This window comes from Microtus oregoni, unplaced genomic scaffold, assembly GCF_018167655.1.
Source record: "Microtus oregoni isolate MIOR12 unplaced genomic scaffold, Mior012 000098F_ref0000018, whole genome shotgun sequence".
Classification (NCBI taxonomy): domain Eukaryota; kingdom Metazoa; phylum Chordata; class Mammalia; order Rodentia; family Cricetidae; genus Microtus; species Microtus oregoni.
In genome coordinates, this window is record NW_024544711.1 from 3,530,638 (window position 1) to 3,589,758 (window position 59,121).

Below are 59,121 nucleotides of genomic sequence, written 5' to 3' on the forward strand. Positions count from 1 at the left end.
TAAGAATTGTTTTTGAGGAAATAGTGGAAACAGATGTCAGTACTAGGGAATTTAAAAGAAGGTCTTTGGTGAAAAAGTCTAGGCTCCCAGACACACAGACACTACCTGCACCAATTGGAGAAAGAGAACAGAGACTGGTCTCCCAGATGGACAGCTGAATCTTTAGGCTCTAGCCCCCAGGGCACATCCCATGCCTCTCCCTGACCCACTGCAGTCCCAGTAGCCAGTCAACAGGTAAGACTCTGTGGGCAGGGCTATCTACAGCCAGTGCCTCCCATAGGACCCTGCAATCCACAAGCCTCAGTCTGACGCCCAAGCCCACACAACTCCCATGACATCACCAGCTCCGGGAGACACAGATACCACCTGCAATGATTGGAGGAAGAGGTGAGCGATGGGTCTCCTGGTTGAACAGTCCCTTCTCTAGGCCCTAGGCCCAGGGAAAATCCTGTGTCCCTCCCCCACTCATCACAGCCCCACTAGCCAGTCAGCAGGTAACACTCCCATGGGTAGGCCAATTCACCACCCATGTCTCCCATTAGACCCTGTAATCTACAACTCCCACTTTGCCCCACAAACCCAACCATCCCCTAACACATCATAGACACTGCCTGTATCAGTTGGAGAACGAATGGCCCCCGAGGCACAGGTACTAGCTCCACCGGTTGGCAGAAAAGATGATGGCAGTAGAAGGATACATTCAACAACATAAAGAGCAATATGGCATCACCAGAACCTAAAGGTTCTACAACAGCAAGACCTGAGCATCCCAAAGCAGATGAAGAAGAGAAAACGACCTCAAAAATAAATTTATGAAGATGATAGTCTTTAAAATAGGAAATGAAAATTTCCTGAAAGAAATTGAGGAAAAGACAAACAAAAATTGGAAGCAATCAATATATCCCTTAAAGAAAGGCAAGGAAAAAAACAGGTGAAGAAAAAAATTCAAGGCTTGAAAATTGAAATAGAGGCAACAAAGAAAACACAAACCAAGGGAATTCTGGAAATGGAAAATCTGGGCAAATGAATAGGAACTACAGATGCAAGCATAACCATCAGAATGCAAGAGATGGAAGAGAGAATCTCAAGCACTGAACATACAATAGAGGAAATAGATTCATCACTCAAATAAAACATCAAAGTCAATAAAGTCATAACACAAAATGTCTAGGAAATTTGGGACACCATAAAAAGACCAAACCTAGGAATAATAGGGTTAAAAGAAGGAGAAGTCCAGCTCAAAGGCACAGAATATATATATATATATATATATATATATATATATATATATATTTAAAAAATCATAGAACAAAACTTTCCCAATCTAAATAAGAATATGCCTATAAAGATACACAAAGCTTACAGAAAACCAAATAGATTGGACCAAAAAAAAAGTCACCTCGTCACATAATAACCAAAACGCTAAGCATACAGAATAAAGGAAGATTATTAAGAGAAGCAAAGGAAAAAGACCAAGAAACATAAAAATGCAGACTCATCAGAATAACACCCAACTTCTCAATGTAGACTCTGAAAGCCAGAAAATCCTATACAGACATTTTTCAGACACTAAGAGACCATGCATGTCAGCCCAGACTACTATAACCAGGAAAACTTTAATCACCTTAGATGGAGAAAACAAGATAGTCCAGATTTAAATAATACCTATTCACAAATTCAGCCCTACAAAAGGTACTAGAAGGAAAATTCCAACCTTTGAAAGTTAGCTGCACCCACAAAAACACAGGCAATAGATAATTCCACACCAGAAAATCCCAAGAAAGGGAAACACACACACACACACACACACACACACACACACACACACACTACCAGAATAACAACAACAAAACCAAATAATAACAAGAACTAACAATCACTGGACATTAATATCCCTTAATATCAGTGGACTCAATTCACCAATAAAAAGACACAGGCTAACAGAATGGATATGAAAACAGGAGCCATCCTTCTGAATCCAAGAAATACACCTCAACCTCAAAGACAGATATTACCTCAGAGTAAAGGGTTGGGAAAAGACTTTCTAATCAAATGAACATATGAAACAAGCTGGAGTAACTACCCTAATATGTAACAAAATAGGCTTCAAACTAAAATCAATCAAAAAAGATGGAGAAGGGCATTTCAGGAAAAATCCATCCAGATGAAGTCTCAATTCTGAATATTTATGCCCCCAATACAAGGGCACCGTCATATGTAAAAGAAACACTACCAAACCTTAAACCACACATCAAACCCCACACACTAATAGTGGGTGACTTCAACACCCCACTCTCACCAATGGACACATCTGCCACATGGAAAATTAGCAGAGAAGGAAATTAACAGATGTCACTACTCAAATGGGCTTAGCATACATTTATAGAACATTCAACCAAAACACAAAAGATTATAAATTCTTCTCAGAACCTCACGGAACTTTCTCTAAAATTGGCACATACTTGGTCACAAAGCAAATCTCAACAGATACACAAAAATTGGAATAAACACCTGTATCTTACCAGACCATCATGGCTTAAAGTTAGAATACAACACCACCACAAATTACAGAGAGCAAACAAACTAAGCGAAATGGAATAATGCTCAAATCAGTCACCACTGGGTCAAGGAAGAAATAAAGACAGAATAAAAGAGTTCCCAGAATTAAATGAAAATGAATACACAACATACCCAAACTTACGGGACACTATGAAAGCAGCGCTAAGAGGAAAGTTCATTGCACTAAGTGCCTACATAAAGCATTTGGAGAAATCTCACACTAGTGACTTAACAGTATACATGAAAGCTCTAGAAAAAAAAGAGGCAAACTCACCCAGGAGGAGTGCCAGGAAATAATCAAACAACGGGCTGAAATCAATAAAATAGGAACAAAAACAACAATAGAAAGAATCAGTGAAACAGAGAGTTGGTTCTACAAGATAACAAGAAAGACAAACTTTTATCCAAACTAAACAAAAGGCAGAGTAAGAATATCCAAATTAACAAAACCAGAAATGAAAAGGGGAAATAACAATAGACACTGGATATCCAGAGAATCACGAGGTCATACTTCAAAAGCCTGTACTATACACAATTACAAAATCTAAAAGAATTGGACAATTTTCTAGAAAGGTACCACAAATCAAAATTAAATCAAGACCAGATAAATAATTTAAATAGACCTATAACCCCTACAGAAATAGAAGCAGACATTAAAAGCCTCCCAACCAAAAAAAAAAAAAAAGCCCAAGGTCAGATTCAGCACAGAATTCTGCCAGAAATTCAAAGAGAAGAAGAGCTAATATTAACACTCCTGAAATTGTTCCATACAGTAGAAATAGAAGAAATATTGTCAACTCCTTTTATGAGACTATACTTATCCTGATACCTAAACCACACAAAGAAGCAGCAAGGAAAGAGAATTACAGACCAATCTTCTTTATAAATATTGATGCAAAAATACTCAATAAAATACTGGTAAACAAAATAAGAACACATCAAAAAATAATAATACATGATCAAGTAGGCTTCGTCCCAGAGATGCAGGGATGGTTCGACATATGAAAATCTGTTAATGTAATCCACCATATAAACAAATTAAAAGAAAAACCCACATGATCATCTCATTAGATGCTGAAAAAAAAACCTTCAACAAACCCAACACCCCTTCGTGACAAAGGTCTTGGATAGAACAAGGAATATTCCTAAACATAATAAAGGCAATATACAGGAAGCTGACATCCAACATCAAATTAACAGGAGAGAAAGTCAAAACAATTCCACTAAAATCAGGAACAAGACAATGTTGCCTTATCTATTCAATATAGTATTTGAAGGTCTAGCTAAAACAATAAGACAACAAAAGGAGATTAAAGTGATCCAAATTAGAAAGAAGTCAAACTTTCACTATTTGCAGATGAAATAATAGTATAATAAGTGACCCCAAAAATTCTACCAAGGAACTACTTCAGCTGATAAACACTTTTTTTAAAATTTATTTATTTATTAAAGATTTCTGTCTCTTCCCCGCCACCGCCTCCCATTTCCCTCCCCCTCCCCCAATCAAGTCCCCCCTCCCTCGTCAGCCCAAAGAGCAATCAGGGTTCCCTGCCCTGTGGGAAGTCCAAGGACCACCCACCTCCATCCAGGTCTAGTAAGGTGAGCATCCAAACTGCCTAGGCTCCCACAAAGCCAGTATGTGCAGTAGGATCAAAAACCCATCGCCATTGTTCTTGAGTTCTCAGTAGTCCTCATTGTCTGCTATGTTCAGCGAGTCCAGTTTTATCCTAGGCCTTTTCAGACCCAGGCCAGCAGGCCTTGCTGAATTCCCGATAGAACATCCCCATTGTCTCAGTGTGTGGGTGCACCCCTCGCGGTCCTGAGTTCCTTGCTTGTGCTCTCTCTCCTTCTGCTCCTGACTGAACCTTGAGATTTCTGTCCGGTGCTCCAATGTGGGTCTCTGTCTCTGTCTCCTTTCATTGCCTGATGAAGGTTAATATTCAGGAGGATGCCTACATGTTTTTCTTTGGGTTCTCCTTCTTATTTAGCTTCTCTAGGATCACTAATTATAGGCTCAATGTCCTTTATTTATGGCTAGAAACCAAATATGAGTGAGTACATCACATGTTCTTCTTTTTGGGTCTGGCTTACCTCACTCAGGATAATGTCTTCTGTTTCCATCCATTTGTATGCAAAATTCAAGAAGTCCTTGTTTTTTTACTGCTGAGTAGTACTCTAATATGTATATATTCCATACTTTCTTCATCCATTCTTCCATTGAAGGGCATCTAGGTTGTTTCCAGGTTATAAAAACAGAGAAGTCAACCAATGGAATCGAATAGAAGACCCTGACTTTAGCCCACAAACCTATGAACACCTGATTTTCGATAAAGGAGCTAAAAGTATACAATGGAAAAAAGAGAGCATCTTCAACAAATTGTGCTGGCAAAACTGGATGTCAATCTGTAGAAGAATGAAAATAGATCCATATCTATCACCATGCACAAAACTCAAGTCCAAATGGATTAAAGACCTCAATATCAGTCCGAACACACTGAACCTGATAGAAGAGAAAGTGGGAAGTACTCTACAACACATGGGCACAGGAGACCCCTTCCTACGTATAACCCCAGCAGCACAAACATTAAGGGCCTCATTGAATAAATGGGACCTCCTGAGACTGAGAAGCTTCTGTAAAGCAAAAGACACTGTCACTAAGACAAAAAGGCAACCTACTGACTGGGAGAAGATCTTCACCAACCCTGCAACTGACAAAGGTCTGATCTCCAAAATATATAAAGAACTCAAGAAACTAGACCGCAAGAGGCTAATCAACCCAACTATAAAATGGGGCACTGAGCTGAACAGAGAATTCTTAACAGATGAAGTTCAAATGGCCAAAAGACACTTAAGGTCATGCTCAACTTCCTTAGTGATCAGGGAAATGCAAATAAAGACAACTTTAAGATACCATCTTACACCTGTCAGAATGGCTAAAATAAAAAACACCAATGATAGCCTTTGCTGGAGAGGTTGTGGAGAAAGGGGGTACACTCATCCATTGCTGGTGGGAATGCAAACTTGTGCAACCACTTTGGAAAGCAGTGTGGCTGTTTCTCAGGAAATTCGGGATCAACCTACCCCTGGACCCATCAATACCACTCTTGGGACTATACCCAAAAGATGCCCTATCATACAACAAAAGTATATGCTCAACTATGTTCATAGCAGCATTGTTTGTAATAGTCTGATAAACACTTTTAATAATGTGACAGGATACAAGATTAACCAAAAATATTTAGTAGCCCTCCTATATACAAAAGATAAATGGGCTGGGCGGTGGTGGCACACGCCTTTAATCCCAGCACTCGGGAGGCAGAGGCAGGCGGATCTCTGTGAGTTTGAGGCCAGCCTGGTCTACAGGAGCTAGTTCCAGGACAGGAACCAAAAGCTACGGAGAAACCCTGTCTTGAAAAATCAAAAAAAAAAAAAAAAAAAGATAAATGGGCCGAGAAAGAAATCAGAGAAACATCACTCTTTACAACAGCCACAAATAATACAAAATATCTTGGGGGTAACTCTAACCAAACAAGTAAAAGACCTGTATGAGAAGAACTTTAAGTCTTAGAAGAAAGAAATTGAAGAAGATAAAAGCAAATGAAAAGATCTCTCAAGCTCTTGGATAAGTAAGATGAACATAGTAAAAATGGCAATCTTACCAAAAGCAGGTTACAGATTCAAAGCAATCTCCATCAAAATCCCAAGATAATTCTTCACAGACTTTGAAAGAACAATATTCAACTTCAAATGGAAAAAGAAAAAAATCTAGGATAGCTAAAACAATCCTGCACAATAAAGAACTGAAAAAAAATTAAACACCTCAAACTCAAACCATCTAGTTAATATGTAGGCTAATAATAGAAATAAACTGTTCCCATAAGAAATATAAATGGCCAGCAAATACATGAGAAGTATTAAATACCTTTAGCTACAGGAAAATGCAAATTAAAGCTTCCTTAATCAAACAAACCAATCAATAATGACCTAATTAAATGAGTGGATTGTTCTCCAGAATGAAGTACGTTGGGGGCCAGAAAGATGACTTAGTGGGCCAAAGCTTGACATTCAGTTTCATCTCCAGAAAACATGTAAAGGTGGAAGGAGAGAACCAGGTCCACAAGGTTCTCCTCTGACCTTCACAATACACTGTGGAATATGTCACTCCCTACAACAATAATAAATACAAAGATGATGTAAAAATGGTCAATAAACATATGAAAAATGTTCAACATCACTAGATGTCACAGTTAGGGTTACTATTATTGGGATGAAACACCATGACCAAAGCAACATGGGAGGAAAGGATTTGTTCAGCATACACTTCCATAATCACTGTTCATCATCCAAGGAAGTCAGGACAGGAACCTGTTGGCAGAAGTTGATGCAGAGGCCATGGAGGGGTGTTTCTTACTGGCTTGCTTGTCATGACTTGTTCAGTCTGTTTCATTATATTACCCTGGACTACAAGCTCAAGGATGGCCCTACACATTGGGATGGTCCTTCTCTATCAATCATTAATTAAGAAAGTGCCCTACAGCTGGATCTTACAGAAGCATTTTCTCAATTGAGGTTTCCTCCTTTTAGATAACTCTAGTTTATGTCAAGTTGACAAAAAACCAGCTAGTACACTAGATATCAGAGAAATGCAAATAGAAATGACACTGAGATTCTTTCTAACAGCACCCATAAGGCAAAATCATCAAGAAAATGAATGACAACAGATGTTGGCAAGGATATAGACAAAAAGGAATTATGTGCTGCAGGTTGGAATGTAAATAGGACAGTCACTAGGCAAGTCACTATAGAGTATTTTTTAAAAAAAAACAACTAAAAATAGATCTTTCATATGACCCAGGTATATCACTCCTGGATATTTACCCCCAAAGACAATATATCACAGAAATATGTGAACATGAATAAATATGTTTAATGAAGAACTATTCACAATAGTCAAATCACTGGACTAACTCAGGTGTCTACCAATATAGGAATGAATTTACTTTTAAAATAAATGTTAAAGGAGTATTTATTAGACAGTAGTACTTTGTACTTAGTACTTACTAAGTAAGCTGGAATGTTCACTTGTGTTCATTTGTATAGTTCAACTGTAGCTACTGATTGAATATCTTTTATCTAAAAGGCTTGGGACAAGACATATTTCTGATTTAGAATTAGCTAAGCATGGTGCTGTAGGTCTAAGACTCTGTCTCAATAAACAAAAGCAAAAAAGGAGAAGCCTTTAAATAGAGATTTTAAGATTTGGGAGTACCTGCACGAACACCACAAATTGAACACCCCTAATACAAAATTCTGTGGCACTATTTTTTTCAGAGTATTTCAGGCTTCAGAGTTTTAGATGAGGCGTGTATATTTGTGCTATTAATTAAAAGCCACCTGTAGCAGCAAATACACATTTTCCTATATAAAAACTATACTGCTTTCTGAAATATGATAGTGAAATCTCATAGTCTGGGAGTAAACTGTTGTGTTGTTAATTTAATATATTTGTTGATGTGGTTACATTCATGATGAATTGCCAGTCAAGTACCTCTCTGTGCTCAATCACCTGATCCTATTTTATGCTGAAAATAGAAAAAAAAACCTCATATTATTGAGAAAATAATGTAAAAGACAGGATCCTCAATAGAAAGAAAAGATGAGATAAGGGGAAAGAAGTGTAAACTGTGCAAAATACTTTAATGGATGGCTAAATTCAACAAAACCATTTTCTGTCCAGCAAGTATACTTTTTTGAAGGTTTCTCTTAAAAAACCAGAACCAGTCTTTAGTTAAATGCTTCCTTACTGTTTTGCTTGGCCAGCCTGTGCATAGTTGTTCTTGCTTTTTCCTATGAACTTTGTGTGTGCAAAGGTGAAAGCAGTGGTTCCTAACATCTAATGTTTTTACTTTGGGGCTCAGTATTATAGGAAACATATGGTACTTCCACTTCAGGGCTGGGGAATTGTAGTTCAGCAGGAGGCCACTTGTCTAGCATGCTGGAGGCAAGCTCAAAAGCCAGTAAGGCCTGCGAGGTTGGGGGCTCAGTGTTATACTTTTATATACAACCTAGCAAAACCAAACCACGGATATGGTAGCAAGCCTATCTTTGCAAAATGAGGTATAAAAACAGTGACCTGGACTGCTCATCTTCCCAATATTTTATTCTCATTCACAAACTGTTTCAATTTACACTTAATAAGCAGGATGGGATCAATTTTAAAATGCAGTTTTGTAGGGCTGGAGATGTAGGTCAGTAGGTAGCGTTTTCCTGGTACTTGGTATGGATTTAGCCCGGAGTTCATCCAAACGGTAACACAGTGTTATAATGAACGCACTTATAACCCCAACAATTTGGAAGTGGAGGCCGGAGTGTCACAAATTCAGGGTCATCTTGGTCTATAAAACAAATTCAAAGCTGGGAGGTGGTGGCGCACACCTTTAATCCCAGGACTTGGGAGGTAGAGGCAGGCGCACCGCTGTGAGTTTGAGGCCAGCCTGATCTACAAGAACTAGTTCCAGGGCAGACTCCAAAACTACAGAGAAACCCTGTCTTGAAAAATCAAAAACCAACCAACCAACCAACCAAACAAACAAACAAAAAACGAATTCAAAAATAGCCTGAGATCATTGATCAAAACAAAGAACCATTAAAATACAATTTAAAAAATAATTCTAAATTTAAGGTTTTGGGAATTGAATCATAGGCTTTATGCATGCTAGTCTGCTACCCAACTGTCTTAAAAACAAAACAGGTTTCTCGAGTTATGAAAGTGGAAAAAAAAAAGTGGTTTTCCAGTTCTATCTCTTTCGTGGATTTTTTTGGGTTTAGCATAAGTGAATAAAAATATATTCCACAGAGAAAATATGTGATCCAACGTGCTCCACAGCTTTCAGTTTGACTGGCTACTCTAGTTCATTGAGTACTATAGTCTGGAACTGGATAATTTCTGTGCATGTTTATTTTTAGTTTGGTTTTGTTCAATACGTTTATGTATTTATTTGGTTATTCGAGATAGGGTTTCTCTGTGTAACAGTCCTGGCTGTCCTGGAACTGGCTTTGTAGACCAGGCTGGTCTCAAATTCACTGATATCCGCCAGCCTCTTCCTCCCAAGACTGGGAGCCACCAATGCCAGGCTCAATGCTTTTTAAATTAAAAAAAAAAAAAAAGGGAGAGCGCACTTCATGAAAAGAGCTATTAGCGATCCCATCCCGAGAACTTGCTAGAAATCGCAAAGCAAAGCACCATTCTAAAGTCGGTAAATCTCACAGTCTTCACAAACTCCTTTTCACGGTACCATTCCCTTAAGGTTCCGGTTTGCTGGTTTAAAAACTCCGACCTCTTGCGAAAGTCGGAAAGTAAAAGCCGCGGTGCCTTTCAAAACGGCTTCTGTAGCTGCAATTGCTCAAAACAATTTCAGTTCAATCAAAAGAGCATCTTACTTTGGATGTAAACCGGTTGCCTAATTTCTACGCCTTGTAAAAATAGGAGCGATTCGCCAAACGAACACAAACTCCGTGAGAACAGGAAGTAGCTGTGATGAACACATCCGGGGCCGTCAGTAAAATCTGTCCTACCCGGAGAAAGCGGAAGTGAGAAGACCGCGGAGGATTCGGGGATTCTTGTTTAAGGAAGTGACGTATCGCTTCAAGTCACATGATTTTGGAGGAAGGAATTTTGCTTTAGAGGCACAATCGAACCATGCAAGGCCAGTGTTGCTGTTAATTACAAAGTGAGACAGTTTCCAAAATTAAAAAAAAAAAATACTGCAGGGAGTTATTTCCAACTTATGGTTCTAGAGTTCTAGACACTGTTAGACCAAAATAAATAAATGATCTCAATTATTAATAATTATATACATAACAATATAAATAACTATATACATAATAAAATACTATAACAAATACACAATAAAGTTATATAAATTAATAATTATATATACATAATAAAATAAAACTATCTAAAATATATTATGGCTGTAGAGTCCTTAGTACTATTTCCTTGTCTAGGAGGGTTATGAACAAATATGGTTCTTATGAAAAACCGAAGGAGGGAAGGAGAGGGGAAGGGAGAGAGAAAATGAGTAAGGTTGAGAATAAGCGAGTGAACAAGGGAGAGGGGAGAGAGAATGATGTACATGTTATATAAAGAGTTCTGTATTAAAAAGAAACTCATACAGTGCATGATAGTAACTGCAGGATATTAGTTATTCTTTGAAATTCTTGTAGGAGTCTGTGCTGAAACCTTCTGGCCTTGGGATTTTTTTGGTTGGGAGATTTTTAATGACTTTCTATTTCCTTAGGAGTTATAGGTCTATTTAAATTGTTTATCTGGTCTTGATTTAATTTTGGTTTGTGGTACCTATCCAGAAAATTGTCCATTTCTTTTAGATTTTGCAGTTTTGTGTAGTACAGGTTTTTGAAGTATCACCTAATGATTCTCTGGATTTCCTTTGCACCTGTTGTTATGTTCCCCTTTTCATTTTTGATTTTGTTAATTTGGATATTCTCTTTCTGCCTTTTGGTTAGTTAGGATAAGTGTTTTTCTATCTTGTTGATTTTCTTGAAGAACCAACTCTTTGTTTCATTGAGTCTTTGTATTATTCGCTTTGTTTCTATTTCAGCCCTCAGTTTGACCATTTCTGTCATCTACTCCTCCTGGGTAAGTTTGCCTCTTTTTGTTACTTTATTCCTTTGCAGCTCTTAATATACTTTGTTTATTCTGTATGTTTTGTGTTTTGATTACTATTTGGTGAGGGGGCTTTTTTCCTGGTCCAGTCTATTTGGTGTTCTATAAGCTTCTTGTACCTTCATATGGCTATCCTGTTTTAGATTTGGAAAGATTTTTTTCTATAATTTTGATGAATATATTTTCTGTGCATTTGAACTGGAGTTTGTCTTCTATCCATATTATTCTTAGGTTTGGCCTTTTCGTGGTATCCCAGATTTCCTAGATGTTTGTGTTAACAGTTTGTTGGATTTAATGTTTTCTTTGACTTATAAATCTATTTCCTCTATCATATCTTCATTGTCTGAGATTCTCTCTTCCATTTTTTGCATTCTGTTGGTTTTGCTTGCATCTGTAGTTCCTGCTCATGTCCCAGACTTTCCATTTTGACATTTCCCTCTGTTTGTGTTTTGTTTATTTTCTCTATTTCAATTTTCAAATTTCAAGTCCTAAATTGTTTTCTTCACCTGTTTGTTTTTTCTTGGCTTTCTTTAAGGATTTTTTTGATTTCTTCCAATGGTCATGTCTATGCAACTTTCATGTAAAAACAGCTAATTTGTTTGGGAGTAAGATAGGGTTGTACTTATTGTACATTTCTTTTAACTTATTTACAAATTTGAATATTTTCTCTATATAAGTAGTTTTCTTTTTTCTATAATGTCTTAGTTGTCATGTAGTCACTGTACATGGCAGTGGATTTCCAAAGGACAATTTTAGTTCATGCATATAATGCATTTTGAGCATATTCTCCCATATCCTCATTCAAATCTTTTCTGATTATTCTTATTTTCCTTCTACTTCTTTATTCACCATAGACATCTATTTTCCTGTCCTATATACTTATATGCCTAAAGCAAATATTTTGAATTATTGTAATAAACTTTGTTTTTTTTAGAGCAACTTTAGATCTTATAGAAAATGAGTACCTGGAGTTCCTATATACACTCTTTCTCCCACCCTCAGCTCCCATTATTAATATCTTGTCTCAACATGACACATTTGGTAACACTGTTATACAAATTACTTTTCACTAACATGCAAAGTTCATACTAGGATTGACTTTTGTTGTATGAGTCTATTTTCTTTACAAATGCATAGTTACACATATCTACCATTATTGTATAATAAAGGAAAATTTCATTGTCCTAAAAATTGTCTGTGGTAGCTCATTGTCCTCATCCTCCTCTTACCCTGATAATTATCTTTTTAATGTCTTTATAATTTTGCTTTTGCCAGAATGTTATATAGTTGAAACAATATTGTCTTTCTTTTCAAAAACATTTCCATTAGTTCTTTGAGAATTTCATGCAGTGTATCTTAATCACATTCACCCTTACTTCTGAGCTCCTCCCAGACCCACACCCACTCCTCATCCCCCAGCTTTATGTGCTGGTTTTTCGGTAACCCATCCACTCCAATTTGAGCTGAACATGCACACCTGTGTGTGAGCCACCACCTGAGCATTGTCTGGAGCCACACCCTTAAATAAAACTGACTTTACCCCCCTAGAAAGCCACCTACTGCCTCCTCTGGGGTGGGGGCTCATTAACCCCTTTCCAGTCCATGCTGGAAGGTAGTAGAGTGAGCAATACGCCCTTTTTGTGGCTTGATAATTCATTTCCTTTTACTGAGCATTTGAAAAAAAAGGTAACTTTTAAAACTTAGTGGTCTAAGTTTCAACTTACATACTTTGGATTCTGATTGAATAAACCGGCTCTGAAAGACTTTAAAATGATAAGCAGTTTTAAATATTTACTCTGCATTTGATATTATGAACTTATTACCTCTGAAAGAGGAAATAATTAAATTGCAGTTATATCAAAATGGTTTTATCTGTTAGAAATGAAAATAAAAACACAGACAAGAAGAAATGAACTGACCATGGAGATTTTTGTGAGTCTTGGTCCTATCACAGTTCAGGGAAATGTGGGTCTGAAACAATGCAAAGAGGAAGTGTAAGTGAGGACAGTTCTATGCCCACTAAGGCATTCTCATTAAATTCTGTGTTTTTCTTGGTCTTTTATTGAGTCTTTCAGTTGAATTTAATGTGAGAGTAGTAACCTAACCACAATCCGAATGTGGACATGCCCAAGTTGTGAACAAAAGCTGAATTTCCTAGTTAAAAACTTTTCTCTAGGGGGCTGGAGAGATGGCTCAGTGGTTAAGAGCATTGCCTGCTTTTCCAAAGGTCCTGAGTTCAATTCCCGGCAACCACATGGTGGCTCACAACCATCTGTAATAAGGTCAGGTGCTCTCTTCTGGCCTGCAGACATACACACAGACAGAATATTGTATACATAACAAATAAATAAATAAATATTTTAAAAAAAACTTTTCTCTATGGCAGCCAGTCACCCTTTCAGTCTTGAAGTTGATTTAATTAGAATAATATCTGATATCTGATTAAATAATCAACATATGAGTATCTTAGGTCCTTGTCTACTATAGATGCTCATGTTAGCCCTGCTTGCTCTTGTTTTGAGATAAAGTTTCTTATATCATAGGTTGGAAGGTTGGAACTTGGTATGTAGCTGAGGATGAGCTTTATTCTGAAAATAAAACTCTGAATGTTTCGCACGCCTTACACACAGTTATAGAAGCAATGAAAGCCTGTGTTTGAAACATAGAGAAGATGTTGGTATATTGTGGGACCTATTGAAACGAAGCTATTTAGAGAGCCGTCAATATGAAATTGTCTTAATGTGTTGGAGAAAATAAATGCTTGAAAAGAACACAGGGTGGCGCTGCAGCCTCAGAAGTTGAAGGAATCCGGTCCTGCCGTTCTGTAGTCAGACGCTAACGGGAGGAGAAGGGAGGGGAAGCCTAGAAGGCAGCGGCTCCGGAAAGCCTTAGGCCTAGGGATTGTGGACTTGTCCCATTGTTTGCTAGATATTTGCAGAGGGAGTCAGTGACAACGTGAACGACGACTGGAGTGAGTTTGCTGGAAGGCTGGAGAAGGCAGAAGGAGATGGAGGCTGGAGAGGAAAGGGAGCGAGTCCTGAAAAAAAGGCAAGTCCTGCTGTTCTTTGTTTTGCTGGGCATAGCTCAGGCTGAGTCCACCCTTAGGCGCTACTCAGTGGAGGAGGAAGCCGAGAATGGCTTTTTGGTGGCCAATTTGTTAAAGGACCTGGGGCTAGAGGTAGAGGAACTGACTGCGCGGGGACCACGAGTCATTTCCAAAGGGAAAAAATTGAACTTAGAGTTCAATAGGCAGACGGGGGATTTGTTGTTACAGGAGAAACTGGACCGGGAGGAGCTGTGCGGCCCCTCCGAACCCTGTGTGGTACCTTTCCAGGTGTTATTGGGAAATCCTTTGCAGATTTTTCAGGCTGAGCTACAGGTTAGGGACATAAATGATCATTCTCCCATTTTTTTGGACAAAGAAATAATTCTGAAAATTTCAGAAATGACTGCTTCTGGAACCACTTTCCTAATAGAACGGGCTCAAGACTTAGATGTAGGAAGCAACGGTCTCCAAACTTACACAATCAGCCCCAATTTCTATTTTCATCTTAAATTGCAAGACAGTCCCGATGGCACGCTATTGCCACATCTGGTTCTGGACAAAGTGCTGGATCGGGAGGAGCAATCTGAAATTAGATTAATACTCACAGCGATAGATGGTGGGAGTCCACCCAGGTCTGGCACTGCTCTGGTCCTTGTTGAAGTCTTGGACATCAATGACAACGCCCCCACATTTTCAAAGTTCCGCTATGAGGTTCAGGTCCCAGAGAACAGTCCCATTGGATTCCGGGTTGCTACTGTCTTTGCTAGGGATTTAGACATTGGGGACAATGGACAAATAGCTTATGCTCTTTCCCAAGCTTCTGAAGACATTCGGAAAACATTTCGTATGAATGCAACAACCGGAGAAATCCTTTTAGCAAAGACACTGGATTTTGAATCCATCCAGACATATACAGTATATGTTCAGGCTACAGATGGTGGGGGCCTTTCTGGAAGCAGTGTGGTGATTGTCCAAGTGATGGATTTGAATGACAACCCACCAGAACTGACTATGTCGACAGTTATCAATCACATCCCAGAAAATTCCCCGGAAACCGTAATTGCTGTGTTCAGTGTTGCAGATCCTGACTCTGGAGACAATGGAAAAATGGTGTGCTCCATCCCAGAGGATCTTCCTTTTATTCTAAAACCCTCAGTTGAGAACTTTTACACTCTTATGACAAATACAGCCCTGGACCGGGAGACCAAATCACAGTACAACATCACCATCACCATCACTGATCTGGGTACACCCAGGCTCACAACCCAGCACACCATAACAGTGGAGGTGTCTGACGTCAACGACAACGCCCCCGCTTTCACACAAAGCTCCTACACCCTGTTTGTCCATGAGAACAACAGCCCCGCCCTGCACATAGGCGCCATCAGCGCCACAGACTCAGACTCAGGCTCCAATGCCCACATCACCTACTCGCTGCTGCCCACGCACGACCCGCAGCTGAATCTCGCCTCGCTCGTCTCCATCAATGCCGACAATGGGCAGCTGTTCGCCCTCAGGGCGCTGGACTATGAGGCCCTGCAGAGCTTCGAGTTCCGCGTGGGTGCCACAGACCAAGGCTCGCCTGCGCTCAGCAGCCAGGCGCTGGTGCGCGTGCTGGTGCTGGACGCCAACGACAATGCGCCCTTCGTGCTCTACCCTCTGCAGAACGCCTCTGCTCCCTTCACAGAGTTGCTGCCCAGGGCAGCGGAGCCAGGATACCTGGTCACCAAGGTGGTGGCTGTGGACCGGGACTCTGGCCAGAACGCCTGGCTGTCATTCCAGCTGCTCAAGGCTACAGAGCCAGGGTTGTTCAGCATGTGGGCTCACAATGGCGAGGTGCGCACCTCCAGGCTGCTGAGCGAGCGCGATGCACCCAAGCACAGGCTGCTGCTGCTGGTCAAGGACAATGGCGATCCTCCGCGGTCTGCCAGTGTCACTCTGCATGTGCTGGTGGTTGATGGCTTCTCTCAGTTTTACCTGCCTCTGCCCGAGGTGGCGCGCGACTCCACGCAGGATGAAGATGCACTCACGCTGTATCTGGTCATCGCCTTGGCATCTGTGTCTTCACTCTTCCTCTTGTCTGTGCTGCTGTTCGTGGGGGTGAGGCTGTGCAGGAGGGCCAGGGCGGCCTCTCTGGGTGGCTTCTCTGTTCCTGAGGGACACTTTCCTGGTCACCTGGTGGATGTCAGCGGTACAGGGACCCTGTCCCAGAGATACCAGTATGAGGTGTGTTTGACCGGGGACTCTGGAACCACAGATTTCAAGTTTCTGAAGCCTATTTTTCCCAACTTTCTTCTTCAGAATTCAGAGAGAGAGAATGACGCAAATACCAATTACAGGAATAGTTTTGAAATCAGCTAGATATTAATGAGGAAAATACAGAATCAAGTCTCAGTTAAAACGTTAAAGGCCTGATCTGACTGCTTTACCAATTGAAGGAGTATCTTCCCCTCCTCTGATTCTCTGCATGGTACAGCTATTTCGAAATACGTAAGATTTGTGTAATGAGGAATTTAAATTTTGCTTGTATTTCAATTATGATTAGTCTTGGAATTTTATTTGACTTTTAATGTGCCAGTAAAATCTGTGTTCAAAGATTTTTTTTGAGATAGGGCCTCACTGTGTTGCTGTGGCTGTCCTGGAACTCACTATGTAGACCGGGCTGGTCTCTAATTCACAGAGATCAGCCTGCCTCAGCCTCCCAAGTGATGGACTAAAGGTAAAGGCGTGTGGTCTTGAACCCAGCAGAAATCTTTAAATTTTGAGTTAGAGCATCGTTGTCCAAATTTAACTTCTGCACTTCTGAATTATTCTTTTGTTTGTTTGTTTGTTTTTCGAGATAGGGTTTCTCTGTAGCTTTGGAGCCTGTCCTGGAACATGCTCTGTAGACCAGCAGGCTGGCCTCGAACTCACAGAGATCCGCCTGCCTCTGCCTCCTGAGTGCTGGGATTAAAGGTGTGCGCCACCACCGCCTGGCCTGAATTATTCTTAAGTGCTGTCTAAAAATATTTTCACTCATCACCCGAGTTGTAATATTTTGCAGTCCAGATCATTTGTGTTCATTTAGTCTCCTGTTAATATAACTTTTATCTTGTGTTCTGGCTTTAAACTCTTTACATGAGTGTGAGCAATATAGCACTCTTTCCACATTGCTCTACGCACATATTTGAAAATATCAGCATAGAAAACTTATGACTCTTTAAGACTGTGGAAATCCTAATTGTTGGGTCTCACAAAGTGTTCAGATTACAAATGCAAGACAAACTCAGCCAAAATCATATGTGATTCTAAAGCATAGCTACAGAATACATGCCTAGTAGTTTTCAAGGGTGTGATAATTTTTCATGTTTTATTTCAAATAGCCTTTCAAAACTCTTATTCTGAACTCAATACTTTTTAAAGATTCTTTTGAGACAAGATCTCATTGTGGTCTTGAAGTTGTGACAGGTCCTTCCACATCCAGAGTGTTGGGAAAACAGGCATTGCATTAATATTTCCAGTTAATTAAACTCTTGAGGATTTTATGATAATTGAACTATGTACAAGAGAGTATGCTTTCATCTTTTCCCAACTTAGAAAATGTGTATGTAGCTTGGCACTCCATTTAAAAAATTTTCTGGGGCATTAAATATTTAATTGAGCATAACTCATTGAAATGTGATTTGAATTTATTATAATTTTTGTTAATTTTCTGGACAGACTTGTTCTAGTTCCCTCTTTTTAGTACCATAGACTTTTCAAGCTTTTTTTTAAAAACAAAGTTTGTGATGGGCCAATGAAATGGCCAATAGACCTGACAACCTAAGTTTATTCCCTGCCCCACATGATGGAAGTAGAAAACCAAACTCTTCTAACTTACACACACACAAAAGTAATTTTTTAAAAATTTAAGTTTTTTAGTTATGTTTATGGATAGCTTCCATCCATTCCACGATTAGCACAGTCACTAAGATGCTTTAGGTTCTTAATATTTTAAACTAATTGATTGAAAGAATTGTTTTAATTGTGACATACTGATAATTTAAAAAAATATGGAAAGATACCTAATGAACAAAACTTTTCATGGAACTAAATCCTTTGACCTACAATATAAGGATCTGATTTTGCTGTAGTTATTTTGCTGGAACTACATCCTGTGATCTACAAATAATAAGCTGACTTTGCTGCCGTCATTTGGGTGTTGTGCAGTTATCACTCTTTTTTTCAATGTATCTTTCCTTCTTTTCTCTTAATGTTTAATTCAAGTCTCCTCTCCTATCCACTGCCTTAATGAATACAGAATTTCTGGTATTTCATTTATAAGTTAAATATGCTTCTGTGTTTCTCAAGTCACTCACCCAACTTTCCTCACTTCTTGAAGTTGAATTTGTGACACACTTGCTATCGATATTTAATTCTTATTGTTTCTCAATCTCCCACTAATTTTTACACGAGTTTATGTGTATTTGAATTAGATATGCTCTTAGGTGTGTGGAATGTTAATATTTCATTTGAGATCATCAGGGACACAAAGGACGATCTTGGTATCAAAAGTCTCCAGCTAGCGACCTTATCACATGTGGGATCTTGGTTAAGTGACCTCCCATGGCCCCAACTGTTTCAGTTATTGTCAACTAGCTATCTTGCAGTTATTATCGAGTACAATAACATAACATTATAGAAGTACAGTTGATATTGGTTTCAGTGTCACTAATATTTAATATTAGGAATAAACTCATAATGAGCAAGTGTGTAACACTCCTGATAATTGCATAGAGAGAAGATTGAACACATTATATCTGCATTGCTTCATTTTTTGTCTGCCTACAACTTTACAATAGCCCCTCTTTTGCTCTGAGATAAAATACAAGTACTTACATTTCTCTTGGGTTTCACTTCCTTCATCTCTGTAGCCTTTGACACACTAAGCTCTGGCACACTGTCCTTAATCTAAATTATCAATGCTTTGCTCTTGGAGACTCTTCTCTTCTGCATCACCTGTTACACTTCTCATCCTTAACAGTCCATATTAAATGCCAATACTTGGGGGAGAATTTTCATAACTACTCCCCATCATGTTCTGTGCAGTCAGTATGTTTCAGGTGTCACATGGTTCACACGGTTTGAACATGTTTAAGATCTGTGCACTCTGTTAGATGTGAAACTACAAAATTCATAGATCTTACCTTGCTACCATTACATGTATAACTTCTAGAAATTAAATAATCACCTAAGGTAATAAGTTAATAAATGTTAAGCTAATAATTATTAAATTACTGTGAAAGCAGAGGAAAGTACTCCAGGAGCATGAAAATATGGAAGCAATTATGCATTTTCAGCCACCTGATGTACGTTATTGTATTTTACCACCTTGACTTTCCATAGTGTTTTTCCTATTATTAATGCAACTCACACACTTCACAAAAATTGGAAAATGAAGAAAACCACAGACAGGAGAGATAAGCATTTTAATCACTTAAACCAAAATCTTTTAAAATTTGTAGGTAGGTACCCAAGCATGTGCGCACGTGTAAATCACGTAAATGAGGACTCTTATTAGAGATAGCTAATTCCAGTTAGTGTATTATACTTGCCTAGCTTTTGTTTAACTTGTGTGTCACAAGAAACTCCCTCGGTAGGATAAAATAGGTTTGATTAGGGGGTTTTGATAAGGGGTTGATAAATCTAAAATAAACCAGTAACAAAACCGGCACCTTTTCTAAAAATTTAAAACTGAAAACGAACGCATGGTGGCGCTGTTGACTAAAAAAGAGAATTAAGAGCTTGTACACTCCATAATCACAGACAAACCTAGCGAGCGATCCGGTGCGATAAAACAAGGGCTTGTGGACCTGGACAGATCTTTAATCAGTAAAATCTAAATCTCTGAGACACATTAATTGTTAGGCTATCTCCAAAAGACTTTGCTTTTCACAGAGAAGCATAAAGCTCCTTTTGGTGACGAGCCCTCGGAAAAACACTGCAGAAGTACAATGGAGGCCTGGAAGGAGAGCTTTCTTAAACCAAGGCAAGTCTTGCTTCTCTTTGTTTTTCTAGGTGGGGCTCTGGCTGGGTCCGGGTCTGGGCGCCATTTTGTGGCTGAGGAAAAAGAGAAAGGCTTCTTACTAGCCAATGTAGCGAAGGATCTGGGACTCAGGGTAGAAGAACTGGCTGAAAGGAGAGCTCAGGCTGTTTCCAAAGGGAACATACAATATTTTCAGCTCAACCATCAGACCGGAGATTTGCTCTTGGTTGAGAAACTGGACCGGGAGGAGCTGTGCGGTTCCGCAGAGCCTTGTGTGCTGCACTTTCAGATATTGCTGCATAATCCTTTGCAGTTTATTACTAACGAACTCGAGGTCATCGATGTAAATGACAACGCCCCGGAGTTCTTTGAAAATGCAATGCAGCTCAAAGTCCTGGAAAGTTCCCCACCCGGAACAGTAATTCCTTTGGGAAATGCTGTGGACCCGGACGTGGGAAGAAACGGACTCCAGAACTACACGGTGTCTCCCAAGTCCCATTTCCACGTTCGCACCCGCCGTCGTAGGGATGGAAGGAAGTATCCAGAACTGGTGCTGGACAGAGCTCTGGATCGGGAGGAGCAGGCAGAGCTCAGTTTGGTTCTCACAGCCCTGGATGGAGGCTCCCCACCTCGGTCTGGCACTGCCCAGGTTCACATCCTGGTCTTAGACATAAACGACAACGCACCAGAATTTACACAGTCACTCTATGAGGTTCAAATTCTAGAGAAGAGCCCTGTTGGCTCTGTCATCATCACGGTCTCAGCTTCTGACTTAGATACGGGGAATTTTGGTGAAATATCGTATGCGTTTTTCCACGCTTCTGAAGAAATTCTCAAAACTTTTCAACTAAATCCCATTACTGGTGATATAGAGCTAGTTAAGGGTTTGGATTACGAAACAAGTAATACTTACGAGGTTGACATAGAAGCCAAGGATGGTGGAGGCCTTTCTGGAAAATGTACAGTCATAGTCCAGGTAGTTGATGTGAACGATAACCCACCAGAACTGACTTTGTCATCAGTGACCAGTCCTATCCCTGAGAATTCAGCAGAGACTGTGGTGGCTGTTTTCAGTGTGGCTGATTTAGACTCTGGAGATAATGGAAAAGTAACCTGTTCCATCCAGAACAATCTCCCCTTCATCCTGAAACCATCTGTAGAGAACTTCTACACTATAGTGTCTGAAGGAGCATTGGATAGAGAGAGCAGAGCCGAGTACAACATCACCATCACAGTCAGCGACATGGGCACACCCAGACTCACAACCCAGCACACCATAACAGTGCAGGTGTCTGACGTCAACGACAACGCCCCCGCCTTCACACAAAGCTCCTACACCCTGTTTGTCCACGAGAACAACAACCCCGCCCTGCACATAGGCACCATCAGCGCCACAGACTCAGACTCAGGCTCCAATGCCCACATCACCTACTCGCTGCTGCCAACCCACGACCCGCAGCCGGATCTCTCCTCGCTCATCTCCATCAATGCCGACAACGGGCAGCTGTTCGCGCTCAGGGCGCTTGACTATGAGGCCCTGCAGGGCTTCGAGTTCCGCGTGGGCGCCACAGACCAAGGCTCGCCTGCGCTCAGCAGTCAGGCGTTGGTGCGCGTGCTGGTGCTGGACGCCAACGACAATGCGCCCTTCGTGCTCTACCCTCTGCAGAACGCCTCTGCGCCCTTCACAGAGCTGCTACCCAGGGCGGCAGAGCCTGGCTATCTGGTCACCAAAGTGGTGGCAGTGGACCGCGACTCTGGCCAGAACGCCTGGCTGTCATTCCAGCTGCTCAAAGCCACGGAACCAGGACTGTTCAGCGTGTGGGCTCACAATGGCGAGGTGCGCACCTCCAGACTGCTGAGTGAGCGCGATGCGCCCAAGCACAGGCTGTTGCTGCTGGTCAAGGACAATGGCGATCCTCCGCGGTCTGCCAGTGTCACTCTGCACGTGCTGGTGGTGGATGGCTTCTCTCAGCCCTACCTGCCTCTGCCTGAGGTGGCGCGCGACTCTGTACAGGACAATGAGGACTTGCTTACACTCTATTTGGTCATCGCCCTGGCGTTTGTGTCTTCGCTCTTCCTCTTGTCTGTGCTGCTGTTTGTTGGGGTGAGGCTGTGCAGGAGAGCCAGGGCAGCCTCTCTGCGTGGCTGCTCTATTCCTGAAGGACACTTTCCTGCTCACCTGGTGGATGTCAGCGGCGCGGGAACCCTGTCCCATAGCTACCAGTATGAGGTGCATCTGACCGGAGACTCTGGGACTGGTGAGTTCAAATTCCTGAATCCGGTGATACCAAACCTGTTTATGGAAGATTGTGAGAGAGAAGTTGAGGAAAATCCCCACTGCAGGAGTAGCTTTGTAGTCAGCTAAGTGTTGTTAATGTTTCATCATCGCTCAGTTTCGTTAAACTTGTTGTAATTGTTCTTTTAAGAAGTTATATTATTCAACAGCCTTAAACCAGTAATTCAACGTATGGTATCCCAAATAGCTCTAAACTTGTTACTCTTTTATTAATGCTAGTTTTACTTAGGATTTTGTAGTTGTGCCTATTATATTCATTTTCTCCATAATATCTCGGTGCTTATCGTCATAACAGTTAATGGAACTAATGTCTTTATGACATTCTGGAACTTTTCAATTCACTTAAGGACAATTAAAGCTGTGTGTATTTGTGGCACCTATTTTTACCATATAACTTTGTGTTCTTTTAGGCTACATTGTAATTCTTTATGAGTCCTTGGCCTTTTGGGGTTAAGCAATCTGCACAGCTGTAAAATTTAGAACAACTCTTTCTCCTGAATAATATGTAAACACACATTTCATTAAAACATCAGTGCATGGAAGTTGTGCCGTGTCCTGTTGTGAGCACCGTGTATCCTAGAGATTGTTATGTGTGCTTATTCACAAGCATGCCATGAACACTAAAATTAGACTTCTCAAATAATTAGTATACAATAAAAATCAAGGAGAAAATATCATATGCTTGCTCCTCTTTCTTTATGAAGCCAGTCCGCTAATCACTGGTTTGATGCAATCCCCTAAAAATTTAATCTCAGAATCTGAATTATGAACCAACTTCCTCTAAGGTAATTGAGGGCTCTTGCAGGCATTGACTTTCTCTGTCTCCTTCCTTCCTTTACCACCATAGACAGAAGAAGTCCCAGTATAATGAACAGATTGTATTTTCTTGGGGGTCTCTAATTTTTTCTACCTTTAAAAGAGGACATTTCCTCTGAATTTTGACTCTCAACTTTAATGCTGAACCCAGATATTTGATTTTATAATGTTTGATAGTAATGGTAAGTTCTAAAATTTTTTTGTGTTTAACTTTACTTTTTAAAGTTAGATTTGCCTACTGTAGCCTTCCGTTATTATAAATTAGCTTTGATTTTAGAGTAAGGAAAGTTTTTTTTTTTTTTTGGATTTTTCGAGACAGGGTTTCTCCGTAGTTTTTGGTTCCTGTCCTGGAACTAGCTCTTGTAGACCAGGCTGGCCTCGAACTCACAGATATCCGCCTGCCTCTGCCTCCCAAGTGCTGGGATTAAAGGTGTGCGCCACCACTGCCCGGCTGGAAAGTTTTATTTGTATAAAATATATTTTATTTTGAGCATAATACACTGGACAAATATTGCATTTATCTGAATGGTAATGTTTTGTTGTAATGTTTAGTAAGCCTAGTGAAGTTATGGTGCCATTTATAAGTAGATTTATGCTTCTAAATATGAAATGTCATTGAACTTTGTCAAAGAAAAATGAGCTGTTTAAAAACTTTCCTTATAACTTAACGTTTATTTTAAAATCTAGTATATTATACTCCTGGATTTATTCTTAAAAGCCAGTATATTATACTTCTGGAGTTTTAGGACCTGTACAATTCTGGGAATTACTTTTTCCTCTAGGAATGTATCAAACAAGGAAGTTAATAAGTTTTTAGTCTTTAATCAAACTTTAAAAGTGAATTAAGAAAGAGATAAAACTCAGAACAGAATCAAACACAAGCATATGACGTAAATATAGTAGACAACACTAATGACTTTGCCATTGTTATCAGCTACAGAAATAAAATGTAGTTGGGATGACCATTAACAAACGTAAACAAAGCTTCCATAGCCATGCTGGAACATCATGACAATTCAAGCCCACTTTGACTTAGCCACCCACGTCCATTTTGCATAATCATATAAATGAAGATGGGCAAATAAACACCAAGGAACATGCCTCTCCAATCCCTCTGTGTATTCAAAAAGTGTGGAACATTCTAGACCAGCTGGGGATCACCACCAACTTATAAAATGGATCAGCAATTTGAATTTCAGTTGCTGCCATGTAGTAGTAAACATGACCCAAACAACTTACACACAATGTAAGGAACACGGTTATTTTGTTGTTACTGAACAAAAACTAGAGGTCTTGCTAATGGCGCATATGCTAACATGGTCTTTCCCCCGGGGCTTCTGTTACATGTGCATCTCTTGCTACTGTTTTAGACATGGAATGAGTTTAACATGTGTTGTTCTAGAGCAGAAATTCTACTGAAGGCATCAAAGCTCGTATCACTTTAAGATTTGTTCTTTGCAAATCAAAATTATATATTATAGTTAATATGACATATAATAATTAATATAATAACATTATTAATCTAATATATTACATTATTAGTGTCAGGCTAAAATTGTGTTTATATCAGTAGAATTAACCTTTTTGTTAGATTATCTGACATCATAAAGCAATTATACTTACAGATTAAAAGTCAGAAATTATCCATTTAAAATAACAGAAAGACAGAGATATTGCAAGAATTGGATGGGCTAAGATTTCTGAGAAGAAAGGTCTTTGGATAGCTGAGTTGACCAGTCTGTTCTGCTCCAGAGAAATTTTCTAAGTTTGAAAACAAGCAACAAGCTCTTGACAGGGACAAAGCAAATCAGTAAACTTTTACAGCCTGGAAGATACAAGCTTTGATTTAGTTTCCCCATTCATGGCACTTAAACCCAGAGTAAAAGAACCCAAGTAGAAAATCAGTCAAAAGCAAGTGAAGTTTTATTTGCTAAGCAGCTTGGAACCTTCCATGAGAAAGGGATATGGAAAATGTAAGAAATTCTTAGCTGTAAATGTTGTAGAGTTGGGTGCTTATTAGGCCTGCAAAGAACCTCAAACAAGGACAACACCTGTTTGCATTAGAGTGGATTGATTAGATAGGACTCGATCAAGCTGATAGCAAAAGGTGACCTCCTTTTAGAGGAAGGTAATAAAATCACGACACAAGATGGATTTTACCTAGTTACCTAAAGTTCCATAGAAATTTCAAGGCACACATCAACATAACTAAATTCTATAAACAAAAACAGCAATAAAAATATGGCCTAAAAGATCCAGATATTAGAAATGAATGTACAGTATTTTTTAACATATAGCTAATGTATTAAAGTAAGAAACAGTGTATAAAATAGATAATAGGAAATTTTACCGTCAAATGAAAATCTTAAACTGTAAATTTTATAACTGAGAAAACACATGACATAGAACTAAGTTGTTTAATGCCATAGTTATATAGAAATGCAGGAAAAGTGGATGCAAGATGACTCCAGTTGAAACATCCAAATAGAAACACAATGTCAGCACTCAGGGAGGCAGAGGCAGGCAGATCTCTGTGTGTTCGATGCCAGCCTGGTCTACAGAGCAAATTCCAGGACAGCCCAAGATACACAGAGAAACCCTGTATCAAAAAGTAAACACAAAGAAAATATAATTTAAATTTAGAAAAGAATATTAGTAACATTTGGGATAAAACAAAGTTCTTTTCTGTGCATCCAACTCTAATCCTAGGAGGGATGGGAGATTAAGAAAGAAATAATGGGCTGATGAGACACCAAGGACAATGGCAGGGGGTTTTGATCCTACTTAATGTGCTGGCTTTGTGGGAGCCTAGCCAGTTTGGATGTTCACCTTCCTAGATATGGACGGAGAGGACCTAGGACTTAACACAGGGCAGGGAACCCGGACTGCTCTGTGGACTGGAGAGGGAGGGGGAGAGGAGTGGGGGGAGGGGGAGAAGGGTGGGAGGAGGGGGAGAAGGGTGGGAGGAGGGGGAGAAGGGTGGGAGGAGGGGAAGGGAAATGGGAGGCTGGGAGGAGGTGGAAACTTGTTTTTTGTTTATGTTTTTTTTTCTTCTTTTCGCAATAAAAAAAAAGAAATAATGGGCAAGAATTACTAAACTGGTAAAAGTCTTCCACTTAGTGAAACTCAGTCAGAATAAATAAAAGACAGAGAGAAGCCAGGTGTATCACAGGAAAGTAATCAATACCAAATTGAACAGGAAAACAAATAAATTCTTAAAGCAACCACACAAACATGATAAAATTATTTTAGAAGAGACTCGACTAGATGGACAGCTGATTTAAAAAAATAAATCAAAAACTAAAGACAACATCTCTGAAGTCTTGCAAGTTATTTAAAAAGTAGAATTGTATTACCATCATATCTTTCAAAACAAAGTTTTCTGACAGAGAATTAATCACATTCCAATCATTGCCAAAAAATACTTTTTGTGTAATTCGTTAGACAGAAAGAAACAGTCCTACGAGATTACAGAATTCTGCTGAGAAGCGAACAGTAACAGGAAAGATAAATATGAACACACATCATTTGGCTTTGGTTATACAAGGTAAGAAAAATAGGTTTTTTTTTTGAAATTCATAAAACAGTAATGCAGATCAGAGCTGCTGAAGTCACCACACATCCGTCCTATCAAATCAGAGCTGCTGAAGTCACCACACTCCTTCCTATCAAACGAGGGAGCAGGGTAGTGGACAGGTTCTTTTACCGGAAGTCTTCATCAGAGTTGCTGGGAAAATAAAGTGACAAGACATTCAACCCTTAAACAAGCCAAGCATTACTGAAGAGACTAAAGAAACTCATTCTGTAGGAAAGATGACTCCTAGTTCCTTAGATGCTAACTGTCCTGTGTCTCCCTTTCTATCTATCTTGGAACTGGACACTACAGTGGCTGGTCCCGTTTGTTGGGGTCAACATGTCTGAAAGTCTCATTTATAAGCATCTAGACAACAGCTAATCAAGTCAAGAAAAGAACCTTAGAAGTTCTGCACAGAAAAGGAAGTTGCTGACCCAAACTGTGCAAAACCTGCTCTCTGATTTAAAGAAAAAGCTAAACCGGTAAGGATTATCTATTCAAAGAAATGAGCGGCAAAACACCAAGAATTTACACACATGTACAATGCCCAATATGAAGCTTTGCACCCCAAATCAGCAGCTGAAAACATGCAAGAAATTAAGAACACAGAGAAGGCCAGAGTGTGCCTTAAATCAAGGAGACACAATGCTGGTGTCATGACTTTACCAAGGAACAAGCAGAAACAGAAATAAGTAAAACCCACAGTACATGTTGTAAAAGGCATCAGAATGAATTCCAGTTTCTGGTGGGTCAGATCAGGCCAAAAATGATACAAGAAAACTGGCAGAATGTCAAAAGTCAAAGTTTGGAATAGACAAGCCCACGGGGAAGCTGCTATTGTACGTGTATCAGTGCACATGGGGCAAGAAGATGGGGATGTGGACTTCCCAGGTGCGATCCTGGCAACAAACCATTGCCCTCAATTAAAGTCATACTCTCCCATCCCGCAGAAGTCAGGGTCCTAGAAACCAGATGGTTCTCCTAGTTGTACTGTTACTCTCTCAGCAATCAGGTTCATGAATAGTTCTAGTTCTGGCACCGTAAGAAATCTTCTGGATGGGTGCAGGATTCATGTCTTTAATACGAGCACTCGCTATCAAAGACCGGCGGATCTTTCTGGGTTTGAGAATAGCCTGGTCTACATAGTGACTTCCAGGACAGCTGGGGCTACAGAGAAAAAGCCTGTCTCAAACAAACAAGAACAAACTAGCAAATAGGTCTTCAGAAAGAAGACTAGGGCTGGGAACCCAAAATGATCAAGACGGAGAGAGAACCCAGGATGGTTCCCCAGCTTTGCACAATACACATAGAACTTACCAAGAACTCGGCTACTTCAGAGTTCTTTAAATTCATTTTTCATGTTGTTTCCACTGGGAAACCAACTTCAGAAACAGCTTCCTTCCACCCTCTTTACTGTAACATGCAGAGAAAAGCATTCATGCTTTTGTCTTAATTCACGAACTTGTTTTAAGCGTCCAGGCCAGGCCAACAGCATCCATCAGTTACTGACAATTGACCAAGTTGAATGTGTTTGTTTGTTAGATACACGCATGTTTTAGTACCAAGTATGTTTATGATTTAAAGTCACAAAATTAGTATTATAATTTTTGAAATATCAGGAGTTAGTAGTTGAATTTAAGGTAACGCTCACAATAATTTTGAAACACTTGTATATTTTTCAGAAGTGGATCTTCCAAATGATTGCTGTTAGTATTTTTTCACCGGAATCAGGCAGGTCTCTGCACTTCGAATACCAGCTCTTAAATCAAAATAAAAAGTGAAATAAATAGATTTTAACAAGTAAGGAAGGAATGGAACACAACGGAAAAAGGTACATGCAATTGTGAATGCGGACGCTTGGTGGCGCTGCAGGCTAAGCGTGTGAATAAAGGACTCGGCAGATGCCCTGGAAGCCATTACTGGGCATCAGAACTAAGATTGCTCCCTAAAAGAAGGTGGCATTCAGGCTGTATCTAGGAGCGAAATATTCAGAGAAGGCATAGCTCCAATAGCAAGTCTGAGTAAAATTTAGTTCTATTATTCCATCAAAACGCGAGAGTGGATTCAAACAAATTAAAAGGCTCTGCCCCCTCTGGATCCAGTGTGAACAATGGAGACAGCGCGAGCAAAAACGCCACAGCAAAGGCAAGTCGTTTTACTTACTATATTGTTGCTTTTGGGGGAGGCTGGCACGGAGGCAATTAGATATTCCATGCCAGAAGAAACTGAGAGTGGCTACTTGGTGGCTAATCTAGCAAAAGATCTGGGTCTTAAGGTGGGGGAATTGGCCACTAGAGGGGCGCAAATCCATCATAGAGGAAACAAAGAGCTCTTGCAGCTGGATGCAGAGACAGGGAATTTACTCCTGAAGGAAAAACCAGACCGCGAGGAGCTGTGTGGGGCGACAGAACCCTGTGTGCTGCACTTCCAGCTCATACTGAAAAACCCTGTGCAGTTCTTCCAAACTGACCTGCAACTCACAGACATAAACGACCATTCTCCAGAGTTCCCTCACAGGGAAATGCTCCTAAAGATCCCAGAGAACGTCCAGCCAGGGACTGTGTTTCCTCTGAAGGCGGCCCAGGACCCTGACATAGGCAGCAATGCTGTTCAGAACTACACAGTCAGCCCCAACCTCCACTTCCATGTCGTTACTCACAGTCGTGCTGATGGCAGGAAATACCCAGAGCTGGTGCTAGACAGAGCCCTGGACAGGGAGGAGCAGCCTGAGCTCACTTTAACCCTCACTGCTGTGGATGGTGGGTCTCCTCCCAGGTCTGGGACCATCACAGTTCGTATTGAAGTCGTGGACATCAATGATAACGCCCCCCAGTTTGTACAGTCGCTCTATGATGTTCAGGTCCCTGAGAACAGCCCCCTTGGTGCCTTAGTTGTCATGGTCTCTGCCAGAGATTTAGATGCTGGAATACATGGGAATGTAGCCTACTCTTTGTTTCAAGGTGGTGAAGTTTCTCAACCATTTGTAATAGACCAGGTCACAGGAGAAATTCGTCTGAGTAGAGAGTTGGATTTCGAGGTAACTAACCGTTATAACATAGAAATAGCAGCCACGGATGGAGGAGGCCTTTCAAGCAAGTGCACTGTAGCTGTGCATGTGTTGGATGTAAATGACAATGCGCCAGAATTGACCATCTCCACACTCACAAACCCTATTCCAGAAAACTCGCCGGAGACTGTAGTTGCTGTGTTCAGTGTTTTTGATTTAGATTCTGGGGACAATGGAAGGATGGTGTGTTCTATTCAGAACCATCTTCCATTCTTTTTGAAGCCCACATTCGAGAACTATTACACTTTAGTGACAGAGGGGCCCCTGGACAGAGAGAGCAGAGCTGAGTATAACATCACCATCACAGTCAGCGACATGGGCACACCCAGGCTCACAACCCAGCACACCATAACAGTGCAGGTCTCTGACGCCAACGATAACGCCCCCGCCTTCACACAAACCTCCTACACCCTGTTTGTCCAAGAGAACAACAGTCCCGCCCTGCACATAGGCACCATCAGCGCCACAGACTCAGACTCGGGCTCCAATGCCCACATCACCTACTCGCTGCTGCCTACTCACGACCAGAAGCTGGATCTCTCCTCGCTCATTTCCATCAATGCCGACAATGGGCAGCTGTTCGCCCTAAGGGCGCTGGACTACGAGGCTCTGCAGAGCTTCGAGTTCCTTGTGGGCGCCACAGATCAAGGCATGCCCGCACTCAGCTGTCAGGTGCTGGTGCGCGTGCTGGTGCTGGACGCCAACGACAATGCGCCCTTCGTGCTCTACCCTCTGCAGAACGCCTCTGCGCCCTTCACAGAGTTGCTGCCCAGGGCGGCAGAGCCTGGCTATCTGGTCACCAAAGTGGTGGCAGTGGACCGAGACTCTGGCCAGAATGCCTGGCTGTCATTCCAGCTGCTGAAGGCCACGGAGCCAGGGTTGTTCAGCGTGTGGGCTCACAATGGCGAGGTGCGCACCTCCAGGCTGCTGAGTGAGCGCGATGCACCCAAGCACAGGCTGCTGCTGCTGGTCAAGGACAATGGCGATCCTCCGCGGTCTGCCAGTGTCACTCTGCATGTGCTGCTGGTGGATGGCTTCTCTCAGCCCTACCTGTCTCTGCCTGAGGTGGTGAGCGAACCTGCGCAGGACAATGAGGACTTGCTCACACTCTATTTGGTCATCGCCTTGGCATCTGTGTCTTCGGTCTTTCTCTTGTCTGTGCTGCTGTTCGTGGGGGTGAGGCTGTGCAGGAGGGCCAGGGCGGCCTCTCTGGGTGGCTGCTCTGTTCCCGAGCGCCACTTTTCTGGACACCTCGTGGACGTTAGCGGTGCAGGGACCCTGTCCCAGAGCTACCAGTATGAGGTGTGTCTGACTGGAGACTCTGGGACCACAGATTTCAATTTCCTCAAGCCTGTTATTCCCAGTAATCTGATTCCAGACACTTATATGTTGAATAGTTAAAATTACAGAAATGATTTAGGTGTCATTAAGAGAAGATTAAAATCATTGCTGTTGGGATGTCATTATTTTTCTGGTAAAAGGTATTATTTCCCTGAGATTATATTTTATTTCTATGTGGTTTTCCTTTTCGATAATCAGTTAGTTCTTAAGATGTCTCCTGTCTTAGTAATGCAATCTTAATGTGTTTTTTCTCTTACTTCGAGGGAAGTAAAATCTTCACTCTGTTAGTGATGACTGAAATAGTTTTAAATCTCATTTATTATAGTGAATTTGGTGAATAAAGCAGAATCCATAGTATTTTCACAATTTATCTAAACAATTTCCATCTTGATTCTTAGTAGTGATTCTAACTATGTAATGTGCTAGGCTTAATGTGATGTTTGCATACATGCAGATAATTTATCTTGCTTATTCAATCTCTTTCCTAATCTTCAGCCCTCCCTCTTGCTTTCATATAACCCCTGAATACCACTGAGAAATGAAAATGTTCTATTCTTGTCCTTGTGTGTGTGGCTATTGTTCCATCCATTTTTCTTGCAAGTGATGTAGTTTCATTCTTCTTTATGGATGAGTAAAATCACAATGTGTGGGTTGGAGGTGTAGATCAGTTGGTAGAGCATTTGCTTGACATGCACAGTACCCTGGCTTTGAGCACCAACATCACATGGCAAGCGTAAGCTCCATCTGGGTTATGGGGGATTCTCTCTCTCAAAAGACAAAACAAAGCATTTTGCATAAACACCACTTTTTTTTATCTGTTTCAGTAATCTTAAAGTGTTTTCTTTATAGTTAAATACAGTGTTAAGTACAAATGAAATATGCTTTCTTTAAGAAATGTAGTAGGGGCTGGAGAGATGGCTCAGAGGTTAAGAGCACTGGCTGCTCTTCCAGAGGTCTGAGTCCAATTCCCAGCAACCACATGGTGGCTCACAACTATCTATGATGAAATCTGATGCCCTCTTCTGGTGTGCAGAGGCACACATGCAGGCAGAATGCTGTGTACATAATAAAAAATAAATCTTTAAAAAAGAAATATAGTCATTTGCAATCATTTTAGGAGCAAGAGGTTTAATACATTTCTTTATTGGCACTAGTAATCACTGTTTTTTTTGAGACAGTGTCTCTCTACAGAGCCCTGATTGTCAGGGAACTCACTATGTAGACCTAGTTGGCCTCAATCTCATGGAGCTCCAACTACCTCTCTCTCCTTAGTAAGGGGATTGAAGTCATGCATGACCATACCCAGAAGTAATTAATATTCAAACTTTAATTTCCATATTGGTCAAAAAGGCAAAACCGTAGATATACCCACTGGGTTACTTTTATGCCTTCACTCTGCATGGCTGTTAAAAGTATAATCACAGTGTACAGGAATAAACTAAGAACAAGTCATTCAATAAACTATTGAGCATTCTTTCCTTTTCATATTATTGGATGAGGTGTATAAGTAGATACCACTTTGGGTTGTAAATTCTGAGCTGTTTTAGTAAAAACCATGGGTTAACTTTTAAAGGTACTACAGTAAGGATGGAGTTCCATTAAGCCATATTGGTTACTGATAATCATTTCCGCATATATTGTGACTTAGGAGAAAAATATTTTCTTAACTTACTGTCAAGGTTCCTTTGAATTGTAACCTGATATGATTTAGAATTGCTCAGAATCTTGCTCAGGTAATAACTTTTGATCCATGTTCTGCCTCCACCGTTGTAATTCAAAGATGTATGAAAATGGGAATCAGAGAACAATATCATTGACTAAGATCAACTATAATTTAGAATTACATTTAGAAGGAACCAAACCTTCACATAATATGGATCTTTTGAATGAAAAATGTCTTAGTTTTCTACTGCTGCAGCAAGACACGATGACCGAGGAAGGAACAAAGAGTTCTGTCAAGAAAGATTCTATGAAGAAGAACAAATTCCCTGGGGACGTGCAGTTTCAGAGGATGAGAGTACATGAGCATCATGGCAGGAAGTATGGCTGAAGGCAGGAATGGTGCTGGAGAGCTACTTGAAAGCTTATACCTTGATCCAGGAGCAAGGGGCTAACTTGGAAAGGAATGGGCTTCTGAAACCCCTAAGCATACCCAGTGACACACCAGTTCCAGCAAGGCCACACCTAATCCTTCTCAGTTCCACCAAGTGGGGACCAAGTATTCAATGTGTGAGCCTATGGGACCATTCTCATCCAGACCCCCATAGACTGGGCATGACTGGTGTAGAGCACACTTTCAGCATGCTCACGGCCTTAGGTTCTATCTCCAGTACCACAAAAGAACTTTCCAAGGGTGGTTATTTTCTATAGTTATTAAGATTAACCATTAATCTTTATGAATCTTGTATAGTATACGTTATCTATAGCCCTTCTCATTTGTGTTACACAATAACACAAATTCTACTTTTACAAATTATATATGCATGAATATGTATTCCTAATTATTCAAGGATATATTGTTGAAAGTTGGTGAATGAAAAAAGGTATACCATTTAGACAGTAAACTACAGAGAGTTTGGAGAATAGCAAAGTCAACCACAAATTAATTTAAAGATCATTAAAAAACCATTAAAGAGGCCATCATAGATGATAAAAGATAAAATCAATTGGGAAAACATGACAACTTAAACATATATATACCAAAATATAGTACCTCAAAGTAAATGTCTTAGTTACTTTGTTGTGACTGTGATAAAACACCATGGCCAAAGCAACTTAGGGATAAAGTATTTATTCTGACGCACAGTTCAAGGGTATAGTCAGTCCCGGCAGGAAGTCCTGAAGCTTGAAGTAGCTGGACACAGGGCATTTACAGCTAGGATGCAGAGAACAATGAATGCTTGTGTTCACTCCACTTTTCCATTTTTATACAGTCCAGGATCCTATTTAAAGGACTAGTGCTACCTACAGTGGGCAGGTCTTCCTACCTCAAATGATTCAAGATAGTCCCTTAAGGACATGCCCAAGGCACACATCCCAGGTAATTCTAGATCTTATCAAGCTAATAGCTGAGATCAACTGTCCCAACAAATGAAACAAAATTTGACACAAATAATATTTGATTTTGATGGATTAATTTGACTGGGGTTAAAAAGAACACCTACATCATTAATGAGGTACACCTCTGGGTGTGTCTGTGAAGGTGTGTCCAGAGATACTTAACTGAGGAGATAAGACACACCCTAAACATGTTGGCACCATTCCAAGGGGTGGAGCCCAAGACAATACAAAAAGAGAAAGTGAGCTGAGCCCCAGGAGACTTCTTTCTCTGCACCCTGACTTTAGATGCCTTGTGACCAGCCACTTCATGTGCCCACTGTCATGTCTTCTCCATCATAATGGATTGTATTCTCTCAAATGCCAAGTCAAAACAAAACTCCTTTGTCACTGAGTATTCATTACAACAATGGGAAAAGTGCCTAATTTACCACCAAGACCTAAAAACCAACTACAGGTCTAGTGAGGTGGTTTGGTTGGTAATACCTTTCAATAAACCTAATGGCCTGAGTTCAATCCCCAGGACCCACATGGTAGGAAAGAACAGACTCTCAAAAGTTTTCCTCTGACCCCCACACATGTGCCATGCAATATGCCCTCCAAATTAATATAATTTTTAACTAAACAAAAACTACACCTAACAGAGAATTCTATTCAAAAACAGCAGGATATACAGTTTTTAAATTTCTTTTTTTTTCAGTTTTTAAATTTCTAATAGCACATTCTTCATGATAGACCATCATAAAATATGAGTCCACAAATTTTAAATATTAAACCCAAGCAAAGCTTGCTCTACAACTATAAAAGAATTAACTTGGAAATTCAGAAAATTTACAAACATATGGAAGTCAACATAGTTCTTAGCATTCAATGAGGTAGAAAAGAAATTACAAGGAACGTATCAAAATCTTCTGAAATGACCAAAACATGAAAATACAACATAGCCACGTGTATCATATGCAATTAAAGTTATGCTTAGAGGAAAGTTATGGCAGAAAATAACCCATATTAAAAAGATCTCAAATCAAAATCTCAGGCTTCTACTTTAAGACAAGACCTGTATTTCTGGTGAGTACAAAGCTAGATGGGTTGTTATGATCAAGTTTTGAAAAAAGGAACAAAAGGAAAAAAATTGAATAAGATCAGTCTAAGCACCAACAAACAAAAGAAAATTAGAGTAGATGGAACCAATGAATTACAAAATGAAAAACAGCATAAGTGCAAACCAATTGAAACAAAGGTGAGACTATTGTAACAATCAAGAAAACTGGCAAGCTTTTATTCTGATTAACACAGAGAAAAAGAAGATTCAAATTACCAAAATATGGAATAAAGGAGAAATTTAACCTATTTCACACAGAAGAGATTAAAATAGAGTTCTCTTATAATCCTGTGATCAGTTTCAGGTAAACCAGTTATAAAACTAAAATTAACTTTAAAAATTTCTGGAAACATACACTGATAAAGTTGACTAAAGAAGAAATAGAAAGTCAGAATAGACCCATAATGAATTATTGTTAGTACTCAAATTTTCCCATAAAGTCCTAGAACCAGATGACTCCACATACAAATTCTACCAAATATTAAAGAAAAACAGCAATACTTAGAATTTGTTTAGAAAATAGAGGAGCAGAAACTACTTATAAACTCATGGAGGTGGTAATTGCCCCATGACAAAATCAGAAAACACAAGAAAACTAAACACTAATTTTCTTTAAGAGCATGCCTTCAAAATTTCTCAACTAAATACTAGGATATTAACTTCATTGACATACATGGAGATTATATGTTATGACCAAGAAAGATTATCCTAGGAACAAAACATCTGTTCAATACTCAAGTCAATGTAATATACTGTGTAAGCAAAATAGTAAATAAAGTCACACAACTATTTCAATAAATGGAGAAAAACATTTTAGAAAATGCAATACTTTCATAATGATAAAACGTACAAAAGAGTAGGGGTAAAATGAAAAGTCTTTGCCTGATTAAAAAAAGCTATAAAACCACACGGTTAACATCATACTTAACAGTAAAAAAAATACAAATAAAGGACATTTGATCTTACTGCTTCTATTTAACATTGTACTAGAAGCTCTAGCCATTGTAATTAGGAAAGTACAAGGAATAAAATTATTCAGGTTGAGAACTGAAAAACAGAAACATACTTGCATATGATACTACTTATTGTATGCATATAATATACAAATATAAGCAAAATGCTGGGAAATTTACAAAAGACTATTAAGTTATAAAATAAATTATAAAAATTTATTAAGTTTGTAGGACAAAGATCATTATCCAAAAATAGTGTTTTTAAAAATCCAGAAGTAGGAAAGGAACATAACACATTGGAACTAAATTTGCTAAAGATGTATAGCAAACCCTGGAGAACATTACATGGCATGTGACATTGGGGAAATTATTTCTGCGAAATCTCATTTTCTTCATCTGTAAAACATGGACAATGCAAGGACTAATTTTACAGAGTTGATTGGAGAGGAAATGAATTAATATGTAAAAGATTTTTTTCTGTTTGGTGATTTACAATGTTAGTACTACTGAAATTTTATCTCAAAACTTTGTCAACATGTGAAAATGGGAAAATAAAATATAGTCAAATTTTGTTTCAAACCATTTATCCTATGTCTAACTAGAACCTGCCTACTATGCTAGTGACTTTTCTATTTGTTCTGCTCAGGGGACCTGTTTTTCACTCATTTTTTTAAAAAGATACATCCTTTGTTTTTAGTCTCTTCAGTATTTATTTTATATCTTTATTTTATGCCAGTGCTTATGCAGACAGAAATGTAACTATGTGAGTGCATTTATTTATTCAACTGACACTTGATCAATACTTATAATAACCCACATTTTCCAATTCAGAGTATGAGAGAACTGACATATTTTAGCAACAACTTATTTAACATAAACCATAAATCAATCCAATAACTAAATGAAATCAGGTGAACAGGCACAGGAAATCCTGCACAAGAAAGGTAAATGATACACCATCAAGTAGACAACCTGTAACCAATGACCTAGTTAAATGTTCCCCCATGATGCTCCAGCTATCTTTCAGGGTAACCATAGCAGCTACACTCACGCTGGAAATATTTTCAGATGTATTCTCTAGTTTTCATGGGCAATTCCTAGCACACCCTTCACTCTCTGCCCATAAGATTGTGAGGAGATGGGAATCTTATTGTTTCATGCTCAAAATATTTTAAGTGAGTACTTGCTTTCTCCTGGGGTTTATGATGCCCACGATTTAAAGGGTTACATGAAGCTCACTATAAAATAAACCTCACCCATGATAGATTATATCATATCAAATCAGAAACCAAAATAAAGCCTCATTTAAGAATTAATTCCTTACATACAGGTAGCTAAAAGCCTTGGGAAAATTGTATGAGTTCCACTCTCTTGATTTTGTCCTGCTCGGATCCTGATTATAGAGTAACTCTATCATTTCAAGCCTCAATTACCTTATTTGTTAAAATTCTTTAATCCCCTCTCTAGGCCATTCTGTGGCTCGATCATGGTTTACCTAATCTCTCTCTGTAGATCTATTTTATTTCACACAGTAAACATCAAACTACTTTATTCAATGGTTCTGCTATTGGCACACCAGTGTAGAGAAATAGAAGCCATCCTTAGGAAAAAAAAAATCTCTTCTTTAAGATGATATGGTATAGATTACTTAAAATTTTTGCATCTCTAAAAAGTGCTTATTTGTGAGAAACAAACTGATGCACCTATCATGAAGTGGATTCGAAATTAAGAATTTAGTTTACTTGGTTAGATATGCAAAATACAAAAGAACTGTCAAATTCCACCACTTGACCACTGAGAAAACTGAGTTAACTACCTGTTTTATGTTAAAAATTCTTCTGGACCATACCCCAAATTGAAAAATATTTATTATTTATGTAACCTAAAATGAGAAAAACACTTGTAAACATAAAAGTATAAACATTTCTACATGTTCATTTGGAAATTTTCAAAAGATTTCCGACCTGAAAACACGGTCATTTTCTCAATATGGACGCAGGGTGGCGCTGCAGGCTAAGGTTATGAATAACCGCTTAAAAAGCTTCCTGGCCCTTTGTGTTGCAAGACAGAATCAAAAATACGGACAGGAAGCATTTCAAGGAATACAGGGCTCTAAATGGGTTTGGGCTGCGGTATTCTAAATTAACAAAGATTAAGAGCAACTAGATAAAGAATCCTCTAACGGAGAAATCAGAATTCTGCTTTCAAGCCATTCAGAGTGAGCTGAACAATCAGATGCAAGCACTCGCGTTTTCATCATGGAGAAGCAGGAGAGAAATCACCCAAACAGGCAAGTGATTGCTTTCTTTTTTGTGCTGCTGTGGGATAAGGTTCTAACGATGCCTACTCGGTACTCTGTCCTGGAGGAAACAGAAAGCGGCTCCTTTGTAGCCCATCTGGCCAAGGACCTGGGTCTGAAATCTGGGGATCTGACTGCCAGGTCTGCACGGGTGGTGTCTGACTATGACAAACAGCAGTTAATTCTGGATCCCGAGACTGGAGATCTGCTTCTGAGGGAGAAACTAGACCGGGAAGAGCTCTGTGCCTCTGTAGACCCCTGTGTGCTGCATTTCCAGGTGTTCCTAGAAAAACCAGTGCAATTTTTCCAAGGAGAATTACTGATCCAGGACATAAATGACCACTCACCAGAATTCCCAGATAGGGAAATGCTTTTGAAAATACCAGAAAATAGCCAGCCAGGCACTCTGTTACCACTGAATTTAGCCCAGGACTTGGATGTGGGCAGCAATGGGCTTCAAGAGTACACAGTCAACCCCAACTCTCATTTTCATGTCCTCACTCGAAATAACAGTGAAGGCAAGAAATACCCAGAATTGGTGCAGGACAGAGCCCTGGACAGAGAGGAGCAGGCAGAGCTGAGCTTGACCCTCACGGCTCTGGATGGGGGCTCTCCACCTAGGTCAGGAACAGCCATGGTTCGAATCCTGATCCTGGACATCAATGACAATGCCCCTGAATTTGTGAAGACCCCCTATGAGGTACAGGTCCTGGAGAGCAGCCCCCCAGACTCCCCAGTCCTGACTGTCCTAGCACAGGATGCAGATGCTGGCAACTTTGGGAGAGTTTCCTATGGCTTGTTCCAAGCATCAGATGAAGTTCAACAGACGTTCTCAATAAACGAAATCACGGGAGAAATACGACTGAAAAAGGGATTGGACTTTGAGAAAATTAAGTCTTACCACGTGCAAATCGAGGCCACGGATGGAGGAGGCCTTTCTGGGAAGGGCGCTGTGCTGATAGAGGTGGTGGATGTGAACGACAACGCCCCAGAGCTGACCATATCTTCACTGACCAGCTCAGTCCCAGAAAATGCTCCCGCAACTGTGGTTGCTATCTTCCGAATACGAGACAGAGACTCTGGAGAGAACGGGAAAATCATTTGTTCTATTCCAGATACTCTGCCATTCATTTTAAAACCCTCTAATAAGAATTTCTACACCCTGGTGACAGAGGGGCCACTGGACAGAGAGAGCAGAGCTGAGTACAACATCACCATCACAGTCAGCGACATGGGCACACCCAGGCTCACAACACAACACACCATAACAGTGCAGGTCTCTGACGTCAACGACAACGCCCCCGCCTTCACACAAAGCTCCTACACCCTGTTTGTTGAAGAGAACAACAGCCCCGCCCTGCACATAGGCACCATCAGCGCCACAGACTCAGACTCAGGCTCCAATGCCCACATCACCTACTCGCTGCTGCCAACCCACGACCCGCAGCTGGACGTCTTCTCGCTCATCTCCATCAATGCTGACAACGGACAGCTGTTCGCGCTCAGGGCGCTGGACTACGAGGTCCTTCAGACCTTCGAGTTCCTCGTGGCTGCCACAGACCAAGGCTCGCCCGCGCTCAGCAGCCAGGCACTGGTGCGCGTTCTGGTGCTGGACGCCAACGACAATGCGCCCTTCGTGCTCTACCCGCTGCAGAACGCCTCTGCGCCCTTCACAGAGCTGCTACCCAGGGCGGCAGAGCCTGGCTATCTGGTCACCAAGGTGGTGGCTGTGGACCGCGACTCTGGCCAGAATGCCTGGCTGTCATTCCAGCTGCTTAAGGCCACGGAACCAGGGCTGTTCAGCGTGTGGGCTCACAATGGCGAGGTGCGCACCTCCAGGCTGCTGAGTGAGCGCGATGCGCCCAAGCACAGGCTGCTGCTGCTGGTCAAGGACAATGGCGATCCTCCGCGGTCTGCCAGTGTCACTCTGCATATGCTGGTGGTGGATGGCTTCTCTCAGCCTTACCTGTCTCTGCCGGAGGTGGCGCGTGACTCCATGCAGGACAATGAGGACTTGCTCACACTCTATTTGGTCATCGCCTTGGCATCTGTGTCTTCGGTCTTTCTCTTGTCTGTGCTGCTGTTCGTGGGGGTGAGGCTGTGTAGGAGGGCCAGGGCGGCCTCTCTTGGTGGCTGCTCTGTGCCTGAAGGACACTTTCCTGGACACCTGGTGGACATCAGTGGCACGGGAACCCTGTCCCAGAGCTATCAGTATGAGGTGTGTCTGACCGGGGATTCTGGGACTGGTGAGTTCAAATTCCTCAAACCCATGGTCTCCAACCTGTTGCTTCAGGATGCTGGGAGAGAAGTTAAGGAAAGTCCCCACTGCAGGGATAGCTTTGTATTCAACTAAGTGTTGTCAATTCCTAGACGTTGTCATTTTAAGAAATGTCCTTGTTTCTAAGAGGTTTTCTACTAGTCTAACCTACATATTCTTAATTGCGCTGTTTTTATTGGTATGAAGATACTAGGCTTTTAGTTGCACTAATCATATTTCATCTTTTTCTCTGCATATGCATATCTCTTGATTATTAGGGTTATTATAAACCTTAATAACCCAAATTGTATAAATTTTCTTTGAATGATAGCTCTTTTTAAAAGGCTTATTCTTTTGTTAATAGATACAGCTTTCTGCATGCATGCCAGAAGAGGGCGCCAGATCTCATTATTGAAGGTGGTTGTGAGCCACCCTGTGGGTGCTGGGAATTGAACTCTGAACCTCTGAAAGAGAACCCAGTGCTCTTAACCTCTGAACCATCCTTCTCCCCAGTTCTCTGGATGATACTCTTAATGATCTTCTGAGGCATTTCAGTGCCCTCAAGAAAACTTACATTTGTGCATGAATTTGTGGCACCTGTGCTTTCCATGTAATTTGATGTTTTCAAAGGTAGATTGTTAAAGATCACCTATGTTGCCTGGATCCTTCTGCACGAATAGAAAGTAACGTTACATCGGGTTCGCTTTCAGACCACGAGCCCTGAATAGTCAAGTCATAAAATTTCAACTGTATGTGAATGTACACAGAGTTGTGACATTCTCTGCTTGTGAGCATCATGCACGCTAGTGGTCTTGTTTATTGGCTGCAGGTGTCCTGGAAATAGTAAGGTTAAAGTTTTGAATTCTTATGTGATAAAAATTAAAGAGAAAATATAAATGAATTTCTCATTTCACTTATTAAATAAAATTGTTGCATCACTGCTTTGCCATAATCTCTTTTAATAATTAATCTCAGAATAAGACTTTTGTCCCTTCTTTCTTAAAAGGAAAAGGCAGGGCTGTTGAGGGCCTCACATTTATCTGTTTCTTTCCTCATACAAAAAAGTCCAAGCATGTGGTAATGTGTGTGTGTTTTCTGGAAGCTTCTTGACACCTTTAAAATGATTTTCTTGAAGTTTTGGTATTCTGTTTGATTTTGTTTATCGACAGATTTGAAATTTTTCACTTTTTGTTTCTTGGTGGAGTTGGGTAGAGTTTATCAAGCAGAAAAGATTACTTTTGGTGTTAAATCATTTTGTTTTGTTGTTTAGCATACCCGTCAGTTACCTCGAGATAAACTGATGAATAATTATGAATAGTATTTTGCTTGTTAATAAAGTGGAGCAGTAGCATGCTTATTGATTTGTAATCACGGCTCTCTGTTGTGTTCAATAAGCCCGTAGAACTGATTGCTTGGTTTCTAACTCATTACATGTATGTAGATAAGTAAGACTATATCAAAAATTCTTAAAGTTTTGGCAGAAAATGAGCAATTGAAAAGCTTTCTTTATATCTCTCTATCTATTTCAAATCTGTCAGTCTATTTGAAGAGAGGTAGTTGTAGTTTTACCCACATTCATCTCCTCATGGAAGCTACACAGCAATGAAAAAAGCAAGTTATGGCAGATTAGGTTCTTGGTGAAATGTGGAGTTTAGTCATCATTCATATTTTTTTTTAAAAAAAGCAATAAATAATCATGAAAGTCAGTGAGCCACACACACAGAAGACCTGAAAGTGGGGAGGAGACCTGTTGGGAAGAAGGGCTTTGTCAGGAGAGTCTCTAAAAAGCAAAGCCTACTTGAGCATCTCACGGGAAAGGTGCTCAAAACAAGATCCAGGAGAGGAAAAGTACTAAAGAAACCGTATGAAGACATATATTTCTATTAAAGGTGCATCTATAAAGCCAGGAACTGACTTGTGAGCATTAGTCATGAAACCAAAGACAATGTCTTTAAATTCCTGGGGGAAAGTATTCCCGAATATAACTCTAGCACACAGAGCCTTCAGAGTTGAAACTTCTCAGCAAAGACTGAGAGAAATCATTGACTCACATGGAACTGAGAGAAACACTTTTAATGGATTGAGTAGGCAGAAGGAAACAATCCCAAATGAATTACAGACTTGTGTCAAGAGGTAAAAAGTAGCAGGAAAGGTTACAAGTGAATATTGACCAGGTGTTGACTCTATAAAGCAAGAACAGTGGTGTCTTAAGATAATACAGAGCAGAGAAAAAGATGTACAGAAAAATGAGAGAAATCAGGGAAAAAAACTCTAAAAATGAAAAGAGAGCTGGTCTTGGAGGCACCCTCCTTCAATCTCAACACTAAGGAGGCAGAGGCAGGTGGATAATTGAGTTGGAGGCTAGCCTGTTGTTCACAGTGAGTACCAGGCCAGCTAGGACTATATAGTGAGACCTGACTCATAAAAATTGGTTTTCTAAGCAAATTATATAATAGTCTTACTCCTTTTATTTATCATCAATTCATGAGCATGTTTTGTATAATTTAGGTTTTGGGAGCCTTTTTCGATTTTTCTCTTTCTTTGAAACATCCTTCTGTTCACACAGCTATGTTACATAATTTTTTTATTTTTATGGTTTCAGTTCGCTTTAAGGGTATTTTATTTGGAAATTAAGTGTACTTTTAGAAGAAAATAAACAGTTCCTTATTTGACTTTTTCATTTTCTTCCTTATCTTTATAATTTCTTTCTGGAAACTTTATTTTCTGAGCTTCTCGTTCCATTCTCTATGTCCCTTGACTTCATATTTTTATTTCTCCTTGCTGTGTTAGCAGGCTATTTTACTGTCATCTCAGCTCATGCCGAGTCTCTCAGTCAACAAAGATGTACAAGCATCTAAGAGCTAGTTTATAAAGTTTGTTTCAAAGATAATTTATTTCTAGTTTCATTATTTTTAACAATTAAGGACCTCGCATGATTTTTATATTTACTTGGGATGGAGTTTTCATCTCTCAGTTCTCCCTTGGTTCCTTTAGATATAAAGCATGGAGATGACCACATCGTCACGATGGAGAATTCATATATACACACACACCTACATAGTCTACATGTACAACTTCTATCAGATAAATTATACCATCATGTATTGCATCTACTTTCTGGTTATCATAGGTTTAATGTGTGGAATTACTATTGCTAACCTTGGCTGCTCTCTTCTTTACTTTGCTGAGAAGTCTTAGGGCAATGAGAACAGATTCATGAGAAAGTCATCTTTTTCCAATGAATTTTTTCTCATACAATGGCTGCTGTGACAACCTTTTCCTGCCTGCCATTTTTGCCCTCCCTCTTTTCTTTCTTTTTTCCTCATTCCTCTCTTTCTATCTCACTTGTACTAAATATTTAGAGTCAAGAAGCACATTACATAAGAATGGTAAGTATGTTGAATGTGTGCAGGATATTTGGTAAAACATAAAATTTGACTGTATTCAGTTGGTGAAATCATGTGAACTAGTGGGTCATAGACTTCCTAGATTATATTGTCATATCTGTCATACAAGTGTATCTATTTTGTTTTTGTTAATCTTTACTAAATCAAGCCATCAAATTTATAAGGAACAATGTTGTTGCATTTGACAATTTATAAAAAATCCCATTTTGAATTTAAAAACTGAAGAAAACATAAAATCTGATCTGTCGCATCTATTAGATAAGATATTATAAGCCGGGCGGTGGTGGCGCACGCCTTTAATCCCAGCACTTGGGAGGCAGAGGCAGGTGGATCTCTGTGAGTTCGAGACCAGCCTGGTCTACAAGAGCTAGTTCCAGGACAGGCTCCAAAACCACAGAGAAACCCTGTCTCGAAAAACCAAAAAAAAAAAAGATATTATAAAAGTCCATTTCAAATGTTGAATTATTAAAAATGAACATATGAGGACTAACACAAATGTTTAAACTTGTTAAAATAGCATATCACAAATCAGCTAGGTGCCAGCAACTCTGAATAGATTATGATATCCAAATTTCAAAAGGACACTGTAAGATAGAAATTACACAACAACCTCTTCTATATATATACATGGTCATGCTAATTTTTTTTTAACAAAAAGACAATCAAATTCAGAGATGTGTGAGAAGAAAGCAAATGATATCACGCATTAATCTGTATAATACAAAGCAGTTTAGCATGTGAAATCTGATTACTGCAACCCATCATAGCAAGAGGTCAAGGAGAAAAGCAACACAATTAATCACAATGGATACAGAAAAATTACTCAACAAAATACAGCACATACTAATGGGAAAAATTATAGCAAAAGAATACAGAAGGAAACTTTTGAGTATGTTCAAAAGTATACAGCAGCCAAACATGGTAACACATATTTAATTCTAGCATGCAGGAGGCAGAGGCAGGAGGATCTCTGTGAGTTCAAGGCCATTCTCCATAGTGAATTCCAGAACAGCCCAAGCTACACATAATGACACCCAGTCTCATAAGATACCCAAACAAGTATATATGTGTATAATAAATATTACTAAAGACAAACTATTAAAATTTTTCTGCTGGAGATCAACAATGACATAGGGATGTCCACCCTGGCTACTAACAAGATTTTACTACCAGTTTCAGCCAGAGAAATAAGGTAAAGAAGAAGAAAAAGGCACAGCAGAAGGAATAAAATTATATTTTAAGTGACGAAATTATGTGATTAAAATCATGAAAATTCTGCTATCAGAAGTAAACATCAGCATAAATAATATAAGAGGCCACACCCAAGTGGGTGGGTAACTTAAAGGCTACTGGTAGTAGGAATTCCTGCAGCACAGAAGTGATAAAGCAAGCCAGGAATGCCGGCCGATGCGAGATCAGCTCTGTTTATAAGAAGAAAAACTGAAATAGCATTTAAAATGGCTTCCAAATATATAAACACCAAGAAACAAGTCTCCTAGGGAGTTATAAAGTGGGAAGATAAAAAATTATTGAGAAAAATATAAAGATCTAAATGAACGGAGGAATGCACAATAATCTATTGGAAAGACTCAGCTGCTGAAATATTGTTTATCTTTTGAAGAATCAATAAATCATAAAACCTTATGCAGAATTTCAGCAATCTTCTTTGTGTATTTGATGGACTTTCTTGTATACAAATACAGAGAAAATAATTAACAATCTTGACCCAAAATAATGATCTGTGGAAGAAATAATTGATGATGCACACTTTATTAAAATTAGATTTTATGCTCTGTGAAAGAGTCTACCAAAAAGTGTCAAAGATCAGGAGAAAATGCTGCCAAATGCTGCGCAAATACAGACTTTAAAGACTCAACATTAAGAAAACTTGCCTACATAATGCCAAGAATACTAACACTTACCAAACAAAACTCTGAGATGGTGTGATGGCTATTCTTGGTTGTCAACTTGACTACAGCTGAAATTAACTAAAACCCCCAAATGGGACACACCTGTGAAAGATTTTGCTTACTTTGAAGTGGAAAGATCCACTTCTAAACAGATCTTCAAGGTGGGTAGATGCGCCGTTAATCCAGTTCTTTCGGTGTGAGAAGATTCATCTCTAATCTGGGCTGCACCTTCTGCTGGGAGCCTTTATAATTGTGGTTCTCAGCCTTTTGGTTGTGATCCATTGAGGAGGATCAAATGACCCTCTCACAGGGGTCGCCTAAGACTATTGGAAAATACAGATTTTTTATTATTAGTCACACAGTAGCAAGGTTATAGTTTTATTAAGTAACAATGAAAATAATTTTATGGTTGGGGACACCACAGCAAGGGGAACTGTATTGAAAGGTCACCACATCAGGTAGGCAGAGAACCATTGCTTTATAAAGACATGAAAGAAGGAATCTTTTCCCTCTTTTTCTGCTTGCTCTAGCCTTGCTAGCAAGTCCATTTCTTCACTGGCATTAGAACCTCCCTCTTTGGGATTCCAATGTATACTGAAGACCAGCTGAGACATCCAGCCTCATGGACTGAACAACTACTGGATTCTTGGACCTTCCATTCATAGGTAGCCATTTTTGGATGAGCTGAACCATAACTCATAATTTATTCTAATGAATTCCTTTATATACATATATTCTTACTATAATAAATATTATATATATATATATATATATATATATATATATACACTCTAGAGAACCCCGGCTAATACAGATGATGAATAATCACATGGGAAGATGCTCCATGTCAACAAGTTTGAGAAATGAAACACCACTACCCAACCATAAGGCAGAATGACTAATCTGTGGGACATTGACACTACCACTCCTGAGAGGACATGGCACACCAAGAACCTCATTTATGGGTTATGGGAATGAAAATGATATGGTCATTTTAGAAGATTGTTTGGCAGCAAAACCAAGCACACTCTTACTATAGGAGACAGCAATCATGGTTCTTAGTATTTAAGTTAGTTGAAACTATGTTTGCACAAAAAACTGAAACAGGGCATTTACTGGAGCCTTTTACATCACTTGTCAAACTCTAACAGTTACCAAGATCCTTCAGTAAGTGAAACTGAGATAGCCTAATTCAATCACAAAATGGAATATTATTTAATGCCAAGTTAAATGAGCTGTCAAATCATGAAGAGTCTCTGAGAAAACACGTTTATCACTGAAGTAAGCTGAAAAATTCTAACTATATGAAATATCGAAAAGTTCAAAGGATACAGGCAGTATAAAAGACCAATGATTTCCAGAGATTCAGAAAATTGGAGATGTAGATAAATAAATTGATTTTGAAGATTTGGTGTCAGAGAAATGGCTTCATGTTACTAAAAAATAGATGCATGTCATGATAAATTGTGTGTGTGTGTGTGTGTGTGTGTGTGTGTAGTATGTAGAAGGAATCCTAGTTAAAGTGATGGACTCAGGGAAATATATGTTAATATTGAAGCTCAATCAGTTATAAGAAATGTACCACTCTAGACTGAACTATAATGAGGAAGGTTGTGCCCAGTTGTGGCAGTTATCTATGCCTTTTAATATTTTTTGTTGGTTTAACATTCATTACAAGTCATTTATTTCAAAAGGAAACTTACCTTTAAGATAATAAGACCTATTGTGGAGTTATAAGAAGTAAGAGAGAATAGCATTACTGTTTGATATTCAGGCAAATGGAATCTTTGAGCTGATTCATGATCACCTGACTTAGGATATTGTGACAACTCAGAAACAATGGGAAATGGGTCATCTTTTCAGTACAGAATGCAAAGGATTTGGGAAAATATGGACCCTAATTTTATGCACTTGAAAGAGTTTATGTTGATTATAGCTTTAAATATGAAAATAAAAAGTAATCATCCAAAATACATAAGAATTCTTATGACCTTGGAGATAGAAATATTTAAACAGTAAAATAGTGCTACCCAGACATGGAAAATATTGACAGATAAGGTTAAGTTAAAATTAGTAATTTTTGTTTCTCAAAGAAGGCATAGAAAAAATTATTTGCAATATGCATATACAAAACAGGATTATACTAAGAATATAGATTCTCCTACAGACCAAAAAGCCATCAGACCAATGCCTCAGATAGGAAATATACAAAAGAACTCATCATGAGAATGCATCTGAATGGTCAATAAACATGTGAAAGTTTGTAACATTTCATTGATCTCCAGGGAAATGCCAATTAAGTGTAAACTATGACATCCATACTCATTAGAGTGATTAAAACTGGGGAAGACAGCATCAAATGTTGACAAGATTATGGAGCAACTGGAATTCCCATGTGTTGCTGGAATTACTTTTTCACATTGCTAGGAATGGAACCCAATCCACTGAGTGCACTAGGCAAGCATTCTACTATTGAGCTATTTCGAGCATTTAAAGGAATGTCTTTGAGACAGTGACTGGCTCTGTATCCCACTCTGGCCTTGAATTTGTGATACCACTTTGTGTGTCTTCTCAGAGATGGGACTAAAGGGGTGAGCCACCAGCTCAGCACAAGTGCTTTTGAAAACCATTTCACAGCCTTTGTCAAGACCAAATGTATTTTCACACTTGGATGTACAGCACATCATTCTGATACATATAACCTATGCATATTTTATACATTGGACATGTGAAGGATTGTTCACAAGAGTAATATCCAAGATGCAAATCTAGGCTTGATGTGATGCACGCCTATAATCTCAGGACTCGGGAGGCAGAGGCAGGCAGATCTCTCTGAGTTTGAGGTCAACATGGTCTGAAAAATGAGCCAGGACAGTCAAAGCTGTTACACAGAGAAACCCTGCCTTCAAAAAGCAAGCCAAAACAAACAAAGCAAAACAAAAAACCAAGCAACCAAAACTGAAACCTGGAAATCGGCAATGTTCCTTTTGTGGTGTGTTGTGCGTGCACATGATGCAGACGTATGGAGGAATGGTAGGAACGATGACAGCAGCATACCATAGGTGAACATGCCAAAGAAGATGCAAGTGAAGAGCTATCTTACAGCAGAGGCGTACTCTACCGGCACTACTTTAAAAGTCCTAAGAGAAGCAAAAATATCCTATGGTAATAAAACGGCAGGGGGAGCTTTTTTTCTCTTTGGGTGTGAGCTACTTATATAGATTCTGCTTATTAGACCGTATTATCTTGGCGATCCTTTGTTGTGCTGTATACTCAAGACCGGTGCCCTTTTTATGTATATTTTAGTGGAAAGTAATTGGGGAATATTCCAATATTTTGTAGGTATCCATTACATTGAATTTATGTATTCAAAACGTCTTCCATACATATCTATTGCTATTTTGTTCATTTAAAAAGTTACATTCATTGAAAATTAACTCATCAAATGTGTCGGAACTTATGGTTGCTAAGATCTGAGCACTCAATGGAAGAAGAGCTCTGCATCTTAAAGGGTGTTTAAACACAACAGGGTTGGACTGAGAACAAAAAACGAGTGTACCCAATTGCAACACTAGAAAAGTACGCACGGTGGCGCTGCAGACTAACAATTTGTATTAGGAGGCGCTCTAAGGATGAGCAGGAAGTCCTTCCCAGTAATCAGAATGCGGACTGTTCCCGGAGAGAAGGGGGCATTTACATAAGATCTAGGATAATGGACTCCTGTAAGCAATTCGGGAAGATTTAAGTCGAGGTTATTTCATCAAACATTATCTGTGTGGATTGAAACAGCCAAGATTTAGAAGCAACAGCGCCTTAGGAACTGCATTTGAACGATGGAGACAGCTCTAGCAAAAACGCCAAAGAAAAGGCAAGTCGTTTTTCTTACTATATTGCTGCTTTTATGGGAGGCTGGCTCTGAGGCAATTAGATATTCTATGCCAGAAGAAACAGAGACTGGATACTTGGTGGCTAATCTGGCAAAAGATCTGGGGCTTAGGGTGGGTGAACTGGCCACTAGAGGGGCGCGAATCCATCATAGAGGAAACAAAGAGCTCTTGCAGCTGGATACAGAGTCCGGGAATTTGATCCTGAAGGAAAAACCAGATAGGGAGGTGCTGTGTGGGGCTACAGAACCCTGTGTGCTGCGCTTCCAGCTCATACTGGAAAACCCTGTGCAGTTCTTCCAAACTGACCTGCAGCTCACAGACATAAACGACCATTCTCCAGAGTTCCCGCACAGGGAAATGCTCCTAAAAATTCAAGAAATCGCCCAGCCAGGGACTGTGTTTCCTCTGAAGGCAGCTCAGGACCCTGACATAGGCAGCAATGCTGTTCAGAACTACACAGTCAGCCCCAACCTCCACTTCCATGTCGTTACTCACAGTCGTGCTGATGGCAGGAAATACCCAGAGCTGGTGCTGGACAGAGCCCTGGACAGGGAGGAGCAGCCTGAGCTCACTTTAACCCTCACTGCTGTGGATGGAGGGTCGCCACCCAAGTCTGGAACCACCACAGTTCGCATTGAAGTCGTGGACATCAATGATAATGCTCCCCAGTTTGTACAGTCACTCTATGAAGTTCAGATTCCTGAGAACAGCCCCCTTGATGCCTTAGTATTGACTGTCACTGCCAGAGATTTAGATGCTGGGATAAATGGGAATGTAGCCTACTCTTTGTTTCAAGGTGGTGAAGTTTCTCAACCATTTGTAATAGACCAAGTTACAGGAGAAATTCGCCTTAAAGGGGCATTGGATTTTGAGGCAACTCACTATTATACCATGGAAATTGTAGCGGCAGACAGTGGAGGTCTTTCAGGGAAATGCAGTGTAGCTATACAGGTGTTGGATGTGAATGACAACGCCCCTAAACTCACCATATCTTCGCTCACTAGTTCAATCCCAGAAAATGTTCCTGAAGCTGTAGTCGCTGTTTTCAGTGTTTCTGACCCAGATTCTGGGGACAATGGAAGGATGGTGTGTTCTATTCAGAACGATCTCCCATTTCTTTTGAAGCCCACATTCGAGAACTATTACACTTTAGTGACAGAGGGGCCACTGGACCGAGAGAGCAGAGCTGAGTATAACATCACCATCACAGTCAGCGACATGGGCACACCCAGGCTCACAAACCAGCACACCATAACAGTGCAGGTGTCTGACGTCAACGACAATGCTCCTGCCTTCACACAAAGCTCCTACACCCTGTTTGTTGAAGAGAACAATAGCCCCGCCCTGCACATAGGCACCATCAGCGCCACAGACTCAGATTTGGGCTCCAATGCCCACATCATCTACTCGCTGCTGCCCACCCATCACCCGCAGCTGGATCTCTCCTCGCTCATCTCCATCAACGCCGACAATGGGCAGCTGTTCGCGCTCAGGGCACTAGACTACGAGGCCCTGAAGACCTTCGAGTTCCGCGTGGGCGCCACAGACCAAGGCTCGCCCGTGCTCAGTAGCCAGGCGCTGGTGCGGGTGCTGGTGCTGGACGCCAACGACAATGCGCCCTTCGTGCTCTACCCTCTGCAGAACGCCTCTGCGCCCTTCACAGAATTGCTGCCCAGGGCGGCAGAGCCTGGCTACCTGGTCACCAAAGTGGTGGCAGTGGACCGAGACTCTGGCCAGAACGCCTGGCTGTCATTCCAGCTGCTCAAGGCCACAGAGCCAGGGCTGTTCAGCGTGTGGGCTCACAATGGCGAGGTGCGCACCTCCAGGCTGCTGAGTGAGCGCGATGCACCCAAGCACAGGCTGCTGCTGGTGGTCAAGGACAATGGCGATCCTCCGCGGTCTGCCAGTGTCACTCTGCACGTGCTGCTGGTGGATGGCTTCTCTCAGCCCTACCTGCCTCTGCCAGAGGTGGCGCGCCACCCCGCCCAGGATGAGGATGCACTTACGCTGTACCTGGTTATTGCCTTGGCATCTGTCTCTTCAGTCTTCCTCTTGTCTGTTCTGCTGTTTGTGGGGGTAAGGCTGTGCAGGAGGGCCAGGGTGACCTCACTGGGTGGCTGCTCTGTGACTGAGGGTCACTTTCCTGGTCACCTGGTGGATGTCAGCGGTACAGGGACCTTGTCCCAGGGTTACCAGTATGAGGTGTGTCTGACTGGAGACTCTGGGACCACAGATTTCAAGTTCTTTAATCCCATTATCCCCAGTGGTCTGTTTCAGGACCCCTAGCTAATTTCCAGTTACCAGGAGACGTAGGTTTCAATAACCACATCAGAAATAGTTGCTTTTTATTTTCCTTTTGCTTTCCATATTCTTTCATTGAGTCAATATATTTCTACATCGATTTTATTCTCTGTTTTCTTTTAGTGTATTTTGTGTGTGTGGGGGCGAGAACTGTGCTTCCTATTTTGCCAGTGTAACCCTAATGCATCTTTTTCCATCACTAATTTATTAGGGGGATATATAACTCTGTTGTGTTTCTCTGGTTATTTCAAATGCTCTTCTCAGGAACTCATTTCTTCCTCTCCATTATAACCAGCATGGATTTCTGCAACATCCACTTCAAATAGTGTCTTGCTGTATAGAATTAATTTTGATTTTCACTTCCCTCCAGCTTGGTAAATTTTCAGGGTTCATCATCCATTGTGAGATTTTCAGAGGTGCACACACCACACCTTGATACTATTCACTTATCCCATTCCTTAATCCTCTGTTTTTCTCCCCATCACCGTCTTAACCCCCCCCATTTTGCCTTCATGTACTAATTGACTTTTAGAGGGTGATTATTTAGCTTAAATGATCTGCAGCTCCATGTCTCTCAAAATGACATTTTCATTCTCGATGCCCGAATAAAGTAACTCCATCATGCATGTATTTCCCTCACAGACACATATGTGTTATAATGGTAACACAGCATTGTGTACAGCTAATAAAGGGTGAACATGAGATACCGTCATCTGTCATAGTTTTCCATGTTTCATACATAAAAGAAAGGAGTGCGTTGTTAAGTTTATCATCTTTTCTGACAATCACAGTTAATATTTCAAGACTTTATTTGCTTAAGTACAGGCCAAAATGGCTTCTAAAATGTGCCAGAAATAACGTTGCTTGACCTAAGCCATTGCCAGTGGCTGAGTGTGCTTTCACCTTGTATGAGAAGAGATTTAGTGAGCCATGTGTTTGGATGATAAGCTGATTTATAAATGCTGTATAAACATGAGTGCCTATTAACCTTACCACAAACTATGCAGATGAGTAGCTTTTAAGTGTTTTAATCTTTTTATCACTAATACTTATTTGTCATAAATAGGGTGACTTAGGGGAACTATTTCCATTGCATCCTATCTACCAATGGGTTCTTCCTTTCTATTTCCATCTGTCATGATGTAGGATTGTTGGGAATGAAATCTGCCAATCCACACCAGTATCCTTCCTACAACATTTTAACTGAAGAGTGTACAAATATAGGAATTTATAATGGGGAAAAACAGTATCATTAGGGAAGTTGGAATTTTATACAACTAAATATAACACATGGAAGCAATGAAAATCACAATATATGCATATTTTGAGTGAATGTCTCTAAAAAAATGTTTCACATAACAAGTCATTATTTCTTTGGTTAAATTTACTTAAAAATCATTTTCCATATTTTATCACCCAGATATATCTATCTAGTATTTGAATGTTCTACAAGAAAAATAATTTAACTTATCAAAAATTAAAAATGATAAAAGATTAAAAAAAATAAAAAAAAGAAAAAAATTAAAAATGAGTTGGGCAATGGTCGTGCTTACCTTTAATCCAAGGAGGCAGAGGCAAAGGCAGAGGCAGAGGCAGATGAATCTCTGTGAGTAGAAGGCCTGGTCTACAAAGTGAGTTTCATGACAGCCAAGCCTGTTACACAGAGAAACCCTGTCTCAAAAACCCAAAAATAACTGAAAATAGTTTTGGAAATTATGGAAAGACAAGAATTCATATTGACATAATTTCAATCATTAGTAGCTGTAGTTGTGTAGTTAAAACCAAATTTAAGTGCTTGCAGAAGTGGGTCAACCACTTTCCAAGCAGGAATTTCTGCAGCATAAAATTTTTTATGTTTTAATGAGCATTGAAAATATGAGTTATTAATAATCAAAATATTTTTATGTTCAGCCTAAATATTCATATGAAAATTTTAGACTTTTTAATCTTTTCATACATATCTGTAATTTTTCAGAAATTCTGTAATTCATGTAAGATGATTATTATTGAGAGGCACTATATAGCATATGATATCACACTAAAGGGGAAGGGCTATATGCTGATGATCCATTTACCACTTGAAGACAAAGGATGAGTTATTATCTGTGGGGATGCATGTGCGTGTGTGTGTGTCCAAAGCCTGGGGCCCATGATATATCTTTTATCACTAAGGTGCACCCCCAGTCCCAGATCCTATTAGCAATTTAATTTATGGTTGGCCTATATTTATACATTGTTGACAAAATGGGCAGAAAAGTTCCAAGCGAATAAAGCAACCTGGACTGATTTCGAAAATAAAAAACAGTCTTGGTTCAAATTTATTTTTGTTTTTGGGCAGTTAGAAACCTTCTATTATTTAAATTACTTTCCCAAACTACCGCTATTAGTTAATTTTGAGGTAGGTTCTTATTCAGCTCTGTGTAGCCTAGGCTGGCTTCCGACTCTGCTCCTGAGGTCTGAATTACAAGTATACCTCCATTCCTGGTTCCCAAGGCCTCTTTATATGGATATTTTACTAAGTGTGGGACTCAGAGGATGTGGAAATTTGGATGTGATCGGTCCCCATAATCTCATAGGAAGTGGCACTGTTGGGAGATACGGCCATGTTGAAGGAAGTGTGTTACTGTGGGTGTGGGCTTTGAGGCCTCTTTTGCTCAAGCTTCACTCAATATAACACTCAGTCTACTTCCTGTTGCCTTCTTATCAAGACATAGCCAGCACCACAACTGCGTATGCACTGCCGTGTTCCCCGCCATGATGATAATGTAAGCCACCGCCTCAACTAAATGTTTTTTTTTTATAAGATTTGCCACAGTCATTGTGTCTCTTCATGTCAATTAAAATCCTAACTAAGACGGGGGAGGTACTACATGACTACATGTATAGTACGAACTTTTGTTGCACTCTGGGGCATTTTCAAACTGCAAGTCTGGTATCAGTGAAAGAGATGACTTTGTCAGTTCTCTAGGTTACTGTCAGCTATGTAAAGTTGGTATTACTAATATTTTAATGTTTGAAGAGGAAACAAAATTAAACAAAAATTGAGTCCTCTTGCTGTTAAACTACTTCAGTGGATACTAAAAAAGTTAAAGGGCTCTTTTGGTTTTATTTATAGTTGATCTTGTAGTACAGAACACAGTGTTTCTTTCAACACAGATGCTCAATGTGCTCATTGAAGAACTAATTTGAAACATTTAGGAAACCATTGAATTTTGTGAGGACTTTTATCTCAAACTTGTACACACACTGAATTTCAAAAGAACAACCCATATTCAGAAAAGGAAATAACAATTTAATTGTCAGAGTAACACCACTCTCCATTGAACCAGTTTTTAATTTAAATCTGGAAACTCAGAGAAGAGCAAAATAGCACATTAGTCTCTAATTTGGTTCCAAATTAAGCCCATTGGTGTTTTTGACTTTTAGGGATGAGAAAAATACAAGATTTTTTTTGTTCATCCAACAAACTCCCAAAAATCTCTGTTTAAATTCTTTGGTCTCTAATTGGTGTTTCTATTGATCTCTGGTTACCTTTGACAATATCAAAACTAAATATTTCAAGATAGAGATTCAGTCATTCATTTTCAAAACATAATTCTATATAGTATATACTATCCTTCATTTTTCTCTAAAGATGCCATCTCAGAAATTTAGTTACTTGCTTGAAAACCCACTGTTCAATTTTAATGCATTATAATAGTTTGGCTGATAGTATTCTTAAGAGTGAAACACTTCTCTGCTGCTCTTCTGTCACAGAATATTGTTGATGACAAGTTTGGTGTCAGCCAGCGTCTCCGTCATTATATGTAAATCCCGTTTCCTTCCACACTTGATTTTCCAAAAAGCAGAGAAGTGATGAATCTCATTTTATTTTAGATTACTTCGTTTATTCATCATGTTCTGACATTTGCTATTCCAGAGCTCAAGAGTCATAAAATTCACGGCAGTTTCTATAGCTCTTTTCCCCCTTTACAACAATTCCACTTGGCATATTTTATATCAACTAGCATTTACCTCCCAATGGTCATTTTCTGCTTTTGATTTGGACAAATCAAATCTCTTTCATCAGCAGTCTTTTCATGTGGTTATGGATCTCTTTGTCCTAGGGGAGAGAACAAACACTGAAGCTGTCTAGTCGTCTTTCCATGTCCTTAGTCATCCTTGGTGATAATGTTTTATCAGCTTCTTACCTTCTTTTAAAAGTTCCTTCACACTGTCCTGGCTTTAATGATCTTTAAAAGAGAGATTGGAGGCTGGGTGGAACGGCACTCGCCTTTAATTCCAGTAGTCAGGATGCAGAGGCAGGTGGATCTCTGTGAGTTTGAGGCCAGCCTGGTCTATAAAGTGAGTTCTGGGACAGTTGGGCTGTGACACAGACAAACCCTATCTCAAAAATGAGAGGGAGGGATGGAGGGAAAAAGGGAGGGAGGGAGGAAGGGAGGGAGAGAGAGAGAGAGAGAGAGAGAGAGAGAGAGAGAGAGAGAGATGAGGTCTCATGGTAGTTTGCAAACAGGTTTCAGGAGATTCAAGCCTTAAGAAGGTTGACTCACCTTTGTAACACGGGTGAGTTAGGCCCCAAACAGCCTTGGGGCTTACACTTACCCATTCGCCGTATGAAGCCAGTATCTTAGAGAATATCCCCTTCTTTGTTGTTATGGTGTCTGTTAAGACACTAGACCTGAGACTCTATGAGAATACCTTTATACAGCAATTGATGAGTGAAAACCAAGTGGAGAGCCTGGTATGGCGGCGCACGCCTTCAATCCCCAGCACTTTGTAGACAGAATCAGGGAGACCTCTGAGTTTGAGGCCAGCCTGATTTACACAATGAGTTCCAGAACAACCAAGACTACATAGAGAGTCCCTGTCTCAAAACAACAAAAACAAAACTACACACATGGAAATGTTTACAGCATTGATATCGGAAATAAATGTAGAAATTTGATGATGAGCAGAAACCTTAAGAAACAATCCAAAAGTCCTGTTCTGAATGAACATGTGGCAGTTGCCATATTTAGCCTCTAGTGATAAAGTGAAATTAACTTGGTAACCCAACAATTCCCTCCTGACAAAGGCATATTTCTAACATTACTGCTCTAATTACAAAGATCAGAGCAGCAAATCCTTAACTCATTCTGCAACAGTACATTGTGACAAACTGGCAAATATAATGAAAGGAAAGAAAACTACATATCCGTTTGTTTTGTCGATGTTGATGTGAAAAATTTCAAGAAAATACTGGCAGAGCTGGGTAGTGGCAGCACATGCCTTTTATCCCAGCACTTGGGAGGCAGAGGCAGGCGGATCTCTGTGAGTTTGAGGCCAGCCTGGTCTACATACTGAGCAACATGACAGTCTCCAAAGATACACAGAGAAACTTTGACTCCAAAACATACAAACAAAAATGTAAAAAGAGAAAAAGAAAAGAAAACGACGTTGGCAAACCAACACCAATAACAGATGAGATTGTACATCATGGATAACAAAGAATTTATGTGGGAAAAATGGTTCAACATATTAAAATCAATACTGAAAGATCACTTAAGGGCCAAACGAATGGCAAAGCCACACAATCATCTTAATAAACGCAGAAAAGCATTTTAGAAAATCTTTTAATTAGAAAGAGAGAACACAGAACTATCTTTGGTGTGACCTTTAAGGAATCTTAAGTAATCTGCAAGCACATGGACATTAATGGACAAGTCCTGCAAGATCATTACCCTAAGAGTAGCTGTCTCTGTACGCTACCACTGGACAAAATGAAAATAAAGGAAAAGTCCCTTGGACTCAAAAGGACCAAGATGCTTAGAAAAGAAGCAGGCAGGTGTGTCAATGAAATTCGTACAGAACCCTAGAAGACATAAAGGAAATTCTTGAAGACCTGTGTAAGAAATGTGCATGGACTGAAGACCCTCTGCTGTGAAGATTATCCTCAAGCTAGTTTGTGACTTAATGGAATTCTTACCAAAATGCCAGTTTGCCATTCTCCTAGAAGTTACCAAAATGTCTCTAAACTTTTCATGTGAAAATACAAGAATTCCTGAATAGCCAAAACACTATTGGAAAAAAAAGGAGGAATTTGAAGAAATCAAACTTTCTGGTTTCAATGTGGTATTTTAAGTTTGAAATAAAAATGTTTGAATGATTTATGCACTAAATGTGTACATACACTTTCTATTTAAATACAGACAGTAATTTGTTAGATATTGGCTTAGAGTGCATCGAAAATTTACATTTTTGATATAATGCAATTTGACTTGGAAGGTTAGTCAATATAAAATTTAAGTTTGTTTTCACAACATAAACTATTTGGTTTGTAACTATTTCACTCAAATGCTTAGCTGATGAATTCAATTCAACTGTATCTGTGCAGTGGAGTATTCCAAAAGATAATTTCTTCCATAATAACTTATAGTGAATTATACAAACTCTTGACATTAACCTTAATACCTTGATATTTTATCACTGTGAAAAAATAGTTTTTACAAAAATGAGTTCTGCTGTTTACCTGATTATTCAAATCGTCAATGTGTGATAAGACCAGCTGTCTTCTAGTTTT

The 59,121-nt window shown here is 39.8% G+C and overlaps 5 protein-coding genes across 5 annotated transcripts; all 5 read left to right on the forward strand.

The window, feature by feature from the left end:
- The first annotated feature begins 14,222 nt into the window (after nucleotides 1-14,222).
- On the forward strand, nucleotides 14,223-16,756 carry LOC121443030 (protocadherin beta-2-like). Its single transcript, XM_041644718.1, has one exon. It carries the CDS (start codon nucleotides 14,253-14,255, stop codon nucleotides 16,650-16,652), a length of 2,400 nt encoding a protein of 799 aa, XP_041500652.1. The 5' UTR covers nucleotides 14,223-14,252; the 3' UTR covers nucleotides 16,653-16,756.
- Nucleotides 16,757-19,594: 2,838 nt separating this feature from the next.
- Nucleotides 19,595-28,712, forward strand: LOC121442984 (protocadherin beta-3-like). Its single transcript, XM_041644649.1, has 2 exons — nucleotides 19,595-22,553; nucleotides 28,664-28,712. Exons 1-2 carry the CDS (start codon nucleotides 20,264-20,266, stop codon nucleotides 28,690-28,692), a joined length of 2,319 nt encoding a protein of 772 aa, XP_041500583.1. The 5' UTR covers nucleotides 19,595-20,263; the 3' UTR covers nucleotides 28,693-28,712.
- A 379-nt stretch (nucleotides 28,713-29,091) lies between these two features.
- On the forward strand, nucleotides 29,092-31,449 carry LOC121443021 (protocadherin beta-6-like). The gene has a single exon (XM_041644704.1). The coding sequence runs from the start codon at nucleotides 29,092-29,094 to the stop codon at nucleotides 31,447-31,449; it is 2,358 nt and encodes a 785-aa protein (XP_041500638.1).
- A 7,157-nt stretch (nucleotides 31,450-38,606) lies between these two features.
- Nucleotides 38,607-42,527, forward strand: LOC121442990 (protocadherin beta-4-like). The gene has a single exon (XM_041644657.1). It carries the CDS (start codon nucleotides 38,760-38,762, stop codon nucleotides 41,151-41,153), a length of 2,394 nt encoding a protein of 797 aa, XP_041500591.1. The 5' UTR covers nucleotides 38,607-38,759; the 3' UTR covers nucleotides 41,154-42,527.
- Nucleotides 42,528-50,095: 7,568 nt separating this feature from the next.
- On the forward strand, nucleotides 50,096-53,192 carry LOC121443001 (protocadherin beta-8). Its single transcript, XM_041644670.1, has one exon. The coding sequence runs from the start codon at nucleotides 50,208-50,210 to the stop codon at nucleotides 52,545-52,547; it is 2,340 nt and encodes a 779-aa protein (XP_041500604.1). The 5' UTR covers nucleotides 50,096-50,207; the 3' UTR covers nucleotides 52,548-53,192.
- The last annotated feature ends 5,929 nt before the right edge of the window (nucleotides 53,193-59,121 follow it).

Coding starts and splice junctions, on each gene's coding strand:
- LOC121443021 (XM_041644704.1), top strand. CDS start 29,092: ATGGAGACAGCGCGAGCAAAAACGCCACAGCAAAGGCAAGTCGTTTTA.
- LOC121443030 (XM_041644718.1), top strand. CDS start 14,253: ATGGAGGCTGGAGAGGAAAGGGAGCGAGTCCTGAAAAAAAGGCAAGTC.
- LOC121443001 (XM_041644670.1), top strand. CDS start 50,208: ATGGAGACAGCTCTAGCAAAAACGCCAAAGAAAAGGCAAGTCGTTTTT.
- LOC121442990 (XM_041644657.1), top strand. CDS start 38,760: ATGGAGAAGCAGGAGAGAAATCACCCAAACAGGCAAGTGATTGCTTTC.
- LOC121442984 (XM_041644649.1), top strand. CDS start 20,264: ATGGAGGCCTGGAAGGAGAGCTTTCTTAAACCAAGGCAAGTCTTGCTT. Junction 22,554..28,663: donor GACCGGAGACTCTGGGACTG/GTGAGTTCAAAT, acceptor TATATTTTTCAG/AAGTGGATCTTCCAAATGAT.